This window comes from Suncus etruscus, chromosome 2, assembly GCF_024139225.1.
Source record: "Suncus etruscus isolate mSunEtr1 chromosome 2, mSunEtr1.pri.cur, whole genome shotgun sequence".
NCBI classification, from domain to species: domain Eukaryota; kingdom Metazoa; phylum Chordata; class Mammalia; order Eulipotyphla; family Soricidae; genus Suncus; species Suncus etruscus.
In genome coordinates, this window is record NC_064849.1 from 158,128,252 (window position 1) to 158,200,340 (window position 72,089).

At 37.4% G+C, this 72,089-nt stretch overlaps 1 protein-coding gene across 1 annotated transcript; it reads right to left on the reverse strand.

Annotated features, from left to right (window-relative positions):
• Nucleotides 1-2,753: 2,753 nt before the first annotated feature.
• Nucleotides 2,754-54,169, reverse strand: SLCO4C1 (solute carrier organic anion transporter family member 4C1). The gene is made up of 13 exons (XM_049769131.1): nucleotides 53,872-54,169; nucleotides 49,671-49,934; nucleotides 25,634-25,816; nucleotides 21,806-21,902; nucleotides 19,535-19,656; nucleotides 17,878-17,996; nucleotides 15,825-15,969; nucleotides 15,109-15,304; nucleotides 9,783-9,936; nucleotides 7,856-8,046; nucleotides 6,749-6,813; nucleotides 5,848-5,985; nucleotides 2,754-3,041 (listed from the first exon to the last, which is right to left on the reverse strand). Exons 1-13 carry the CDS (start codon nucleotides 54,167-54,169, stop codon nucleotides 2,881-2,883), a joined length of 2,133 nt encoding a protein of 710 aa, XP_049625088.1. The 3' UTR covers nucleotides 2,754-2,880.
• Between the last annotated feature and the right edge of the window lie 17,920 nt (nucleotides 54,170-72,089).

Below are 72,089 nucleotides of genomic sequence, written 5' to 3' on the forward strand. Positions count from 1 at the left end.
AATATATTATAAATTCTAAGAAATAATATATTACCAAACATTTTGTTCTAAAGTAACATGATAACTACATAATTCTTTATTCTAGATGAATCAAAAATATAAACTATATATGTGAATGAATCAAAAATACAATGTTTTTAAGTTAGTGTCAATACTGCCCTATCAAGAGGTATTTTGTAAATACATTATAAATAAGGGTCTGGTTTCCTTCAAATACCACTTTCACCACTTTGTTGTAAAGTTTGCAAAGTATTCCTTCCTATTGAGTATGAGTTTACCAAAATCCTTGATAACTAAAAAATCTTTTTGAATGCCAACTATTTGATTCACTAATCAAATCTATGTATGAAGTAATTACTTCTAAATTAACTGGCCTTACATTGGTACCATTAGCCGTTATTTTGACTTTGGCAATTGTTTCACAGCTCTATCAATGAGTTCTTCTGTATCTATTATTGTCTTACATAGAAATTTTATTCCTAGCTTCCAAGTACATGGTAGAAAAAACCTACTAGACTATGCTAGCCCTGGCTAAAGTAGGAAGCAGTATTTAAACATGTGAGTGATACTGAGGCTAGAGGGACAGTTCAAAGATTAAGGCAATTCCTTGCATTGTGACCAAGTCCTGTTCAATCCAGGGTACTGCAGGTTCCTTAAACCAGGAGTGATCCCTGAGCAAAGAACTGGGAGTCAACCCTGAGTATAGCCATGTAAGGCTCAAAACAAAAATTAATATTAAAAAGTTAAAAGTGTGAGGGGCCGAAGGGGTAGCACAGTGGTAAGGCAGTTGTCTTGCACACTGATGACCCAGGTCAGACCTGGGTTGGATCCCTGGCATCCCATAATGTCGCCCGAGCCAAGAGCAATTTCTGAGCACAGAGCCAGGAGTAACCCCTGAGTACCACTGGGTGTGGTCCAAAAAATGAAAAACAAAATTAAAGTGTGAGATGATATAGAAGGAAGTCTGCTTCTGAATGAAGGTAGCATGTTTTCCCCTTATGTTGCTTTGAATTTCCTGTATCCCAAATACAAGTTTTTCATAGTCATCTGGTTTCACCCTCAAATGTTTACATGGTTTCCAGTTTATTAAGTAGTCTGTGTCTCTAACTCCAGACCACTTCTCTAAGTCTCTAATAGTCACATGCACTTATTTCCCTAACCTGTGACTCATTCATTCCCTCTTGCATTTTTTGTTTTGTAAATAATTCTAGTTTCTTAAGTCATTCTAACAACTTTTCACCAAGAATAACTCTAAACTCTGATATTGGTTACCTACTTCAGGTCTTTGCTGGTAATTCCAATCACAGTTATATAGCACCTATCTTTACAAAGAAAATCTAGAGAAAACTGATAACGAATTTTATAAGCAAACAATCACAGCAATTTCAAATGGGATAAATGCCATCCTTTCTCTTAATCAGTATAATTCTTGACCATAAGTTATTTTGGTTAATAGTAATTGAGCCATTTCCTCCAAATCCTGAGGAGACAAAAGTGGCTTAAGTTTAATTAAATAAAAGCCATGTTACAATATTACCAACTATGAGAATAATTTCTTTGAAATACATAGATCAGTTAAAGAGCAGTGCAATGTTTTAATCATAAAACAATAACAAATACCTATTTTAATAGCACCTCTAATGCTACACATATAGTATGTTATCAGTTGGGTGATCAGCCTTTTTTTAATTAGAAAAACTAAAGTTCTGAGTATATCAACATTGACCAAAAGTTCATTAAGAAATCATTTCAAGGACCACTATCACAATAATAGTTGGGAGTGATCACTCTTGACAAGAACTAGGTGCTGAAAGGAGGTAAAATGATATATACATAGATTCATGATATCCCTTCACTAACAACATTGCAAATCAATGTTTAAAACAGGAAAAAAGGGAAGAGACAAGGAGTGGAGACAGATGGCAGGAAAAAGAAGAAAAATGTATGCCATACTGGCAGGAAGGGGGGAAAGTCAAGGGGGAAGTTGAGAAGCAAACTGGGGATGCTGGTGGTGGGAAATGTACACTGGTGAAGGGATGAGAGTTGGACATTATATTAACTAAAATTCATTCATAAACAACTTTGTAACTATATCTCATAGAGATTCAAAATAAATTTCAAAAGAAAAGAAATCTCTTCAAGTTTAATTGGCACTTTACTGAATCTGGTAATTTACTCTGGAATGGATGTTAATTCAATAATTCTATCACAGAATCATAGAGTTTTAAAATCTGCAATATAAAAATTACTTTCTAGAACTCTTTGGTTAAAATGAAAATATGCCTTGCAAGCGCTAGCCTAGGGCGGATCACGGTTCAATCTCCTGGCGCCCCATATGGTTCCCCCATACCAGGATCAATTTCTGAGCGCATAGCCAGGACTAATCCCTGAACGTCAATGGGTGTGGCCCAAAAACAAAAACAAAAACAAAATTAAAATATGGCTATGCAAAGCTAATTATTCTGTTTTACTATACACTGGCCACATTTTATCATAATATTTCAACAACTTTCTTCAATGCAGGACAGAGTAGTATATTATAAATTTAAGAACAAATAACAGTTAGCTGGCATTTTTCATGGACTTTTGATAAGGCTATTGAAAAGTATCACATAAATTTGAGTGGTTTAAATTTTTCATTCCTAGACTACAAGAAATGTAAAAGTGTGTGTGTGCACTTTAAGTCTTTAGGTGGTATTTAAAGGCACAAGTCTATTACTCTCATGAACACAGAAACATACACAGAAAATACATTTAATTATAAAATATCAATTTTAAAAATGATTGTCTCTCTTGGGTAGTTAATGCTGCAATGGCAATGGTTATTCTTACAACCGAGGTCAAGTTTCCTGCTGCAGAATGATCACTTCCATTTCTGTTTCATCCTTCGTTTCCTGCTTTGTTGAGATCACTTGGGAGAGAAACAGTAGTCACAACTGTGTCTTGATTTTGAAATGATACTTCTATGCAGGATGGCGGTGGTTTATACAAAAATATTGCAAGTCCGTTGAAGAAAATGGTGATAATTTTACAAACAACACCTAAATATAAATACAAGAATAAATTACCGAATTGGTCAATTACTATAAAAAAAAATTCCTATTAAGTTTCTGGTCAAGTATTCTTCATGAACAGAAACTACCTTTAAAAAGTTTGAGATGCTCAAATCGGGCCAGATATATAGACTCACTCTTTTCTCTGAGATGCAAACAGAGCTGTGAAAAATTATGGGTACACGCACTTGCCCACACAGCAGAAAGCCGGCCATCTGAGGAGGAAAGGATGAGCTAAGCCCTGCACTGCCAAGCCACACTTGCTGCCTCCATCTCTTAGAATCACAGTTTGCTGAATGGCGCTACCTCAATACCCCTTTATGTTTCCTTTGGGGAACACCAATTTGACCATACTTTAGGTACGCCAGTTTTTTAGTTGATTATCACTGGGGCTTTATGGAGTTGGTGTGGCACCCTCCTCCCATAACTTTCTTTCAGAAGGTCTGGCAGCTGAGTAAACACTCCTAAAATTCGTAGCATCGGTAAATTGAATTTCTGGACAACTATATTTGTTTGATGCTGTCATCCCTAAAAGAACACCCCAATTTAACAAAATGGACAGTTAATAACAGGAGCTTACTAAGCCTTCCTCCACTGTATTAATGACTTCATTGGAGATACAATGATTTTCACGCATGTGCTTGCTAATTTATTTTATCTTTTTTTTCTTCTCTTCCATTCTATTTATTTATTGTTTTATAAATAACTTTGCTTTCACTTATCTGGAAACAAACGTATTATGATCAACTATGTCAACTATATGATGCATTTTCTTTAAATAATAAAATGATCAAAAAAGTTTGAGCATTATCATTCAATATTTATGTTTTTAAACTTTAGGGAAAGGGCTGGAGTGGGAGCAAGTGGTACAGCATTTGCCTTGCTGTGGCTGATGACCCAGGACAGACATGGGTTCGATTCCCGGCATCCCATATGGTCTCCCAAACCAGGAGTAATTTCTGAGCACAGAACCAGGAGTAACCACTGAGTGGCACCGGGTGTGGCCAAATAAATAAATAAATAAACTTTAGGAAGAAAAATGATACCTATCAATAAAAGATCTACATATAATCCAATGAATTAGCTATTTTTCTAAATAAAATAAAATAATAATTAAATAATAAATAAAAATGTACAAGTCTTCTATTACTGATTAAAGCTGTACGTTTTGTGTAATAAATATTGTACGCCACTAAATTAGCTCACATTACATTTCAATTTTATTGACAAGATCATATTTTATAAAACCTTGCAGGCAATGAAGAGCTTTAAAAATCAAAATAGCTTATGGGGCTGGAGCAATAGCGCAGCAGTACGACATTTGCTTTGCACACAGCTGACCCAGGACAGACCTCGGATTGATCCCTGGTGCCCCATATGATCCCCCAAGCAAGGAGTGATTTCTGAGCACATAGCCAGGAGTAATCCCTGAGCATCACCAGGTGTGGCCAAAATAGCTTATATACAACATCCTTGAATTCCAAGTTAAAACTTGGAAATATAAAACTCTAAAAATAACGAAGGAATCAGAGTGATAGTACAGAGGAGGGCAAGGCACTCAACTAGCATGTTACTGAGCCAGATTTGATACCAGCACCACATATGGCACCCTGAGCACTGCCTGAGTAAACCCTGAAAACCAAATACAAAACCAAAAACAAATACAGAACAAAATCCCGGGGCTAAAGTGACAGAACAGGTAGGGTGTTTGACTGGCACACAGCAGACCTGGACTTGATTCCCAGCATCCCATGTAGTCCCCAATCCCTGCCAGGAATAATTCTTGAGTACTCAGTCAGGAGTAAACCCTGAGCTTAGTGGTTGTGGCTTGGTTGTGGCCTCAAAAGACAAAAACAAACAGAATCCTTTAAACTTTTTAGATAGCCTCTGTGGGACTGTTAAGTACAAAAAAAATGAGACATCAAGATTTATTATCGCTGAGATATAACTAAGCATTGACTGTGTGTTCGTGTGTTCAACATCCAGATCCACACCTAGACACAAACATACATGCATGAAGATGTGATTCACTTTACAAGCTTTGATCTGTTTTCAAAGAAATTGATTTTGAGCACAAGTATAGAAAGCAAAAGTAGTTCTGTAACAGTACAAGCCTAGACATTCTCTTTGAATAAACAAAATAGTCTCATGGTAAAGTTCTTGCAGAAGTTAACTGACTCGTGTTAATCATTAATAATTTACTCAAAAAATGTGTATTTGAAAAATAGGAATGCCCACTCAATCATTACTGTATTTATATGAATACTTTAGGGATAGCTATTACTATGTTTGGGGTGCACTTAAAGGTACACATTTGTGTTGAAGAAAGAAATTTCACATTCATCAGAGTAGCTTTCTATACTTGAGCTCAAAATCAATCTATTCCTACCCTCAGACTACCTCTATGGCACTCTCTTTCTGTCTCTGTCTCTCTCCCCCCATTTTTTTTTCTTTTAAGCACTATGGTTTACAATAATTTTACTGAAAGAGTATAATACAGATCGTTTTAGTAAAGGACACTTTTTTTTTTTTTGGTTTTTGGGCCACACCCGGCGGTGCTCAGGGGTTACTCCTGGCTATCTGCTCAGAAATAGCTCCTGGCAGGCACAGGGGACCATATGGGACACCGGGATTCGAACCAACCACCTTAGGTCCTGGATCTGCTGCTTGCAAGGCAAACGCTGCTGAGCTATCTCTCCGGGCCCAAAGGACACTCTCTTAAGTTGAGGTACTGAGCTAAGATATTTTTCCTCCTTATCACTGATTTATCATTCCTAAGAAAGATACCACTTACTTATGGATACTAGCATATGAGCCATCTTGATGTTGTTATACATCCAGCAAGCTCCTTTAACGCCACATTCATTGATATCCCAGAGAACACAGGTGCTGTCTATTGTGAACCCAAATATAATTGGTCCAGGTATTGTGCCTAGGAGAAGTAAATATATAACACACTTGTTAAACATTCATTTATGGTGAGAGATTTTATATGTATATCTTTTATCTTCGTAGATAAAAATTTTTACATTTTTTAAATGTACATTTAAATGTACATTGCCAATATGCAAATAATCAAGCTCATGCCCAAAAGACAAAAGAAGTTAAAGTATGTTGAAGTTGAAGTATTATTTATTAGAAAAATGAATCACCTACATCCAGTTATTTCTTTTTTTTTCTTTTTGTTTTTGGATCACACCCGACAGGTGCCGGGATTCGAACCACCAACCTTCTGCATGCAAGGCAAATGCTCCTTGCTATCTCTCCGGCCCCATCCAGTTATTTCTTAGATCAGCATGAAAGAGACTAAGAACACTGGACTGAGTTTTCCTAGTCTCACTTTCACCATTAGTTAAGTCAATTAACTATAAACAGGGGCCCAAGAGATAGTCTAGTAGGTAGTGCATGCAGCCAACCTAGATTTGATCCCTGGCTTCATATATGGTCTCTTGATCCCAGCCAGGAGTGATCCCTGAGCACCACTGGTGTGGCCAGAAAAAAGTCTATTTATATCAGGGAGATAAAAAATAATTATTATGCGATATGTAATACTACATCTCAAATGTTGGAAAATATCTTTCAACAATTATGTTGTTTTCTGCTGCATTTAAGTAAATTTTCTTGACATATCCCACAAATATATCAATATCACTAATTAAAAAACTAGCAGTTACCAATTAAGAAAAATTGCATACCTAATAATCGAAGCAGCATAAATTGTATCCCCAATGCTAACGAGCGTTGTCTGTGATTAACACACCTAGAAATATTAAATATGAAACAAAAGTATATATACAGTATACTTACTCTTCCAGAAAATTATTTTTATACCAGCTTAAGATATCTACAGATAAAATAATTTTCAGAGTTTATACCCAACAGTCTTTCTTTAAGTTAGTTATATGAACTTACACACAACCAAGAATTTTAAAAATAGTCAAGCTTTAATAAGTGCATTGAACATAAAATGTAAGGAAAAAAGAACATTCATTAACAGGACTTTTTGTCAACTGCTGAAATTGCAACTAACTGAAATTGCAAATGATTCTAATTCCAGTGTTTACTTAACTTTGAAATAAAAATCATACCTACCTGTAAAGTAGGAGGAAAGTGTTGAGGTAATGCAAACATATCTGAATCAATAGTAATTCGATATTTTAAATTTATTTTAATGTTTTGTATTATTATATACAATTTATATTTGTAATAGATTGTAGTTTAGATAAGATGGTTACAACAATGTCAACATCAGTCTTGATGTATTTGCATAATTGCCTTTACTAAGTTAGATGAGTAAAATCCTTGCAGTGCAATTTTAACTCATTTCTTTAGACAGAAACGTTAAACGCCTCCATTTAGCAAAATGTACGTGAAAAAAAAACAGAGAATGAAAATCAAGGAACAAAGCTTAAAAATAAAATTAAAATGCTAGTAATTGTTAGGAAGGAAGAGAACTATTTTTCTAAAGCAGTGCTGATACAAGTATGGAAAGCATGTATAACACCACAAAAAGCCCAGCTTCTTACCCATCAATACTAATTACAGAAAGGTGTTAAACTGCAACATCACTGTCTGAGGCAGGCTACCATTCTAGTTGTGACATTACAACTAGTAGAGGGCATTACATTTCCCCAGGATCAAATGGGATGAACACATCTCCAGCACACTCTAAAAACTGGCAGCTATCTGTGTTCAATGAGGTGACTTTTTCAATGACAAAGAAATGAACAGCTTTCAATGGAACTGATAGTCAACAGAAACCCCAAGTAAGACCATTTAATTTTTCACAATAATATACATACCTCAATATGGACACAGTTATCGGAGTACCAGCCATAAAGGTAAAAATCACTGTAAAGAAGAAAACTGCAAGAAAAATAGGCAAGTATGTACACCGAGTTTCACATTTTCCAGCTTTTGCTTCAAAACCCAAGATCTCTTCAGTAGGTGGTATTTCTGTCTTCTTTACAATACAGGAGCATCTGTTATATACCTAAAATATTACACATAAAAATATTACAAATATTTATCTTGATATATATTTCTAAACATGAAAAATGACCTACATTAATCCATATATATGAAGTTATTAATTATAGTATTGGGTTTAAAAAGCATACACATCAAATTTTTCGCATTAAAATTAGACCAAGAAATTACACACTTTTTCAAGAGTGCTTGTTTGTGCAGATATTAATTGTTTATTTGTATTATACATTTTTAGCTATGTGATTCAAAATTTTCCAATTGTTTAACATTCTATGACCTTCTAATTTCATCAATACATACTTTTAATGTATCAAGATATTTTTTCTTTTTTTTTTTTACTTTTGGTCATTTTAGTAATTGAACCCATGGTCTCACAATACAAGGTAAGAGCTTAACTACTGAATCACATTCCTAGCCCACCAATACTCTTTTAGACCTAATTTTACATATAGGAAAAAAGCTACCTGTTTATCTCACTCTAAAATAATAATCACCTCTTTTGTTCTGATTATGTCTTACAAATTTGGAGAATTTAAATCATTAGAACTGAGACCAACAGGTGTTTTCTCAACCTACTTCAAACTAAAGTCATATTTCTATAGATTTGAAAATATGATAACTACTACTTCCTAATAACTTTTCACTAAAACTTTCATAGGTATTTTATGGTAATGATCTAACTCATTCTATTTCGAAGATAAAACCACATACAAGTAATCCAAGTATTTAAATCTATGAAAACTGCACAGAATTTTTTTGGGAAGAGCACACCTGGAAACCTCATGGGTAACATTACTCCTAGCTCTGCATTCCAAAATTACTTCTGGCAAGCTTGGGGGGATGATAAGGAATGCCAGGGATCGAACCTGGCTCAGCTGCATGCAAGGCAAACTCTCTATTCACTATTACTCCAGCTCTCACCAAGATATTTTTTGTACATAATTCTCATCACTTTAAAATCTGTTTGTTAGAAAATATAAAATACATGAATTGTTGGGGCCAGAGCCGTGGCGCAAGCGGTAAGACATCTGCCTTGCCCGAGCTAGCCTAGGACGAACTGAGGTTCGATCCCCCAAGCCAGGAGAGATTTCTGAGCACATAGCCAGGAGCAACCCCTGAGTATCACTGGGTGTGGCCCCAAAACAAAACAAAACGATCAATTGTTTCTCCAATGATCACCTGAAAATTCAAGCACTAGTCAGTTGAGATATACACTTAATGTATTTATCATACCAAAATCATAAAAGGGGTTAGGCAGAGAAATAGAAAGTAGGATGCTTATCATGTTCTCAATCAACTTGGCTCAAAGACGAATGCCCATAAGGTTCTCCAAGACCAAAACACAGAGGCAGATTAAGCACATAGTGTTTAGGGTTTTTTTTTATATATATAAACAACAACAAAGATCATTCAAAAGATGTATAAAGAGGCAGGAGTGATAAATCAGCAATAGGACATTTAAGTACAGAGTAAATGCCAAAGGTGGAGAAAAAAAGTGAGGGAGAGAAAAAAGTCCTATGACATTAGAGGGCTAAAATAGCTGAGAAAGAGAAAACAACTTAAAAGCTAAGCATTTCAGTTCAGTAAAAGAAGTCATATACAAAGATGTGAGCAACTATCAAAGAGATTTTCTAATAGAAAATAAAGAGTATAACCCCAGCTGTCCCAAAGGACAGAGAAAACAATACACAAATATGCAAACACACTGCCTTGGGAGAGGAAGGCCGCAGACACAATTACCTTCGACTGTTCATTGGAGAAAGAATGTTTGCAGCCTGCAAAGCATGGAGAAAAGTATTGGACTCCGTTTTCTCCACAGACAGGATAATAATATGATCGCAAGCAATTGCAATCGGCATTACAAGGTGCAGTCAAATTCCCCAGCTCTCCAGTTCTGTGAAGAGAAAATTCCTTGAGAAATTAAAAAAAAAAAGATGCATGCTTTATTAGAGAGCTTTATTTCTTGTAGAAGATAAAGATTGTATAACCATATAGTTGTACGATATTATGCCAGTGATAAAATAAATAGCAGTGGCAATGAAAGCAAGTTTTCCTATGATCCCAGCTATTGCATGGGATAGCAACAGAATGGGTTGTTATTATGGGTTAAGTGATGATCAGAGGCATACCTTGCCTCTAGTTACTAGATGCCAGCAGCATTCCCTTATTTCTAACAGCCCAAACACTACTGCACCTGGTCAAATTTCTCTGATGTAAACCTGGAAGCAGGTTAAGACTATTGTTATCAAGACATTTATTATCCTAATAGGAAAATAGACGTCTAGAGAGAATGTCTTTTTCTTTTACTTTTTTATTCTTTTCCCCTTTTGGTCATCACAATATATATATATATATATATATATATATATATATATATATATATATATATATATATATATATATAGCATTCCTAGGTTCCATGGTAGGATATTTATTTGCTTGCATGAGGCTGACCGAGATTAAGTCCTCAGTATCACATATGGTCCCTAAGTCCTGCCAGGAGTAATTCCTAGTCATAGAACCAGGAGTAAGACCTGAGCACCACTGTGTGTGGCCTCAAAACAAACCAGGAAAAAACAGAAACAAAAAAATACTACCCAAGCTCAGTGCTATCCCATGCTGCCATTTAATAGAAACATGTATGATAATAAAAAGGATGACCTTAAGACAAAATGCAGCCTCAGTGACTCACTCATACATTCCTTTATCCAATATATGGATTGAGCAAGTGTGTGGCTCATTCCAGGAACTGAGAGTACAATTCTCAGAGACTTCAATGTATATTGGAAATGAAGACAGATAATTCTAAATTAAAATAGGTATGGTTTCAGATAACTACAGTTTATCTTGAAAATGTAAAGGAAGGATACTTGAAGCAATTCAAGTTTAGAGAAATGAGTCTGAAAGAGCTACTGCCCAAGAAGCTCAATAAATACTCTATTAGTAAGTAGAGAAAGAAGCTTTTCAGAAATGATACAAAAAAACTTTGTATCTGCAATAAAAACACAATTGGGTAGAACAGTTTTTATAGCTATGATTTAATAAATTAGGGTTGCTATTAAATTCACTTGAATTCTAGAATCCAAAAAAATTCTAGGTCAATAATACAGATTATATAAGGATATATACTTATAGTCATATTATTTTAATGAACTATTAAATATCTTGATACAAGAGGAAGTTCAACTGAAAGAAAATCATCTACATACATTCCTAGAAATATGTCAGTTAAAATTAAGATGAGTGGGGGCCAGAGAGATAGCACAGCGGTAAGGCATTTGCCTTAGATGCAGAAGGATGGTGCTTCAAATCCTGGCAACCCATATGGTTACCCAAGCCTGCCAGGAGCGATTTCTGAGCATATAGCCAGTAGTAACCCCTGAGCACTGCCGGGTGTGACCCCCCCCCAAAAAAAAAATTAAGATGAGTAGATAAAGAAACTATGGTACATCTACAAAATGGAATACTACATCACTATTTGGAAAACTAAAGTTATAGTTATGAAATTTGTTTACATGGATGGATATGGAGAGTATTATACTGAGCAAAAGATTCAGGAGGGATAGGCAAAGAATGACCTCACTTATCTGTGGAATTAAAAACAACATACATAATATGGTAATATTACCTAAAGATGATCATCTAGACAAGGGCCAGGAGGACAGAGCCCCATGATAGGAAACTTGCCACAAAAAGCAGGGCAGTGCAGTCAAGACAGAAAAAGGACCACAATGTCAATGATCATTGGAAAACAACCACTCTGGACAAAAATTGTTGCTCAAAGGAGATAAATGATGTGCAGGATACTCCTTTAGTCACAATATTGCAAGTCAGTGTCTAAAGGAAAGAATGCAGAGGGGAGAAGGAGGAACATGTCTTCCATAAAGACAGGCAGGAGGGAGCAGAGGAAGACTGGGGACATGGGACATTAGTGGCAGGAAATATGCACTGGTCAAGGGAAGAGTGCTGGATATTGTATGACTGAAACTTAATAAAAAATGACCTTGTACAAAACCACGTAACTTGAACTAGCTAGTCCTTACCCCCCAGTTAGAGGGGGAAATAAGGGAGGCACCAGGACCAAACAGGTGCAAGACTACTAAGTAGTAGGCTAGATACAGAGGAGACCACATATTCTAGCAACCCTGGGGGTGAGGGAAGAGGATATGGGAGGTAGGACAAAAACGGAGGTGAAGGGAGGACAATTTGGTGATGGGAATCCCCCTTGATTTTATGTAAATATGTACCTAAAATATTATTGTCATCAATATGTAAGCCACTATGATCAAAATAAAAATTATATTAAAAATGACCTTGTAGCTGTATCTCTCAAGGTGATTCAATTTTTAAATTTTTCTGTTCTTGTATTGTCTTGACAATATATAGTTATTTGGGTAAATTTTGATAATTGATAATCAGTATAGCAATAGTGATTTGTGCAACATTTGGTATTAAGAATCTCATAAAATATGAATTGCCTTATTAAGCATACATTATACTCTTTCTCTCTCTCTGTGGTCTATCCCTAGAATTGTACTGCTCATATAAAGAACTACATTTAAAAAAAAATTAACTGTTGAAATCCAACAGGTGGGCCCGGAGAGATAGCACAGCGGTGTTTGCCTTGCAAGCAGCTGATCCAGGACCTAAGGTGGTTGGTTCGAATCCCGGTGTCCCAAATGGTCCCCTGTGCCTGCCAGGAGCTATTTCGGAGCAGACAGCCTGGAGCTGCCTGAGCACCACCAGGTTTGGCCCAAAACCCCCCCCCCAAAAAAAAAGAAAAGAAAAGAAATCCAACAGGTTTAGAAAATCTTTATCATGTAGGCACATAGAATACCCTTGGGGAGGCAGAGAGGCGGGGTGTTTACCTTGTACATGGCCAACCCAGGAAGGACCAAGTTTGATTCCTGATACCCATATGGTCCCCTAGCCTGTCATGGGCGATTTCTGAGTGCAGAGGCAGGAGTGACACCTGAGGGCCGTTGGGTGTGACCCCAAAACAAATCAATCAATCACTAAAGTTTAAAAAAAATATACCATTGGGATTAATGTATTTCTCATTTCCTTATTATTCCATGAATTTCTTCCCGGATATAAAGAAGGAAACTAATCAATTAAAATGTCGTCCTTTTAAATCTTTATACCTGTTGTATATCACTCATTATGAAATACTTGTTCATTAACAGTTTTACATATTAATCCCTATTAAACTGTAGACATCTTTACTGTAATAAATTTATTATTTTGCAATAAAGATTGGTCAAACAAAGCATGTACACTTGACTAAATGTAATAGTATTCAATGAAATGAAAATGTTTAGGGCCAGAGCTGTGGTGCAAACAGTAAGGTATCTGCCTTGCATGCGCTAACCTAGGATGGACTGTGGTTTGATCCTCGGCATCCCATGTGGTCCCCCAGGAGTAATCCATAAGCAGGACCAGGTGTGGCCCAAAGACCAAAAAATAATGTTCAGCATCACATCAGCATAAAATAAGGATAAATATAAGCAGACTACTGGAGAAATGGCAGAATATACACTAACAAGAAAAAGTTCCCTGTTCAAGTACAAACAAAAATCAGCTACATTTCACAGAATACTCTCATCAGTGCAGTGTGGTTTTGCCTGAGTAACATGCATCCATATATTTTAAGGTGAATGTCCACAGCACAGAAGGATTATTGTGAAAACAGTACCCACAAAAAAAAAAAAATCAATGACAGATGGGGATGAAAAAGTGTGAAAAGCTCTTTCTCTCTCTCTGTGACAAGCTCTCTCTCTCTCTCTCTCTCTCTCTCTCTCTCACACACACACACACACACACACACACACACACACACACAAAATGAAAGGACAGACACGCTCATGGACTATAAGACAAAATATTATTCGGATATTCATCTTACCTAAAGCAATGAAGTGAAAACCTAAATAAGGCTCTAAAGATAAATCCCTGAAACTCCATAATATTTCAACTATTTTCTTTTATTTCAACTATTTTTAATGATAGATATACCACAGATCATAATGAATATTGGCAGACTCTTTCAAACAAAAGTACATTTATCTAACTGATACATTATACACAATGCCATATTATGCATCATGGCAGAACTGTAGGTTCTGAACTATAAAATACATAGCAATATAATGTCAGTCAACCTGATCTTCTACTCCTGGTTTAGGATTTCTAAGCAAAAGAAAGACCATGAAGGGTGCCAGGGAGAAGGCTCAAAGGGCTGGTGTGCATGCCTAGAATGTGTGGCATGGCAGAGTTGGTCGCATGCCCTGCTGGGTGTAACCCTGCTGGTTCCCAGATCTGTTGCATTATCAGGTACTGGGCATTACCACCGAGCTTCCCAACCTGGTTAATCAAGAATGCCAAAATGGCTTCTAAGCACCTGGAGTATTGTTTGCAAGGAATCCAAAAAAATTCAGATAAAATGTTCAAACCAGTTATATGCAAACACACTGTAATTATCATAGTTTATTTTGAAGTATTAGAATTTGTTTCTTATTTCTAATTTCAATCCATGCAATAGTACTAGTTTCACTAGAGAGTCTTCTCCATTTTCAATGTAAATCTAGGGCCAGAGCGATAGTATAGTAGGTAGGATGCTTGCTTTACATATGTCGGACCCATGTTTAATCCCCAGCATTCCATATCTTCCTTCCACACTACCAGGGTGATCCCTGAGTGCAGAACCAAGAATAACCCCTGAGAACTATTAGGTGTGGTATCTAAACAAAACAAAATAATAAAAGTATATCAAAATGGATATACAATATTAAATTCTTCTTAGGAATGTAAACTTCATGCTCTGTAGTATTAAAAGGAATTAATACACAGTATACCATACCTGGTCTTTAAATACTCTAAAATAAAACCCGAATGTAACTAATATATCAATTAAACCACAAAAATAAAAATTTACATAGCCATCCAATCAAAATACAAAACTACTAAATCAATCTACTATTTAATTTAATAAAAGAAAATCCTTGACAAATGCACTATAGTTTATTACCCCAAAGCCAAAAACCAAGAAGCACTGAGATATATTTACCCATTATATGATTCAGTAACACCAGCAAATGGCTCGTTTTCACAGTTGGCATAAATAAATACGGAGCTCAGTCCAAATGCAATGACAGATGTAATCAAAGCAAATTTCATTGTATTTTTACACGACATTTTGAATTTTGAAACAAAGATACCACCTAAAACCTGGCCAAGAGCAGCTCCAGGAATTAAAACAGCCCCTAATGAAAAAGAAGGAAACTGTGAGAAAACCAACACATACAGTCAGCAGAAAACAACAATTATAGACACCAATTTAATTTTAATATATAAAAATACTGTGTTTTATAAACGTGATGAATGACAAAGATATTAACTAATTAATAGAATATTTTAAGATAAAGATTAACAATTAAATTTTCTTTAGCTATATGTATGTATCTTGCCATTTATACACAGAATGTATGTAGAAAAATCACTTTTTATGAACGAATTTTTATTGAGATGCAGTTACAAAATTGTCCATCAGTGAATTTCAGTCATACAATGTTCTAACATCCATTCCTTTACCAGATAAATCTCCTTTTTAATCAAAGCAGTAAAACGTCTACATTTCAAGGGTTGGGTATACAAAATGATACACAATTTTACATAAATCAATAGTAAATAAATATTTTTGTTAGAATTTAAATACTATTCTAATAAACATTTAATGTGGTAAATTAAAATTGTCTGGTTAAGAAAACTAAGAAAATAATTTACCTCCAAGGGTAGCAGCAAAGCTGGATGACAATCCAAACTGATTTTCTATAAATTTAGGTAAAAATGTAGCAAATCCAGTAGTAACTAAGGCTTCTGAAGAAGTTGATAGAACTAAACACATAAAGACAGTATTCCTCATCAAACTCTAGAGAAAAAATACAGTTCATTCAATGAATGTCTATGGTTTCACTGCAAAAAAGCAGCATTAGGGAATAGCATGATGAAATGGTACAGTTTTAATGAACCTACATACTTGTCTGTAAGATTTTAGCATTTTGTGTAGCACAAAAATATAAATATGATAAATATTGAACCACCTACATAAGTTTGAATACATTTTAGAAAATGTCTATGTGGAACACCTGGAAAAGTGATAGTTTATTAATAAGGTCACTATATATATACATTATCATATGTAAGGTAAGAAGAGAAAGATTGTGGTACATTTACCAAAATGAACTAAATAAAACACACATATTTTCGGGATTAAAGAAACATGATCCAAAATGTTCTAATACTCCGAAGTACTATTCAAGCATTTAAGAATTAAGAATTCGGGCCCGGAGAGATAGCTCAGTGGCGTTTGCCTTGCAAGCAGCAGATCCAGGACCAAAGGTGGTTGGTTCGAATCCCAGTGTCCCATATGGTACCTCGTGCCTGCCAGGAGCTATATCTGAGCAGACATCCAGGAGTAACCCCTGAGCACCGCCGGGTGTGGCCCAAAAACCAAAAAAAAAAAAAAAAGAATTCATGATGGTAACATTAGACTTTATAAAATAAAGTAAATATATACATGAAATAAAACCGAACTCAGAAAATAAAACTATAGTACTTTGAATTATAATTTTTTTATTTTTTATTTTTGGTTTTATGGGCCACACCCAATGACGCTCAGGGGTTACTCCTAGCTATGCACTCAGAAATCACTCCTGGCTTGGGGGACCATAAGGGATGCTGGGACATTGAACCATGGTCCGTCCTAGGCTAGTGCCAGCAAGGCAGATGCCTTCCCGCTCCACACCACTGCTCCAGCCCCTTGGATATAAATATTAAATAATTCCAGTAAAACACAATATTCAGCTGCATGGGTGAAAGAAGGCAAAGTTCAAACATGGAGTAATTTCAAGGCTTTCATTTGAAGAGAAAAATAATGAATTAATAATTTCAAATCTCACAAGGTTAAAATTTTAAATTCCCATATGTAATGTAAAAAACTTCTATAATACTAAATAAAAAATTTTATCTGCAAATACAATAGAGACCAATGAACTTTTGTTTTCTCACCTCAATTTTCAAAGTAATTAACTAGCAACCACCACCTCTTAAAAAGGGAAAAATAGGGGCCGGGTGGTGGCGCTGAAGGTAAGGTGCCTGCCTTGCCTGCGCTAGCCTAGGACGGACCACGGTTCGATCCCCCGGCGTCCCATATGGTCCCCCAAGAAGCCAGGAACAACTTCTGAGCGCATAGCCAGGAGTAACCCCTGAGCGTCACAGGGTGTGGCCCAAAAACCAAAAAAACAAAAAAAAAAAAAAAAAAAAGGGAAAAATATTGATCTGATATTCTCAATTATGCATTTACAATTTATCAACAATTCATCATACAGGGCTATGTGCAATATGGGAAATAGTATTAATGTGAATTATTGTATTATTGATATTGGCAATAAGGTAATTCATTTCCTAACCATTAACTATCAGTTACTCAGCAAGTTAGTAAAATTAAATCTGAGGGGCCGGAGCAATAGCACAGTGGTAGGATGTTTGCTTTGCACATGGCTGACCCAGGACAAAACTGAGTTTGATCCCTGGTGTCCTTACATGGTCCCCCGAACCAGGAGCAATTTCTGAGTGCATAGCCAGGAGTAATCCCTGAATGTCACTGGGTGTGGCCCCAAAACCAAAACCAAAACAAAAAATTAAACCTGAACTGCTTATATAAACTGTAACTATAAGCTAACAAGAGCAAAACATGTATACTTAATGCATTACATATTTAATATACACATATACATGTATATAGTGTAGTGTGTACATTTGCACATGTGACATGTACCTTTAGAGCAGCTGGAAAATCTTTTAAGCTTTTGCCAAATTTCTCATCTGTGTCCTGTGAAGAAGAATTCTTATTCTGATGGGTCTGGGAAACTTTTCCTTCTTGAACTCGTGCTGTACCTAATAAAACAGTAAATATGCTTGTTTTATCACTTCTATCTTCAGCTTTAAAAATAATTTTCTTTTTGGGGAATGACATACCTGGAGGTGCTCAGGGCTTACTCCTAGCACTATGCACAGCAATCAACCTGGCAGTGCTTGGGGAACCATATGGGATGCCAGGAATCAAACCCAGGTCAGCAGAGTGAAAGACAAGTGCCCTACCCACTATACTATCACTCTGGTCTTAATATAAGAAGTTCTATTTATCAGTAGAAATATAAATTCTATGTCTTTATAAAGTCTGCTTGTACTAAGACCTGGTGTCATTATTATTACTAGTTAGCTGTGGAAGTGCCAACTTAAGAAGAGGTCAATTGCTTGTCATATTTTTAAAATCTCATTTTTTTCTTCCTTTCAGTTGGTTCTCTTTGCAATCTTTTTTATATTAATAAAGTAGGTTCAGCTTCAGGTATCTAGCACAGCAGTAGGGATTTTGCCTTGCATGCAGTCGACCCTGGATAGACCCAGGTTCAATTCCCAGAATCCCATAAGGTCTCCGAAGCCTGTCAGGAACGATTTCTGAGTGCAGAGCTAGGAGTAACCTCTGAGCAACACCGATGTGGCTCAAAGACAAACAAAAAAAGTAGGTTCTAGGATTCTTTCCTTCTTTACTAACTTCTTTACTAACTCAGACTCACTTTACAGTTGAAATAAAGTTTACTATCTTATATTACAACATATTTCTTTTGGAATGATAGTGAAATTATGAGTAACAGAAAAGTCAATATATGGAATTGTTAGTAGGGTCATTCAGGTTCAAAGTTAATGATCCCATTTACTTCTATTCTGACCACCGTGCTTTTCCCATATCTAAAAGTTAATCTATCTATCTTATTTTATTTTTAACAGAAACAACTAAAGATCTTCAATCAATAGTAAACTATCCCTTCAAATCAGTTAAAACAAGATATTGAAGAAAAAAATTCCACAAAGAACTGAAAATTCTGTTCTATCTTTGATGAAAACAGTATTAAAGTATGGTGAAAACTGGGGTTTTGTACAGCATGCTTTCGGTAACAACGAGAAGGAATAGTTTGTGCTTTCATCAACAAAAGCGTGTTTCAATGATTTAAGACATAATGGACCTTGAAGTTGGTGACTAAGTTCCAAGAGTTTTAAATAGATTTTGGCATACACATTGGTAAGGATGTCAGACAACACATATGAGTGTTTGAGTAATTGTATTGATCATTAACTAGAAATAAAAATCAGGAATATTACTATCACTATCCAAAAGCAACTAAAATACAGATGGATTCAAAAGACTGTATACCACCAGTTGAGATTCTATCAAACAAAGAACACATTTTAATATTCACTTAAAATGCAATACATAAGGGCTGGAACAAGAGTGGAGCAAAAGCACAGCAGTAGGTTCTTGCACGCGACTGGCCCAGGATGAATCTGGGTTTGATCCCCAGCATCCCATATGGTCCCCCAAGCCAGGAGCAATTACCGGGTGTGGCCCAAAACCAAAAGAAAAAAAACGTGCTCACCTGGTAAATGTTTTGGAAAGCAAGAGAATGGTATTATTAAAGACCACGCAAAGAGCCAAATCGAAAGAAATCCAATCCACCATGCCCCGAGCCATCGTGGATCATCCTCAGTGATATCAATGCTGTAACAGACAAACAACCATATCTTGTTAATGAAAGCTCTAGAATGATCACATACTTTTAAATCAGTGAAAACTTGAAAGGATATTTCTATAGTATCCAAAATTCTACATGGATCACAGTGATGAATGAGCAAGATGAATAAAAGCTCTATGAAAAATGATTTACTAAATATTTCAATGGGCAAATGAAATTAAACGTTAAAGACTTAACAGTAAATAAGTGATGCTTAATACTTCAGGGTATACATAGAATTTTGATCTTTCTTTTTACTCCGATAAGCCTTTCTTCTCTTATATGTTAAGTTTTAAGTTAAAGATAACTTATAGCAAATCAGGTATGTACTGTGTATACACATTACTCAGTATAGGAAATTCATTTAAGTATAAAATTCCTTCAAAGAAATTTTATTAATAGTTTTTATGATTTTTTCTCATTTTTTGAATAATATCTTTTTTAAGCACCATAATTACCAACATGTTTATATTTGAGTTTCAGTCATAAAAAGAACACCCCCCTCACCAATGCAACATTCCCACCACCAATGCCCTCCATCTCCCTCCTCCCCCACCCCCTGCCTGTATTCGAGACCGGAAATAAACAAAAATAAAAATGTTTTTGTAAGCCTGGCAGGATTTAATCTTGCTCTGAACTGAGATCAGTCCTGGTGAAGCTTGGAGTTCTACATAGGCTGTCAGAGATTGAATTGGATAGGGTACATGCAAGTCAAATGCCTTATCTGCTGTCCTATTTCTCAGGTCTTCTCCTCATACTTACATACATATATGCCTATATACATATATATATAATGGCTCTGGAAGTTCTTACATAAGAACTTTATATATATACATATATATAACTTTCAATATATATACATATTTAAGTTTTTATATATAGACTCTTCCTGAAAATGTTATCTCTCTTACAACTGAAATAATTTTCTGCTGAAATAAAAATGCACTGTCTTAAAAACGCAGCTCTCTGCTTCAGTGGTTTTCTCTGCACACCTTTTATATAATCTCTAAAAGATTAAACTATAACTAACAGCTCAAAGAACAAATCACATACCCATGACGATGCTTTCTTATTCACTGCTCTAGTCATGTTACAGATGGTGTAGTTACTATTATTTGAGTAAATGAGAAAATAAGGTGCCCCCATAGTCACTGATTTCACTTTTAAGGGAAAGTGGTTCAACAGCAAAGAGGGAAAATTTTGATTAAAACAAGATCTTTAATCTTCTCCTTATCTGCTTACCAGGCCGTGCATAGTGAGTGCAATATTGGATTATAAAATGAATTGAGTAAATTAAAGAGATATTATTTTAAAAAATGAATTGAGTAAGATGGTATATGAAATGTAACAGAAAAATATGCTGTAAAAACATAATGTGAAATTAGTATTATCTATTATCATCCACTGTCAGAGCTGTGATCTCTATGATATTGCTAGAGTTACAAAAGAACTTAGCCTCAGAATCACAGAGTCAGGACTCTTCAGTAGGGGTCAAAGCAATAGTGCAGTGGGTAGGGCGATTGCCTTACACATACCTCTGGGATCCCGTATGGGCCCCCAAGAAACACTACAAATAATTTCTAAAGAGAAGAGCCAGAGTAATCCCTGGGCATCATGGACATGGCCCAAAACAAGAACAAAAACAAAAAAAAGAAAGCTTCTTCAGGCAACCTGCTTCATGCTATATGTAGTAGAAACAACAGATTTTGATTAAATTATTTGTAACAATGCATTAAGATAAGCTGTGAATTTTGAAAAAAATACACTAAGAAACTAGTAAATATCCTTTTATGAACAAATTATTTCATGTTTTGACACTTATTCAGGAAGCACAATATATATTGTGGTACAAATTGTGAAGGGCTGAAGAGATACATCACAGGGTTAAAAACCCTGGGTTTGATCCCAGTACCACATGGTCACCCAAGCATCTTAAGAGCACCACACCCAAAGTTTCCCTTGAGCACTGTTGTGTATGGTGCAAACTCACAAAAATAAAAATAATTTGCCTTGTATTATTCATTTTTGTTTCTAGAAATGTCACATTCTAAGAAAATACTGTAAACAAATATGTCTATGGTACTTAAATAATTAAATAAAAAATTTAAATGGAAGGAAAAATAGACAGTGCCTTACCTCTGTCCCATACCAGTATCAATGTACAAAGTCAGAAGTTGTCCTCCTAACACATAGCCAATAGCTGGACCTAAAATTGACATGGAATAGCCAATTCCTAGAAGAAGAATAAAGATGCTATTTATAAACAGCAATTGGCACAAACTGCTTTGAATATGCAATAATAAAGAAAGACTTTATTGTGTAAAAATTAAAATGATTAGAACTGCATCAAAATTCTCACTAAAACACATTTGAAAGTCATCACTTGAATGAAGCGTAAAATATAAAATTCAATATAAAATGTGTTGTTTTGGTAATGTCAATAAATCCAATAAATCAGTAAATTGGATTTTAATAAATCCAATAATTATAAATTGATTTAAGGTTATTTATTACCTGGTAGCAAGGAAATTATATCTTCTATTAAACTTCATGGATAGTAATAATGATGGTTTATAGTTCTTTAGGAAAACTGTGAAATGAGAAGCCTTTTCATACTGTATATATTTCAGAAGCATTCTATTTTTTTCCATTAGCACTTAATTGAAAGACATGGATCGGGCCAATCAGAAGTGTTTGTTTGTTTCTTTGTTTTGGGTCATACCTGAAAATATGCAGGAGCTACTCATGACTTTGTAATCAGAAGTAATTCCTGGAGGTACTTGGGGGACCATTTGAGATGTCAGGAATTGAACCCAGGTTGGCTTTGGCTACATGCAAGGCAAACTACTGCCCTGCCCACTCTACTATCCCTCCAGCCCCTCAATCACGTTTTGAAACCTAATCCATTGAGTGACGTTTTCATTTTTTATTTGGTACAGTAACCTGGCTTCATCTCTCTCAGTTATTTAAAATTTTAACATAATTATTCAAAACTAGTATCCTGTTCTCTCTCTTCAGCCCTAAAACTTACATATTAGACCAAGTCTCAAAAGATCATGTAAAATGATCTTAAAAAATAAGAGCTTTTATTTCTATATATCATTATCTTAATTTATAGTGTAGCTATATATCAAATTCGTTCAAGTACATTAGCAGAAGGTTCAACTATACAATTTATAATTTACTGAATATTCAAAATTTTTATATTCAGAAAGTTCTGGATAAATGACCATGTTTAAGAGTGTTACATAGTAATGATTCTCAAACTGGTCTCAGGAACAGCTTTTCTTTTAAAATTAAAAATTTTAATTCAGGTGGCCGGAGAGGTAGCATGGAGGTAAGGCGTTCATTTGCCTTTCATGCAGAAGGTCATTGGTTCAAATCCCGGCATCCCATATGGTCCCCCGTGCCTGCCAGGAGCGATTTCTGAGCATGGAGCCAGGAATAACCCCTGAGCACTGCCGGTGGGACCCAAAAACCAAAACAAAAAAAATTTTTTTTTTAATTCAGGTTTAGTGCTGTTATCTATAGACATCTTATAAAATATGACCACAGTACAAAGCCAATACGTGTAAAGAAAGAAAAGTCATAGTGGCTGGGCGGTGGCGCTAGAGGTAAGGTGCCTCCCTTGCCTGCGCTAGCCTTGGACGGACCGTGGTTCGATCCCCCGGCATCCCATATGGTCCCCCAAGCCAGGAGCAACTTCTGAGCACATAGCCAGGAGTAACCCCTGAGCGTCACCGGGTGTGGCCCAAAAATCAAAAACAAACAAAAAAAAAGTCATAAAAACTAAACATGGATAAAGTGAATTATTTTAAGACATTTCAGTCATTTAATTACCTAGGAGATTAAATACACATATACAAGTAAATAAATGTTGGAAGGAAGAAAAAAGAAGTTAAAAGGTTCTGAAAGCAGCGATTAACTTCACAAAATGAAGTTAAACCAAGGGAATAGACAGTATAGAATGATATCAAACCTTTTGCTTTGAAAGACAAAAATGAGATTACCAAAGAGAGGAACAGTGGAGAATATACTTCCCATATGTGTCCAACTCCAGCAACTATATGGTCCCTGAAACTAAACACTGCCAGGAGTAAGCAAACTAGGCATAAGCATTTTGGGGTGCCATCTCCAACCCCATAAAAATAGTCAAATTTGAATACACAGAACAATGAAAGGACCTGGAAAGTGAATAGAAGAAGGAAATGAAATAATATCAAATTATCCGAAAGAAAAATAGGGACATGAAATGAGAGAACTGAGCAAAGAGGAAGCACATTAAGCTTGCTTGGTATGTGTTCTCCAAACATTCAGAGAGATCCAGAGAGATCCTGGGCTAAGTAGTTTCACTGTATCGAACTAATAAGACTAGTGCACAAACAATAAGGTTTTGTTGGACACATTTGCTTCTAGAAGTCTTAATGCTTTGGTGCACACAGGGCAATGGGGTCCCTGCATGACCAACCCTGAACAAAAGCAGTAGGTCCTGGATTTCTAAAGAACTTAGCTATAAAATACATATCACACGGGTTGCCAAACCTCGCCACTGGCAAATCTAATTGTAACTTGCAAGGCTTCAGCAGAAAGGAGTGCACCTCCTATACTTTTTCTCAGCCGTTATTTGCTTGAAATTCTTCTATTGTAATAACTCACAATCAAGACTATATAATTTTCAGAGTTCTTTGAGTCCCCAGGCATTACCCAAATCTTAAATGGGTCTTCGTGCTAACAATTGTGTTTAAATAATTCCTGAAAACCTTTTCTGATCTGAGCTTGCTACCAAAATATAAATAATAAAATGGCTTTAAAGAAAAAAGTACTCATGAGAAAGGACTTCAGAAAGGAAGCCTTTTCAAGTGGAAGAATGAAAAGCATTTATTAGGAGAATATAAGTGAAGTTGAAACATAGCAGAACTTACAGCAGTAGTTTTAGAACCTTGCAGAGAGCTGAAAACAAAACAGGAGTGTAGTTGTTTCCAAACAAAGAGGATTAAGTGGTCTAAATCAGGGAATTTGGAAGCAAGTGACTACCAGTCACTAAAGACAGTACACACCTCTGGGGTATCTGTGTCCTTTCAACCATCACAAATGCAATTTCTATTCAAACTAATCCCCAATGTGAAGGAACATGTAGGTAGAGACTTTGAGAAATGACTAGATGACAAGAGTCAAAGCCCTGAACAATGGAATTTTAGAGAAGTTCTGCCATGGAGGACACAGCGAACACACCCAAAAGTGAGATCTCTTCATGCAATGAGTTTGAAAAGCAGTCTCTCATGGAACATTTCCCGTCTCTAGGACTATGGGGAATACATTCCTGCCATTTATAAGCCAATCAGTTAAAGGAATGTTTGGAGAAATATCTATGGTTTTTTATTTCATTTGTTCCTTTATATAAACATTTTGCCAGGCTGGGTTGAAGACCAGAACCATGCACATGAGGTGAGGTGTATGTTTTACCCATGACACACAGCCCTGGTCCTAGCTTTACATCACAGGAAGGGCAGTGATGGAACTTGAAGATGCTACCACGGAATAGATCACAGCGGAGGTTAAAAAAAGTATAACTTGGTAAAGAAAAAAAGGTTAATATAAAAAAGAAAACTATAGATTTGGGGGTACTATTTGTGGTTTCTTTTGTTGACATACAAGGTAAAGTTAAGTCATGCAGAATAGCACTGCTCAACTTCACACCCTGTACAAATGAGCTTGTGATTAAGTAATTGAGACAGCACATAGCTTGGCTGCCTCATCCAGGAAGATTGGCATGGACTGAAAAGGAAAAAGAGCAGGATGTCAACAGAAATCATCAGCACTTTCACCTGAGTGTACAATGGCAGCAAATAATGAAACAAAGAAAGAGGCGTAGCCCCTAACAGACATAACCATACAATTACAACTAAGAATGTAATGAGAATCTGCTCCTTGACTTATAAATTAAACAAGCAAAAGCAAACTTACCTATATAGAGAGAAGACTTGTGTGTGGGAACAGAATCGTCGATAAAAGCAGTCCCCAGGGTATAGAGAGGAGTCCCGCCAGTTCCCAGAAATAGCTGCCCCAGGATGAAGACGTACAGGTAGTTGGAAAGTGGGGAACTTGAAGAGGAACAACTGGTTCGGTTCCTTGTTGCTAAGCATGTATCTTTAAAGACAAAAGGAGAATTATTAAGGTCATAGAAATAGAGCAAGTAATTTCAAAATCTACCTTACAGATTTTATTTGCCTAAAGTAGTAACCTTATTATTTCCAACCACTTCACTTTTATGATACCGGAACTGCATTGAACAAATGTATTGCTAAGGATTATTACCACTTCAAAATTGAGAAAATGCAGTACACAAATAAAAACTAAGAATCAAAATTAACAAGTATTCAAATATGTAAACACAATTGAGTAGTATCAGAAGGACAGTTTTCAAACCAAGAGCAAAAAAGCAAGCATTTATTCGTTTTAGAAATCTCAAATAAGAGGCTGGAACGATAGCACAGGACAGGGCATTTGCCTTGTAAGCAACCAATCCAAGACGGACCTGGGTTTGATCCCCAGCATCTCATATGGTCTCCCAAGCCAGGAGTGATTTCTAAGTGCGTAGCCAGGAGTAACTAACCCCTGAGCATCACTGGGTGTGCCCCCCCCCCCAAAAAAAAGAAATCTCAAATAAATTATGTGTACCATATGAATTTACTAATCAACATTTGAAAACATACCGATAATTTTAAAAGTTATTCTCAGTATTCTCAGTATTCACTATAAAACAGTGATTTATTTTTTCACTTTATTTTATATTTTAGATTTGGAGTCACAACCAAATAGTCTCAGGGATCACTCCTATATTTAATACATGTAAAGTTCAAATAAGTTTATCAAATTTACTTTTTGAACCCAACTATAGCTTTATCAAATATTACTTTAAATTTCAAAGAAAAAGGGTTATTGTCAAGATTTACTATATGTCTTTCTTAATAGGGATGAGAACTCAATGGTAGAGAACAAACATGTAATAAGGCACTCAGTTAGATCTCAGTTCCATACAAAAATCAATCTTTTAAAAAAAAATCACACTCAAGGACTAGGTATTAGGGCAAAACTAATGAGATTTGCAAATCTCATCCGACAACAGTGAACTCTCACGTTTGTTTAAAACATATCACCAGTTCTTTCCCTTTGAATCTGGAATGTGTACTGAATTTACATTTCAAAACAGACTTGAACAATTCATTTTCCATTTTCTTGATATCAAGTTTATTATTTCCTAATGGAGGAGCTAAGAAATATTTAGCCACTTTATTTGTTTAGAAAATCCATTAACTAGTTCACACTGAACACGCATTCCTAAGCAAATTATAATGCATTCTTAAAATGATTTAGTCATTAAACAAAAAAAGAAGGAAATTCTATCAGTTTCAACCTAACTGGACCTTGAAGATATTATACTAAGTGAAATAAATCAGAGGAAATAAAATACTGTATGCCTTTAAACACAGAATCTTTAAAAAAAATCTAGAAAAAGAAATCAGAGTGTGGTTATACAAGGAAGAGGTACGAGAAGAAAAAACATGGAAAAAAAATACAAACCGTGTAAAATCAACAAATACTAGAAGTCGAAATATACTTAACAATGACTATAATTAATATTTCTACATATTATATAACATAGTCAAGTTGTTAAGGTAAATTGTGCAAGCTCTTATCACAAGACTTGTTTTGGTTTGGGGTCACATTCAGCTGTGCTCAGGGGTTACTCTAGCTCTTCCCATAGAAATTACTCCTGGCATGGGGCAGGAGGGGTAGCATGGAGCGGTAAGGCGTCAGCCTTGCAGGCACTAGCCTAGGATGGACTGTGCTTCAATCCCCCGGCATTCCAAATGGTCCCTCAAGCAAGGAGTTATTTCTGTGTGCATAGCCAGGAGTAACTGCTGAACGTCACCATGTGTGGCCAAAAAAAAAAAGGAAGGAAAGAAAAGAAAAGAAATTAATCCTGGCAGGTCAGCTGTGTGCAAGGTAAATGCACTACCTGCTGTGCTATTGCTCTGGCCTCTTATCACAGAATTAACTGCTTTTTTTTTTTCTGTTACCATTTCTATCTGAGATGATATATATTATCTGAACCCATTGCAACTATTTCACACTGATTTGCAAACCAAACCCTCATGCTAACATATAGTGAAAGATGTCAAATTATCTCAAACTGAGAAGACTATACACATTTTTTTTAATTTCAAGTTTAAAATATGACCAGAATGCAGCATATATTTGAGATAGGAGGATAAAGAAAAGTTTGGCAAGCTCCATTTTTACAACCAGACTCTCATGTGAGACATTTGGATTGTAATTCCTGGTCACTTTCCTAGAGGTGGCAAATTAGACTAATATTAGAACTTTCCATTACTTGAAATATTGCAAAATCTTCAGAGATTGCATATCTTCAGAGACCAGTTATTTTATTCTATTTTTTCATAACAGATAAAACAGTCTGATAAAACTTTTTGATAGTGAGACATTTGATCTTCTGATAATTTTGTGAGGATTTTGCTTGTTGGGGCAGAGGATAAGACCTTCCAAAAAGTACTCAGAAACTGGCATTCTCAGCCGCGATGGCAGGTGCTTAATGCATGATGATCAGAAGGATAAACACTGTTTGGGCTCTGTGCTGCCCGGGATACCTGGGCCAGCCCAGATACTATGGTGCTTCCCTAGTCATTTGATTGTTTTTCAGGCATTTTCTCACACATACAAGCACTTCGTATTCACTTCCATTTTATATAAGTACATTTTAACTCAATACCTTCTCCTTATCTTTAACAATGCCCGATTAAGGGGAGGCCAGAGAGATGGTATATCGAATACTAGATTGTCTTACATATAGCTGGTGTTGGTTTGATACCTGGCACCATATGCCCCACCACCACCAACACTGTTTTAGGGTGGCTCTGGAGATCCTGAGCAGCATCCGGCCCAGCCCACAGGGTCCAAGTACACAGCATCTTGCAGCTGAGCACTGAGCAACTGGCCTAGTTGTCAGGAAGTACCCAAGACAAGCCCTCTGTCTATAAAAATCAATGCCCAGTTTTACTTATACCTTAAATATCTTTAATTCCTTAATTCTTCTTTTTTAACTTTAATTTATTTTAGTTTTAGGGCCACTAGGAGTGCCCAGGGCTTACTCCTGCTCTGTACTTCAAGAGCACTTCTGGCAGTGCTCAAGGAACCATGCTTCGTGGCAGGGACCAAACCTGGGTCCTCCTGAGCTAGCTCTTCAGCATGATGTAGTATCCTTTTGATGTACTGTTGAATAGAGATTTGGGTTGAAGATTTTGTTTGGGTTGTCTTCATCTTTTTGTCTGTTTGCTTGCTTGCTTTTAGTTTCAGTCACAGCCAGTGACTCAGAGTTTACTTCTGGCTGTGTTGAGGAATCATTCCTAGCGGGACTCTAGGACCCGGATGCCGGATATGGAACACTGGCTAGCCATATTCAAGGCAAGTGTCCTGCCTCCTCTAACTCTCTAGTCCCTCATTTTCACTTCTATTGCTTCAAGACATATTTAAATTCCTTTACTGGTATTATAATAATATTTCACATTATAATTTTCCTGTGACATTTTTTTACCCATGCCCTAACTTACACTTATATATGAGCAATATACAACATCATTATATTTACAAATCCTTAGTTTTACAATACATCACTATAAACAATGCTATGATAATTATTTTTTTAATTTATCTTTCACATTTATTTAAGTACCTGTAAGACAGGCTCAAAGTATATATAAAAAAAAGAAAATACTTAGATCATATGCCAAAAGGTCAAAAGTTATAGAAGTATGCAAAACCACCAGGAATGCAGCTACACTTTACAAAATTAAATACAACCTAAATCACTACCAATCTCAGTTTTATATATACTATATATGTGCATATAAAACTTTTGATTTGTTAAATGACAAATGACCAATGAAATTTAAAATTTTGTCTACTAGCCACATAGTAGACAAAATAGTTCTTTCCAGTGAATTTTTCAGATTTTCTTTATATGTTCTCAGTTTGATTATTTGGCTTGGAAAAAATCTCCCTTTCTCCCTTTCTCCAAGACTGAACGTAAATTAACAAGGACTTTATCCAACATTTATATTTATTTTTAATTCATACATAATAGATTTTGGGAGAAGATATAGAAATGCAATATGCCAATAAGTCAAGTGGCACATATTTTATTACATTTTCTATGTGTGGATTTGTTTCCGGATACCTTATTTTGCACCTGAAACAGTCTTTCATAATCACTTCAAGTAAGAAAGACCTACTTAAAAAAGTTAAAAAAGGTAATAACCTTTTGAAAACTATTGTATTCAGTACTAATTTTCTCTGAATCATTTGCTTCCATTGCATAAAACTGACTATAAGAGGGCCAGAGAGATAGAATGGAGGTAGGGTGTTTGCCTTGCATGCAGAAAGATGGTGGTTTGAATCCCGGCATCCCATATGATCCCCAAGAACCTGCCAGGGGTGATTTCTGAGCGCAGAGCCAGGAGTAACCCCTGAGCAAAGGCAGGTGTGACTCAAAAAAAAAAAATACTGACTCTTAGAAATGACATCTCAAGAATCAAAAAAATGTATGACTCAATCTTCAGTGCACACAACTTAATATGAAAGCCTCACACTTGAAAAAGATAGTTCTAGGATTCCAAGCAAGTGACCATCTGAAAGTGCAAACCCATTGGGTGGTACAAAAATCTGTAGTCACCTAAAAATGGAGTAGCTGACACAAAGGAACAGTTTAAGGTAATGAAACTACTCTACAAAACTACCTAATTATATGGGGACTGGAACAATAACACAGCTGGTAGGGCATTAACCTTGCAAGCGCCGCCGACCTGGGTTTTAGCCCTGGCATCCCATATGGTCCCCTGAGCCTGCCGGGAGTGATTTCTTAGTGCAGAGCCAGAAGTAACCCGAGTACAGCCAAGTGGCCCCAAAATGAAAAATTAATTAATTAATTAATAAGCTGTCTAATTATGGGTACATGATGCTACATAATGAAAAAAATCTACTGAACTTTAAAGCATAAAGAACTTTGATATACACAAATTTTAAAAGATTATTTAAAAGGTCAGAAAGATCCAAGATGAAAGCAGACAATATCACAAGATCACCCAATTATAATGCAGATGTATGAAAAACTCACAAAAGAGGTGGTGATGGAATGGATCTAAGCCATAACTCTGGAGATAGAAGAAGTCTGAAAGACTGAAAGCAAACCTGGACATGTTAATTATATTCCAATCTGTCAACCTTTTACCAACCATGGTTCACTTCTAACCTTGTTCTTTCCTTTACCCTATTCCCACTGTACTGTTTATCTTCCTAGTCTAAAAATGCCCCCTTAAGTAAAAACTCAAATATAAAGTAAACCAATTATAATTAAGGCTCACAAAAATATAAAATTAAAATTTAGTGGAGCCAGAAAAATAATACATGAGGTAATAAAGTCTTGCATGCCTCTGACCCTAACTTGATCCCCACCATGACATATGGTGTCCTGAGAATCACCAGGACTGATCACTAAGCAGAGTGAGGAGGAAGCCTTAAGCACAGTCTGATGTGATTTAACTTCCCCTAAAATTAAATATGATATATACAAAATGCGACAATATTAAGTACTACAGGAGGTTCCAGACTAGAAAGAAATTAAAACAAAAGATATTAATTTTCACATTCCACTTCTCAGAGCAAATTATCAAAATAACTAGAGAAAAAAGTAAATAATAATATCAGTGGCATTAGACTTTGGGAAACAAAAACATATGATTTTCGTTTTTAAGTTCCAAGAACAATTCTAAAATCAAATTCAACCAAATATGCTACAAAAATACATACCTATGTTTAAAAGGTTAAATAAAAACTATGTTCTATAAAAACTGAAAATAAAATTAGAACTGTAGAACATAATGAAGAATAAGACATTTCTATGTAGAATTCGAAAAGAACTTAAGTTTATGTAACTTATTCTCATAATAAAAATTAAATTTCTCAGGAGTGATATTTACATATAAAATTTAAATGCAATAAATGAAATAGTAAGAAATACTCTATAAACAAAGTGTTTTAATAAAATAAAAATTTCAATAAAATTAAAGTTTTCTTAAAGAAATAAGAATAATAAAATTACATACATACAAATAATACATGAATTAACCACTGAGAGAAAAAAACTTTATAAACATGACAGAATACTCAGGAAAATAAACTAAAAATTCTAAATTAATTCTCCAACCCAGATCCTCTCAGGGATAAATTTGACCAAATCTTAAAATATTATGTAAGAGTGATGTCAATAATAAGAAGCATAATGCTACTCAAATAAGGAGTAAAAGTATTAGATATTACTTGTTTGGTTTTTGGGCTACACCCAGTGGTGCCTCAGGGCTTATTCCTGGCTCTACTAGTAGGGTTTAGGAAATAAGGGGTACAAGGAATTGAACAAAGATCAGGCTTGTGCAGGAAAGAACCTTACCAGCTATACTATCTCTAATATGTTTTTTTAATTGAGCACAAATTGATATTAACAAATAAAAATATTAACAAAAGAACATCATAAATTAAACATCAAAATGCCAATGCAAGAATATACAAAATAGGAACAAGAGCCAAAAACACTTAAAAAAATCTAACATGCAGCATAAAACAATCACTTCAGGCACAGTGACTGACAGACTAGAACATGTTAGATGAAATTAGGAAAAAAACCTAATTGCTTTCGGACATCTCTAAGGCATTATTAAGATGAGGAAGTTAGGATATTCACTGGTCATGAGCAAATTTGGATTTTCACTGGTATTACTGACATAAATTTGAGGTTAAAAAGATGTCTCATCTAAAATTTGCTTTAGACACTAGAGCAGCTCAGAGAATTGAGAAATTGATTTATTCATTAGCTTGTTGGTTTATTACAAGGGTTCGAAGTCTGGAAGTGTTAGATGAAAAAGAAATAAAAGTAAAGATGAAATAAGGCCAAAACTCTTTTCAAGAGGTCTGCTCTCCCAAATGCATTAACAACCTGCAATCCAATCCTTTAGTTTCTTTATGGAGATCACTATATACTAGTTTCTTAAAAAAAGGGAAAATAGGAGCCGGAGAGATAGCATGGAGGTAAGGCATTTGCCTTTCATGCAGAAGGTCATTGGTTCAAATCCTGACATCCCATATGGTCCTCTGTGCCTGCCAGGAGCGATTTCTGAGCATGGAGCCAGGAGTAACCCCTGAGCACTGCCGGGTGTGACCCAAAAACAAAAACAAAAAGAAAGGAAAAATAGACACAGGATGAAGTCACTTAGGCAAAATTCACCAAGACTGAGAGTCTAACCTAAATCAACTACTAGAAGTGACCACCTCTCCCAGGACCATAGTATTAACTGATCAGTGTAAATTTCTCTTCAGTCCTGTGACAGTCAAATGGAAAAGTGAAAAGGACCCAAATGGAGTTTTTATGCCAAGCTCCTCCAAGACTATCTAACCAAACTGCAGTTTCAGCCTCTCCTAACAGTGGAATTTTAAATCAGCCAATTTGGGATTTTCTGGTTGTCACAAGTTAATCTGCAAGATAAGAGCTTCTAAACAATTGTTTGAAATATCTTCCTTGTATTTTTATTTAATGCAATTTAGATTAGAATAACCCTCCAGGTTCCTGCAGCCTCTCCAAAGTAAGTAGAAGATCTCACATATGCAAGACAAGACTTATAACACTAAGCCCGGGATCCCTTTAAGGATTACTTTGGTCAAAATCAAGATTACTGCAGCCCAAGCTGCCCTACCTCAGAGGCATACATAGAACTAGTTATTATCAACCTGAATTAGTCAGGATTAAATTCCTGGGAGTGGTTAGAAATGCAATTAGGTTAGATATTAAATCTCAGTTTAGATGCTTGAGTTTAGCATAAATCCATTCTGGGCCCAGTGTTTTTTGTTTTGAGTCACATCCAGAGGTGCTTAGGGCTTACTGCTAGTTCTACAACAGAGATCATCTATGACTAAATTCAGGGGGTCATATGGGTGTTGGGATTGAACCCACGTTGGCAGAATGTAAGGCAAGGGTTTTATCCAAATATCCAGCCCCATTAGTTTCTTTATTTTTTTTAACAACACTCATATGGTAATTTTTCTCATTCCCAACACAAAGATAATCTGCCTGACTTCCTCTTCCATTTTCTAGAAGGCTCATGAAATACAAGCCTGAATACCTTATCTGTTCATGACTTTTTTCTTGTCAACTCTTTGGATGCCTCGGTTCACTGAATGGGTTGCTAATTCATGAAGCACTTAATAAATTTAAATATATTTAAATTAACTCAGCTAGATTTTTGTTATTGAGCTCAGGCATGACAGATAAAATCACTGATTAAGGGGGCCAGGCGGTGGCGCTAAAGGTAAGGTGCCTGCCTTGCCAGCGATAGCCTTGGACGGACCGTGGTTCGATCCCCCGGTGTCCCATATGGTCCCCCAAGCCAGGAGCAACTTCTGAGCGCATAGCCAGGAGTAACCCCTGAGCGTTACCGGGTGTGGCCCAAAAACCAAAAAAAAAAAAAAAATCACTGATTAAGGCCAGCACCCCCACCCCTCCAAGAGCTGAGAGTAGGACTTGAAAGTCCCAATCCTCTAAAGCTCCAATTTGGCTCCAACTGACAATCAGTCTACGTCTGAGGTGCTTTACAAAAGTGACCACTACCATAATAAAAAAGAGCTTTTTTTGTTTTGTAGCTTTTTGGGCCACCATACCTGACAGCATGCAGGGCTTATTCCTGGCTCTGCACTCAAGAATTACTTCTGGAGGTGCTCTGGGGACCATATAAGATGATAGGGATAAAAACCAGATTGACTATATGCCAGGCAAATGTCCTACGTGCTGTCCTATTTCTCCAGCCCCTCTCCCCAAAGAAAACTTTTTCTTACTCTCAGCACTGAAGGAATACCAAGGATTTGGGAAGTATGAAGCAAAAACTGAAAGTCTACATATAGATTATGAGACAGAAGAAAAAGTCAATGAGAGAAAAATGCACTATATATAAAAATAAAATGAATGCACTTATGAATATCAAATATTCATTCACATGATAAATATCAAAGATCTCAGAGAAACTGAAGATGTAGTAAGATCACAGAACAAAGTATACAATCTGTCAAGGAGAACTATATATCATGGTGACTAATTTGAAAATTATTCCTCCATGTCATTTTCTTTTTTTGGGGGGGAGGAGGGAGTGGGAAGGAGAAGCTTGGGTCAATACCATGAGGTGCTCAGGGCTTAACTCCTGGCTCTGCAATCAGGAATTTCTCCTGGTGATATGCTTATAGGGAGGCAGAGACAGCCTGTTTAAATAGTAAATAAGGAAGTGAAAAAGAAACAACTGCTTCAGGTGGAGAATGTCTACTTGTCCACAGGAGCATCCAGTTCTCTGCTACATTAAATCATAGTAGAGTCCCAAGGAGTACTATGAAACTCTCCCTTCTTTCTATTTTGTTTTTTGTTTATTTGTTTTTAGGTCACACCCGGCAGTGCTCAGGGGTTACTCCTGGCTCCACGCTCAGAAATTGCTCCTGGCAGGTACGGGGGACCATATGGGATGCCGGGATTTGAACCAATGACCTTCTGCATGAAAGGCAAACGCCTTATCTCCATGCTATCTCTCCGGCCCCGAAATTCTCCCTCTAACTAGACTTTGAATATGACAACCCTCCATCTTTGATTATAGTACAGGGGCAAAGAGGAGCTCACCGATTAATCCAAGGTTCATTACAGCTCACTTCAAACTAACTGGAAAGGAGAGACGGCTGTGTTTGGTCTCTAAATTACACAAACACTTTGAAAAGCAGATTTTTTTTTCACTAGCAGTAGCAGCAACATACATCAGAGAAATTTCAAGGACAGTTACACTAGTATTCTAGGGGGTAGAGGAGGGAGATATGGGATGCATACTGGGAACAGGGATGGTGGGAGGACATCACTGGTGGTGGGAATGCCTTGATTTATTGTCGCTATGTACCTTAAATATTACTTTGAAATATTTGTAATTCACTTTCGGCCACAATAAAAATTAAGAGAAACAAAAAAGAAGGAAATTCTATGAGCCACCACTGACTTTGGAGACAAATAGGCCATCATGACAAGGAATCCAGGACCCTTTGTAGAGGCGTCTAGGAGACTCTGATGGTAATAACCCCACAGGATAAGGACCTTAGCTTCTCCACTGCAAGTAATTAATAATATCAACTTAATGACTTGTAAATTAAACAAGCAGTTGACATAATCCGTTTTAGTAAGAAAACCCAACAGCTGACTCAAGCCTGTCTGTGCTTTCTGGCCGTTAGATGAAACTTCAAGTGAAGTTTCAAGTTTTTTCTTATGTTATGCAGCAAAAAAAATCTGACAAAGACATCTTACAAAAACCCTGGACACAGAGTATTATGGCCTCATTACAAGGTAAATAGGAAAGAGGGAAAGAAAATGTCATAGGGAACCAGAGTAATAGTACAGCAGAGAGGGTGCTTGCCTTGCACACAGCCAACCTAGACTTGATCCCCAGCACCTCATATGGCCCCCAGAGCATCACCAGGAATAATTCCTGAGTGCAGAACAAGGACTAAGTCCTGTGCACTGCTGGGTGTAGCCCAGAAATTAAAAAAAAAAAAAAAAAACATACTGTCATGTTTCTAAAAAGGTGATAAAACAAGTACTTAAAATCTAAAGTTGAAAACAGAGATTTTAGAAGAACTTAAATATTGTGTGATAAACAGAAAAAGAAACTCTGGGCTGAAAAACCAATTTGGAAAACCAAAACAGACATGAGATAAAATAAAGATTACCGTGAAAATAAAAGTCATATCAGAATGGACAGTAAGAATATAGACTATAAGCAATTCCTGTGCAGAATAAGCTGAAAAAAAGTGACCACAATTAAATAATACAGGGAAAAGAGAAATTCTATAAGACACAAAGAAAATTAGACCTGAGACATAATCATTTATGAATAAGAAGCATAAATTCAACAGTAAAACTTAGGCAACCTTCCTAAAATAAAGACAAATTTATAATTTTAAAGGACACAAATATTAAGCAGAAGATATTCCCTTACAAAGAAAAAAGAATTTAAAGATGAAGGAAAATTCTGAACAGTCCAGGAAAAAAGTCAGTCACTTAACCTGAAGGGCATTGACTTTAGTATCATCAATCTTTTTTTTGTTTTGGATTGTTTTTTGTTTTTGTTTTAGTTTTGTTTTTTGGGCCACACCCAGCGGAACTCAGAGGTTACTCCTGGCTATCTGCTCAGAAATAGCTCCTGGCAGGCACGGGGACCATATGGGACACCGGGATTCGAACCTTTGGTCCTGGATCAGCTGCTTGCAAGGCAAACACCGCTGTGCTATCTCTCCGGGCCCAGTATCATCAATCTTTAAAGTAACTTATAAATCTAAACTCAGCCAAGATGTCATTCAACTGTAAAGACAAATATAATACATGTAAGTATATTTAAAATTTCACACCCAAATCTTCTATGAAGAATGGGGAGGATTCAGAGTGAATTTAAATCATCCTACCAAAAAATTACTCAGATACCAAGTAAATATGGACTATTGTTTTGGGTTTTTTTAGGGGGTTTTTTTTGTTTGTTTGTTTTTGGTTTTGGTTTTTGAGTCACACCCAGCAGCACTCAGGGTTTACTCCTGGGTCATATGCTCAGAATCGCTCCTGGCAGGCCAGGGGACCATATGGGATGCCAGGATTCAAACCACTGTCCTAATGCAAGGCAAATGCCCTACCCTCCTGCTATCTCTCGGCCCTGGACTATTCTTAAGACTACAAATAATGGGCCAGAGCAAGTGGCAACCAGCAGTAGGGCATTTGCTTTGCTGACCCCAAGATGGACCCCCTGGCGTCCATATGGCCCCCCCCAAGCCGGGAGCAATTTCTGAGCGTATAGCTAGGAGTGACAACTGAGTGTCACCAGGTGTGGCCCAAATACAAACAAAAAGACTTACAAGTAAACAAAATAATATACTTAAAAAATGTACTTGTTATAAAAATATTTACAGAAGGGCTAAATTTCTTGATGTATTTTCTGAAAAACTGACTTTATGTTAGCAAGTCATATAGCTACTGCTTGCACCTGCATTGATAAATACTTAAGAAGTAAAAAACAAAAATACTTTTAATAGCGATGAAAAGCTAATGAAAAAAGCTTGTGGTCTTCGAAGAGACCACAAGAGGTCCGCTCCTCTGTCGTTTACGGACGAGAGGCCTGCCAAGTCTTGAAGGCTCAGAACTGGCAATTTAATGGACAAACCAGTGCTGAGTCCAGCCTATCACGTTTACAGGTTCTAAAGGCAAAAGGGCAAAATCAAATCCGCCTAAGAGCTGACCTTGAGAAGTTAAATATCAAGCTCAGGACAATCCTCTAGGCCCAACCCAGACCCAGACTCCTCCTTGGAACTGGCAGGTAAAACAGAAAGGATCTCGCTTCCCTTGGAGAGGCTGAATTCTGCTACCCCAGAATTGCACTTGTACTCTGTCAGGAGGACTGCGGGGTACTAGGAACACAGTGAGTATAGTTCCTGCCTCAAGTTCTTCCTCTGACACACACACACCAGACACCCCCCATGGCTGTGGTTTCCTGCCCTGACCCATTTCACACCTCACAGTTTTTGTTTAAACTTGGCCATTTCCAAGTCCTACCAAGCCCTTAGAGATTTAGAGCCCAGACACTCTACTTCACCTATATCCATCCCTCTCTAACTTGTGTCCACTTGTCCTGTTAGCAAACTGTCATAGCTTAGCTTACACAACTGAAGTGGGCATCTGATATGCCTCCCCAAACATAGCCCAGGCCTTATATCTGAGGTCCCTGTCAGGTTTCTATGTCTGTGATGTGGGTCCCTCTGGGCACAGGAATCTGGACTGACTCTTCTTGATGGCACCAGATGCTCTGAGAAGGTGGCAAGAAGATGCTCCGTGAAGATGGCAACACTTATCTTATTGCATTTAAGTGACAACACCTGAAGTACAGACTTTCCTTCTTTGCCTGCAATCCCTGTGAAACTATTTATCCTTCAATATCCAACTAAAAACCCCCAGTTAAAAGTAATGAGGTGGGGCCAGAAAGATGCACAGCGGGTTAGGCGTTTGCCTTGCATGCTACTAACCTGTGTTCGATCCTTGACATGCCATATGGTCCCTCTGACTCTGCTCAGTAGTAATTTAGGAGGGCAGTCAGGAGTTACTCCTGACTGCCAGGTGTGGCTCCAAACACCCTCCCCACCAAAGTAACAAAACATAGCTGAGGGAATATCTTTAATGGATGTGGGTTGCTTGCTGTTTTTGGTTTTGTTTTGTTTTTTAACAAAGGCCGATTTTAGAGAAGAAATAGTGGGTGCTCTACCAGTAGGCAGCCAGAGGCCCTCCTGTAAAACTCTGTGTGTAGGGAAATCCTCTAACAAATATGCCAGGGTGGTAGCAAGACCTTGCCGGCTGTTTTAGCGCCATTCAGTGTTTCATCCAAACAGGAAGGCCAGGGAAAGAATTCAAAAGCAGGTGGGGTTCTGGTGTGCTGTTTCCCATGCTGGAGGTCCAGGTTCATGCCCAGCACCACCAGAAGAAACCCCAGAAGTACTGCAGTGCTGTGCCAGCGGTGGCCCCAAGACTCCTAAATAAACAATACCTAAAATATGTATCAGACCTAGGATGAAAATGTTTCACCAGTACGGGCCAGAGAGATAGCACAGCGGTAGGACGTTTGCCTTGCACACAAACTGATCACAAAAATTAAAAAAAGAAGAAAGAAAAAGAAAATGTTTCACAAGTAGATAATCCAAATGCTTTTTGTGTGTAACTGTGAAGGTCATTGAGCTTGTATGTGTTAGGAAGCAAGTTGGAACGCTCACCTGCATCCTTGAGCCTGATGTAAAAATTTCTATACGTTTTCTTTGTTTGTTTGTTTGGGGGGCCCACACCCAGCAGCTCTCAGGAGTTACTCCTGGCTCTGCACTCAGAAATCGCCCCCTGGCAGGCTCAGAGGACCACATGAGATGATGGAAATTGATCCCTGGTCCATCCCAGGTGGGACCTCGTGCAAGTCAAATTCCTTACTGCTCTGTTATCTTTCCAGCCCATCTTTATGGGTTTCTGACTATGGAACACTTTTCTTAAATCAAACTACAATTCTGAAATGAATTGAAATAAAAAGCCAACATCCTGTCTGCCTCAATCAAAGCCAATCCTTTGGGTGGCTAAAGATATAATACAACACGGATAGTATATAAAGTTAACCTGAGTTTGATCTCTGCTACAACCTGTGATCCCAAGTCCACCAGAGAGTGACCTATGACAGAGCCAGGATAGAGCCAGGAGCACTAGTAGGTGGGGCCTACCAACGTAGTGTTCATTGCTTACTTACTTGCTCTCTTGTCTTCAGGGATCATTCTAAGGCTCTAGGAACACATTGCAGCTCTTGGGGATGAAACCAGATTTAGTGCAAATGAGGCATGTGCCTAAACTCCAGCATTATCTCTACAGCCCCCAATTTCATCCTGATCCAAATGAAAAACCCATCTCCCAATGCAAGACATTCACAAAGCACCATGGTAGGGAGTCGTCAGTCTTCACTATCTTCAGAAAGGGCAGTAGAGGGCCACATGATGAGGCCAGTCACCAATCTTATGGGCTCCTTCACCTGAAGGTCAGAGAGCTTAAACAAATCTTTTTTTCTTTACCCTCCTTATTCTATTGAATTAGCTCTTGACCATTCCTTTATTTGATCTAGGAATTCATCTGAAAAAACACAAGTTTTCATTTCTCTCTCTTGGGACTGGCACAGTTTGCTTATAACCAGTAAGAACCTGAGGGGAGAGACAGCGGGTTTGAGAGACACTCAAGGCACTTCCCTCAACCTAAAAGACACTTTTTTTGCCACTGCTCAGAAACAAACCAACTTCCCCCTTGGCAACAGCCATCTATAACTTCTGTCAGTTGTGTTACCACTTTCTCTTCCAGGTAAGAGTATAAATATATGGGGTTTAGGCAGATAGTACAGGGATAAGGAAGGTACTTGCCTTGTAGGGAGTAACAAGGGTTTGATCTTGGGCACCAGATACAACTATGTGACCTGATTTTTCAGGAATATTTTATGGACTAGACACAATAAGGCTTCAGCAGGAAGCAAAAATTCTGTAAGTGGATTTTAAGGTTCAGTAGCCAGGAGCACAATTACACCACCCCTCAGGAGTTACCTTCTGTATTCTGGCAACACAAACGGTTTCTGCCTTGCTTAGCACAGATAATATGTTCTTTACCAAAGAAATCTTACTCTGCAAGTTATCACACAATAGATACCATTTTAGCTTGTCCTGGCTTTTGTGTATATGTGTTTGTACAAATAATTTTTTTTAAAAATTTGGTTTTGGTTTTTATACCACACCTGGTTCTGCATTAAGGAATTATTCCTGATCGTACTCAGGGACCACAAAGGATGATGGGGATCAAACCTAGGTTGGCCCCAGGGAAGGCAAGCACCCTACCTATTGTACTATGCAACTCCTATATGAAATAAAAATTTTATTTGTGTTTCTGCCTTAGACTTCTTTTAGATTGAAATAATATCGTGGGTGCTTCTTTGTTAGGGGAAGAGAGGCCCAGTGCTCTATTTTCCAAAGTCTGGTCTCTATATACACTGGGGGCCACTAGTAGCTACTCTCCTCTTCTTTCATAACATTCGTATGTGTCTCTAAGAAATAAAACAGCTGTAGTTCAAAATCACTGCACCAAACCTTCTGTGGCAAAAATCATGCTGAGATGTGATAACAATGATGCATTATTTTTAGAATATCTTCGTGGTCAACAAGAAAAATAAAACATTTGATTATCAATCAGAAGTGCTGATGATTTACTCTAGGAAAGGACCAAAGGGGAAAGAATATGGACCAAAACATTATAACTGGTGTCACCACCTGACTGTGTAAAAATGATTTATAATCCTCTTCCAAAAATATCCATACATTTACACCCAATACATTAACAATGCACAGACGTATGGAAGCAATCATCACTCCTGTACTTTTTAAATATCTGATGGCCTTGCTTGCATTCAGGATAATATCCTTAGGGACCTGCATAGTATTTGTTCTGGTTTACTATCTCCCCTTGGAGCTTCTACATATCTCTCCCTGAAGTTATCCTTTCGATCTACAGCCAGATAACAGATGTAGAGATCTTACCAACCTGTTTATCTTTCCCCATTCTACATCCAAAACTAACAAGACTAAGGAGCTACCAACAGGTTCAGGATGGCTGCAATGGCTATGAGAAGAGCAACCCTTGGTCAACTCTTCTACTTCCATCATTCCTTTTCTAACCAGAGGACCATGGTAATATTCTAAAGCTCCGAGGCCAATTTCTTCTCTATCCTCTCTGTCATTCTCTCTCATCTCAATATTATTATTTCCCTTCCTCCCAAGCCCATCACTCAAATGCTTCAGAACTAGGTTGAGAGGAAGAGAAAACTTTAGTAACATATGTTGTAAAGAAATTTTGAGATCAGTAAAATTGTTACGTCTGAGAGTTGGATAAAAAAGTTATTATTACTGGGGCTGGAGAGATAGCATGGAGGTCGGGCTTTGCCTTGCATGCAGAAGGACAGTGGTTGGAATCCCAGCATCCCATATGGTCCTTGAGCCTGCCAGGAGCAATTTCTGAGTGTAGAGTCAGGATTAACCCCTGAGCACAGCTGGGTGTGACCCCAAAACAAAACCAAACAAAACCAAAAGTTGTTATTTTTTTTACTCTCTCCTTCAAACAGAACCACACAACTTGAACCATCTTGTTTCACCCACTAATGGAGGGGGATATAATGAAGATAACGAGACAAATAGTCAGATGAACGTTAAGTAGAAATAAAAAAAAGAATCAAAATTAGCAAAGCCAAGGACAACAGAATCGATACCCAATTTACAACATACTAGACACAGAGTGAACCACCTATACTAGCAGCCTGGGGGGGTAAAAAAAGGGGGTTATGGGGTGTATGCTGGGAACAGGGGTGGAGGAAGGGACAATATTGGTGGTGGGAATGCCCCCTGATTCATTATCACTATGTAGCTAAAATAATATTGTGAAAGATTTGTAATCCACTCTCATCAAAATAAATAAATAAGTAAAGTTGTGAAATTCCATAATTTGGTTCAGATTATATTTCTGCCCATGAAGTAATTACAGACACTGTTTCACTTAGGGACACACATTAATTTCATTTGTAGTACCTTGCTTAGTTACTACTGGTTTTGAGTTCCCCTAGATGGTATGGTGAAAATTATCCATATATCATAGATCATGTAGGCAGGTCTCTGGGGGCTTGTGAAAAATTAAAGATTAATATAAAGATAAGTCTAAATGAGGTTTCAGCATCAACAGTCCTGGGTGTTAATTCAGTTTACTTAACACTTATACAATAGCTCATCTGAACCCAGCATATCTACTAAAAAAAAAAAGAAGTCTAACGGGCCCGGAGAGATAGCACAGCTGGTTGTTTGCCTTGCAAGCAGCCGAATCCAGGGACCAAAGGTGGTTGGTTCGAATCCCGGTGTCCCATATGGTCCCCCGTGCCTGCCAGGAGCTATTTCTGAGCAGACAGCCCAGGAGTAACCCCTGAGCACTGCAGGGTGTGGCCCAAAAACCAAAAAAAAAAAAGAAAGTTAACATCTCAAAAAAAAAATTTTAGATTTCGTAACAATGGCAACTGATACTATAAAATGTATAATCTCGACCAAAGAAACTTTTATGTTCTATTATGGCAACAAATATAAAACAGGAGGAAATAAAGAAAAATTATTAAAAACACTGGAAAGACATTATAAAACTTTCTTATAAAAAAATTCAAAGTGATATGAATACTAAAAGGAAGAGAGAAATCATAGACTAAGCAATGTCAGAGATAAAATTTAAATACTCATAATGTCTAAACAGTCACTAATTTTTTAAAATTCCCATAAATGGCATATTTACAAGAACAAAGAGAAATAGCTATGGTATTAGTTATGTTTTACTATGCCCCTATCTTTCAAATACCACTGAGTTTATTTAAAACAAAAAATACTTCAGGGGACAAGAGAGATAGTACAGAAGATAGGGTGCTTGCCCTTTCATGTTAAAAAACCCATTTGGGTTCCGAGCACAATCACGTGGTTCCCCAGTCCCACCAGGAATGATTCCTGAGCACAAAGCCAGGAATAAGCCTGAACACAGCTGGGTGTGGCCAAAATTAATATAATATACATACACACTACAAAATTAAATATTAAATATAAAATCATATTATATATGTATATATAGCTAGGAGATCTATAGTACAGGGATAAAGGTTGCACATAGAAGTTATTGAATCCACAGCACCCCATTATGGTTCCCTAAGCTACAAATAAAGGGGATGCCATATTATGAAAAGACTTAGTTCTATATAATATAATTACCAGTGCTAACAACTAAACAAGGCAGGATTTTAAACTATTGTTTTACATTAGGAAAGCTATTACTTATGAAACTTACCCATTCATTGATATTCTTTATAAAACATCTATTATTCAATTACACTTATCACTGCACTGACTGTATAATCTCCCTTGATAAAGTAGTTACCCACACTACAGTGATTTATATCTAAAGACACTTGTTCAGAGACAACCCATATATCATAGGTTCAAGCAAAGACTATAGTCCATTTTGTCTAAAAGTACATACCTGGTACATATACTTATAGGTACTTTTGATGAATTGCATACTTTCAGTAGCAACCCTTCTAATAAGAAAAAAAAAGTTAAAAACTCACACTAGTTAAGCTTTTTTTTTTTTAAGCAATGAGAACAAAATTTCCCCACTTCTTTCTTACAGCAAACTACCATTTGCCAATCCTGCTGAGGAAAGAATACCATGCATTTCTTCATCATTTTCTGCCCATATGTTATTAGCAGAATGAGTACTTGAACTACATAGATATCCTTTTTTTTTAAGAAAAAATGAGAAAAAAACATTGTTAACAATCTATGAAAAAATAATCCTGACATTCTACAACACTGCAAGGTATCAGTGATAGAAATATTTTAGCAATGCTGAAGTAAAATTAATCTAAAAGAATATTAAAACATTTGATATTCAAAACATGCTTAGCATTTTTAGTTTCCCTTTTCACACTACAAGTTTTTCATTGGCCCAAAAATTACCCAGAAAGTTAAGGGTGCCAGAGCACGTGGCCGCAAGCGGTAGGGCATTTGCCTTGCACATGCTAACCTAGAACAGACCTGGGTTCTATCCCTGGTGTCCCATGTAGTCCCCCAAGCTCCAGGAAGCGATTTCTCAGCATACTTTCAGGTGTAACCCCCTGAGCCGTCACTGGGTGTGGCCCAAAAAAGCAAAAAAAAAAATCGATAATTTATGACAATAATATTTTTGCCTATGATACCATATGTCTTTTAAACTAGTTAAAACAATGTTCATTTCTCATTAGTCCAATTAAGGAAAAATGAATCTCAAACCTGCCCTTATCTCCCGATGAATTAATAATTTTAACTTAACTGGCCTTTGTGGCAAGACAAGCCAACTTTAAGGGGATTCACTCACTAACATATTTTGACAACTCAAATATTTCTTGAGTAACTTGCTATTACTTAATGAGTATTGAAATTTAACCAAGGACTTACAAAATGTTTGTTATACCCATTCAAAGTCAAATACCCCCTAAACTTTATGTCTCTAAACCTATCTTAAAAATATTTTCCCAAACCTGCTCAAAATTTACTTTTGATAAGATGAAATTTAAGGGTGCTTCCAAACATTCTTTTCTACCTTTTGTTAACTTTTAACCTCCTCCCTGGGTTAATTCTCACACCTGTAGAAACTATAATACTTCTCACTATTTCATATTTTGTTTTCTTCTAACTTACCAATGATATTAGATTACCCTTAATCTTCTACTTCAGAGATTATTTTCTCCACACTGAGAACTGACTCTGGTTTCCTTAAATCCAAAAACAGAGCACGCGCACCACACACGCACGCAGCGCGCGTGCCGCGCGCGCACACACACCACACACACACACACACACACACACACAAACATGAATGCACTCATTTTCTAAATGCTAGTTTTTAAACTGCATGTGTGATTTCAATTAATAAAAATCCAAGCTCTAACATTATGTTCCTATATTTTTGGCTCTTGCCATTCAAAATCTGTATATTCCCTGGCTTTTAATTTTAAATAAGGAGCATTTCCACCATATGTTTTGCTTTTCTCACTTGAAGGCTACTATTTTCTAGGGGGACAGAGTGGACAGTAGTTAGGGCCCATTCCTGAGAGCCACCTTCTGGCTTCCAGTCCCGCACTCCAGCATCTCCTGGTGACATCCAGAGGCTGTACTATTTCTCTGGCCAAGATCTTTCTCTTAGCTGCTTCAATTTCTCTGGACTTTCTACTGTTAACTAATCTGTCCTAACCTCTTTGACCAGCTCAGGTGAACTGTAGTGCAAATATTTTCACTGATCCATCTGCTTATAATCCTCTCTCAAAGTAACAGCCAAAATCAGCAATATCTTTAAATAAGATATTCAAAATATTTTCATTGGTAAACACTCATAAACTTCTAAAGGAAATTTAAATATACCTTATACTTTTCAAAGTTCATTGCTTGACTGGCAAAAAAAATGCAACTGCTAAAATGTACCTAAGCCACTGCTGCAAGAAGCATACATTTTTCCAGTCATGAAAGCATCTCTCAAGGAGGTGTATTGTCCCAGTTATAAGTACAATAACCTCCCCTAACTCTTTTTGCGCTAGTATCGAAACTACTTGTTCCTTGTGTATGTGCAGTCCATAACATCTTATTTGTTCATTTTGCTTTCCCTTTCTCAATAGGTGGCCTGAAGTGGTATTTCTAAGTACCCACCTTTAGTCCATGACCATACTCATTGTATATAAATGACTAAACCCAAAACAAGGACAGTCTGACTCTATATTTTGTCACAAACAAAGTACTATCTGAAGTCTCAGTTTATAATAGTAACCCCCAAAGTGGGGTGTTATTGGGCCCATTTCTCCAGGTGGGGGATATTGTCTCCTTGGGGAGACAAGAAATATGGGGATGGCCTCTGGTACAACTTAGTAAGTTTTCTGCTTATTCACCCACAGGGTGCTCTACAGAGTTTGTTGGGTTTTTTTTATCTGAAAAGATAATGATAGGTCAAATAAGCTTGAGTATCTTGACTTAAGAGCTCAGCCAATCTATGAAAACTCTTTAATTAAAGTAAGCAATATAATTAAAAAACTTAAATAATTTGTAAAATTAAAAAAATCATAACTACAAATTATACAATTTGGCTATAACCTCTAAGTGTGCCATGGCAAGAGACTGTAGCACTCCAGGTTTATCGTAATAGGATCTGTACTTAAGATCTGAAACTTAGGGGCCCAGGCGGGTGGCGCTAAAGGTAAGGTACCTGCCTTGCCTGCGCTAGCCTTGGACGGACCGCGGTTCGATCCCCGGTGTCCCCCATATGGTCCCCCAAGCCCAGGAGCAACTTCTGAGCACACTATCCAGGAGTAACCCCTGAGCATTACCGGGTGTGGCCCACAAAATCAAAAAAAAAAAAAACGATCTGAAAACTTAGATAGCACAAGCGGTGTTATGCTCGCAAGCAGCGATCCAGGACCTAAGGATGGTTGGTTCGAATCCGGTGTCCCATATGGTCCCCCGTGCCTGCCAGGAGCTATTTCTGAGCAGACAGCCAGGAGTAACCCCTGAGCAACACCGGATGTGGCCCAAAAACCAAAAAAAAAAAAAAATAAATAAATAAATAAATAAATAAATAAATAAATAAATAAATAAATAAATAAATAAATAAAAGATCTGAAACTTAAGAACCTCAGATTTGTTTACATCAATGTATCATACACTTAAGGACAAATTGGTGATCCCACTAAGTCAGACTGTCATCTGAAGGGTATAAAATAGTATCCTGACATCACAGTCATAGTTCTTGTATGACAGAATAAATTTTAGATTTTTCTACTGTAAGAACTTGACCTTACCACAAAACATATTCAAATCCTGGATAGCCACTACAATTTCATTTATGTGCTCTTTCACCTGATAAAATACTTTTTCCTTATCTCATTCATTCTAAACTCAAGCATGTTTTAAAAATATGACATTAGTTCATATGCCTGCATATCATTTTTATTTCCAAAACAAAGTCTGCTGCCTGATTAGTAAATTCCTAAAAATGGTGCTTCACTAGAAATATTTTGATGTTGAGGCCAGAGTGATAGCAGAGGTAGATAGAGGCACTTGCCTCGAAGGCAACAACCTAGGACCCAACCTGGATTTGAACCCTCAGCATTCCATATGATCCCCCTCGCCTGCCAAGAGTCATTTCTGAGCACAGAGCCAGGAATAACCCAAGAGCAGCCAGTTGCTCAAAAACCCAGAAATATATATATACTTTATAATATATATTATAAAATATGTATATATGTATATTTACAACAATTGCACTATATATCACACACATATACTGTTGTTGAAAACTTTTTTCTACTTCTGTTCAGTCTGTAACTGAGAAACATGATTAGGAAATACTAACATTAAGAATACAAATTTCTAAAAAAATCTTATCTTCTTAAAAAGCCAATAACTACTTTGCTGCCTACCCCCCAATTTCCTGTCATTATGCTAAGGCCTTTAATTCTCCTATGGAACCAAAGCCTGAAAACCGAAATTTTATAGTTCCGTAAGCTTTATTTTAAATTTGCTACTAGGAAGGACACTAAAAATATAGATATCTTTCTTTAGTACATTCTTCCTGCTCTATCAAACCTATTTTCTCACTAAAAATTATTTTTTGGTGAAAAAAAATATAAAAAATCATGAAAATGTCAGGGGCCCTATGCAATAGTACAGTGGGAGAGCATTTATCTGGCATGCAGCTGACCCCAACTTCAATCTCTAGCATCCCAGATGGTCCTCCAAACATCACAGGAGTGATCCTTGTGTGCAGGAGAGATAGCACAGTGGTAGGGCATTCTGCATTGCCACGCAGCTGATCCAGGACAGACAGTGGTTCAAAAATCCTGGCATCCCATATGGTCCCCTGTGCCCTGCCAGGAGTGACTTTTTTTTTTTTTTTGGTTTTTTGGGTCACCACCCAACAGCGTTAGGGGTTACTTCTGGCTCTACGCTCCAGAAATCGCTCCTGGAGGCTCAGGGGGCCATAAGGCTGCCAGGATTCGAACCACCATCCTTCTGCATGTAAGGTAAACACCCCAACCTCCATGTTATCTCTCAGCCCAGGATGTGATTTTTTTGAGCGCAGAGGCAGATGTAATCCCCAGCATTGCCTGGCATGATTAATTATATATATATATCGGAATAACAACAACAAAATAACACCACCACCAAAAATGTACTGACATTTCCCTTTTGAGTTTTTGAATAATGTACTTCATCTAACTGGAACAACACATTAGATAACTCACAAAACTTCTAAGAAACTACTTCTCTATAATGGAAGGAAAAATTCCCGAGTTCCTCTAAATCCTCCCCAATCTCCTATCAGGATCGAACAGGTCAGAATACAGAACTGAGCTGTAAACCTAGACCAAACAACCACCAAAGGAGAATAATAGCACATCTTCTAAGTCCAAACAGATTCCAACACCCTGCAAAGGAAAACCAACTTCTTGCTTTTTGAAGAGCAGTGAGTGCACTAAGGACATGACTACTAGAGGAACACAGAAGTTAATGAACAATGTACAATCTAGATCTAAAATCTTCCATTTCACATATTTCACATAAAGCCAAGTAGCGATATGCTGATCACATGAGCCCTTAGCACCAGAGTTTTACCCAACAAAGCCCAGGATCATGTTTCAGACAATTTCTTAGCAAAAACAAACAACAGAAATCTTACCTTCAAAAAGGGACCCTATTTGGTATGCTCCACTAAAAAATCTTGGCAGTGAAAATACAAATGCTCCCAGTCCTATCATAAAGGATGCAAATGAAAGCCATCTTGGTTTGTGTCCTCTTTCACCAAAGAATGAGACAAATAAAGACAGCACGCAAAAGGAGATATCATAGCTTGATGAAATCAGGCCTGTGAGGGAACTCTTCAGCTCATAGCGCTTCTCAATAGTAGATATACTGATATTTACGAGGCCATTGACTACAATACCTAGAAAGAAAAATAAATACATGAGCTCTACCATAAATAAATACATAAATAAATAGAGTTCTACCATCAGAAATTGTTTGTGAACATGATGCTCTTAAAATTTAGTTATTTGTAGTCCCAGAGTATAGCAAGGAGAAGGAAAGAAACTGAACAGAGGAGGAAAACACAAATATGAAAGGATGGGGGTCAGGGGTCAAACAGTCTTGGGGGCATTGGTAGTGTTAATGAAGAACAGAACTAATATTCAAGCCAAAGGCAACAACAATGGAATCAAACTTTAATAGTCCAACTACTGAGAGGCTAGGGGGCAAATGGTGGTGGTTGGTATACACTCTGGGAACATGGTAGAGGGTAGTCAACACTGTTGGTGGAATCGGCTCTAATTCATTGTATGTCTGAAACCCAACTATGAAGGACTTTGTAAATCACAATGGTTTCAATAACATTAAATTAAATCTAAAAAAATTAGTTATCTTTATATTTTTAGTGTACTGTTATCAAAGTTACATAGCCTGGCAACTCAAAAACATATGTCCTTACTAATATATTTGCTTTGAGATCAGACATTATAAATGGCCGAGAGAGAGAGAGAGAGAGAGAGAGAGAGAGAGAGAGAGAGAGGAGAGAGAGGAGAGAGGAATATTACTTCCACGGGTACACTAATTTATATGTAAAGTCAAAGGATAAAAACAAAACCTGACCTTGACCCCCTCAATCTGCTGAGAATAACCAGGACTGAGGAATAGAAGGTAAACAAAGAAAAGCTGGAAATATAATTTTAACCAACTTTATTAAATGTCGTCCACTCTAGACAGTATATTTACAGGACTTTATATATCAATAGCGAGTGAAAAAATGAAGATATAATTAAAAAGTGTTTTAACTAGTCACAGATGTTATTGAAAAGAACACCCTGTGGACCTTTCATTCGTTAATAGAGAAAACACAGGCGCGATCACTACAATCCCTCTAAATTTAACCCTATCAGAACTGTTTGTGTATACATATATATTGACAACTCTTGTATTTGAAGAAATATATTTCAAGAAAGTTAGCAGCAAGTTTTAAAAGACCCACATTATTTGTTTACTGTTATGCAAATTCACTGTTTCTAAAAGCCATTTGTAATTCCTGAAATTTCAAAGTCAAAATCTCTGTCTAGGAACTGTGTATCTTAGGAAAGTCACATAAAACTATAAAGCTTTACCCAACCCCTGGAAAACCTGTCACAATGATTAAAAGTCAGACTTGCTTTTTAAGTCCATGTTCTCTCTTGAACATGTGTCTCACTCACTTGCTGGAATGTTTCTTTGCTTGTGTTTTCCACTCTGGAGAAGTCCCTGTTCTCTCTTGAATATACACCTTAAAAGTGTGTTGAGTCATAGAAAACAAACAAACAATAAAAGATCTTGGGCCCAAGTTCCAATGGATGGTTAAGTGGTAGATGCACAAATTAATATGCAGTTTGCTTCCAGGCACTTAACACCTTTGATTTCAGGCACTTGACGGGTCTTGCTTGCCAGGTATAAATTTATGGCCTACACCTCCTTTACAGTGTCACCTCCATTCCAACACAGCTAGCTGATGCTCTTCAGGTCCTATTTCCCATAAAAGGCACTAGAACTCATTGGTTTGTAGGCAAAACTCAAAAAAGTTCAACCAGTGGGGCCCTATTTAATGCTACACAAGTTCCAAGGATCTGTTCTGTTGTTGTTGTTGTTGTTGTTTTTAAAAAAGGAAGAAAGAAGTTCTATGTGTCTATGTATACAAAATACACAAAAAACATACTAGGAATTTCAATGCTAAGAGAAGTCCTGTTGGCTTGGAGAATCCAGCATAAAATCTTAAAACTTCTGAGATTGGAGATAATACAGTGGGTAGGGTGACTGCCTTGTATGCATTAGCCTAGGTTCCATCCCTGTACTCCATAAGGTCCTAAAAACCTGCCAGCAGTAATTTCCTGAGAACAAAGCCAACATTAAACCCTGACCACCACTGGGTATGACCCAGTGACTCAAAAAACAAACCAAAAAAGAAAACTTTGCTCTAGACAGTTTCCCCCACCATTACACACCTATCAATAATCCACTAAAATGGTCTTCCCAAGGATCATCAATATAATGTTTCCAGTCATTCTAACAAATTAAAACTGGAATTAATTTACTGAACTACTGACATTTAGGTTATGCTTCTGAAGTTGTAGATTTAGGTCTGGGTAGACACAGCTTCCTGACTCACCCTCTTAGTTCTTTAAGAATACAACTTATAACTGAAAATAATTTTAAGCAATCTTTCATATTGAACCCAAAAGAAATGTGTTCTGGAATAGCACTGAAATTCCATAACGCAGTTTATGACCAAAATGTAAGCAAGCAATTTTCACTTGTGTTTGTTACAAGAAAACTTTGTGTTCCTCTGAATACAAAGGAATTGTACTGAGACAATGCTGAGACCATTTATATTGATGTGTTTAGGTTAACTAAGATCAGAACATGAGCAAGACAATAAACTTGAGTGAGGACGAGAATAATAAAAAGACAAACTCCCAGCACAAAAACTACCTGTGTAGAAGACCTGCAATTGGCCAGTCTTTAACAAACACTATCTTAACACCTTACAGGAGCAAGCAAGGGACAATGAGTTCCTTTGAGACAGGAGAAGGACAGGAAGAACAGGAAGACTATTTAGAATTGAGGTTCTGCTAAACTGGGGAAGCCACCCTCCATCCTCCTCCCCACCAAAGGGAAAATTCCTAGACTACATGTACTTCTTTCGATGTGTCCTGAATTGCCTCTGTCCAAAGTATTTTTTAACTATAAGTGATCACTCTCCCCACCAAAAAAAAAAAAAAGAAGAAAATATCTACACCCTATTGAATTGTGTAACATCCTGTGGTGTGACTTAATCCCACCCAGCTCGCTTGGTCACCTTAGGGTGTGAGTCGGAGCATTTCGTTTATCCTTTGCAGGAGTCAGTATCACCTTCTCTTAAAGCTTTCTTTCAAGGCAATCTTTCTCCTCCCTCTCTCCCTCCCTCCATGACTCCCGCTGGAGCCTCCAAAGCAGTCTTGGAGAGCAACTCCTGAGGGCATACACCTCGACTTTATCAGAAACTCCCCAAGGTACCAAGAAGAGCTCCGGGAACAAAAACAGGCTCTGCACTAGCCCTCGACTTGCTGCACCGGCCTCACTCACCCTCAAATCACAGGGGGGTGCAAAAGAACTGGGATCCAACAAGTAAAAATAATAATAATAATAATAATAAATAATAATAATAATAATAATAATAATAAAAAGACCTGGCAGGGCTGAGGGCTCCCCATTTTTTGCAACTTCCAAACACTTTCCCTTGAGCCCCACCTTCCTCTAAAACTTGCAAATCCAAGAATGCCCACCAGAAACAATGTTTACAAATAGATAAATAAATACCAAGATAAACAAACAAACAAATAGGGGCAGGAAAGATAGCATGAAGGATGGGTGCTTCGAATCCCAGCATCCCATATGGTCCCCTGAGCCTGCTAGGAGCGATTTCTGAGAGCGGAGCCAGGAAGAACCCCTGAGTCCTGCAGGGTGTGACCCCAAAACCAACCAAATAAATAAATAAAATAAAAATGCTAAATAAATAAATAAACAAACAAACAAACCCCTTTTGCAAGCTTGGATTCCCTCATTCAGCCACCCACCTGCCCAAGGGGTAGAAGTTAGGTTTGCACTTCTTGGGGGAGGAAACCAGCAACCCCCCAAAAGCGTGCAATTGCCATTGAGGGGCCCCTGGGACGGGCCCCCAACCCCAAGCAGACGCCCCGGCTAGCTAGCTAGCTAGCAGCAACGACGGGCGCCCGCACAAGCCCGGGAGGAAGCTGCAGAGCAAGCGCGGCGCTCCTCTCCCCGGGGTGGGGTTGGGGGGTCCCCCAGCCCGCGCCCCCCGACTTTACCTTGCGTGAGAGCCAGCAGGCAGTAGTGGACGAGGAAGCCCAGCGGCGTGTTGCAGCGCTGCAGACCCTCGGGCTGCAGGCTGCCCCAGCCGCACGGCCCCTCCTCGAACTCGGGGGGCGACTCGGACCCGGGCGGGCCGTCGGGCGCGGGCGCGGGGGGCGCGGGGGGCGCCGGGGGCTCCGGGCTCGGGACCTCCACCCGGACGTCGACGGCGGAGGCCGAGGCGCGGCGCCGGCGCGGGGCGTCGGGGCTGGAGGGCACGAACGCGGGGTTGTCGACGCCTTCGCCGCCCTTCATGGTCCCCGGCCCGGCCCGGCCCGGCCCGGCCCGCGCAGCTGGGAGAGGAGCCGCCAGGTCCGGAGCCCGCTCGGGAGTCCCGCTCGGCTCCTCCCCGGCCTGGGCAGGGCAGGTGGCAGCGCCCCCGTGCGGGAAGCGTCGCCCCGCAGCGTGCGGGCGCGCCCGGACCGGCCCAGGTGAGCCCGGCCGCCCGGCCGCGGGGAGATGCGCCGCCTCCTCGGCAGAAGCAGGTGCGGGGAGGCGGTTCCGTCCGCCGCCGCAGCCTCTGCAGGAAGGGTCGCCTGCAGTCGGATTGTAACGCTGATTCTAACCCCATGTACAAATGCGTGTGTGTGTGTGTGTGTGTGTCGGTTTCTGCAAAGTGATGCTGTTAGTTGTGTGTCTGTTTCTGCAAAGTGAGGCTGTTATTTGTGCCACAGGTAGAGCTGGATGGATGCTTAGCCTTGCAGTGTGTGTGTGTGTGTGTGTGTGTGTGTGTGTGTGTGTGTGTGTGTGTGTGTGTTAGGTCTGCAAAGTGAGGCTGTTATTTGTGCCACAGGTAGAGCTGGACGGATGCTTAGCCTTGCAGTATGTGTGCGTGTGTGTGTGTGTCTGTGTGTGTTGGTTTCTACAAAGTGATGCTTGTTAGTTGTGTGTGTCTGTGTTTCTGCAAAGTGAGGCTGTTATTTGTGCCACACGTAGAGCTGGATGGATGCTTAGCCTTGCAGTGTGTGTGTGTGTGTGTGTGTGTGTGTGTGTGTGTGTGTGTGTGTGTGTTTCTGCAACGTTAGGCTGTTCTTTGTGCCGCAGGTAGAAAGAAGAAACTTAGCAGCGCTGACCAATGTACTGCAGTTTGAAATTCATCCAAGGTGACCATTTGGAAATCAGACGTCCCGGGGAGCTCCCCCCGACTCGCCCCAGGGCATTCCTGCAGTCTCCCTCCCGCGGCATCCCTAGAAACCTCCTCCAAAAGCCCGCAAGCCCAGCTCGCCCCCACCCCCAGGGCCCGCAGCCTTTCCCGCCTCGGCCACTCGCCCCAGGGGGTCCCACCCCACCTCCACCCGCCTCCATCCCCACCCCCAAGGCTGGCAGGCATTCAGTTGAGAAATGGGCAACGCCTGTAAACGGTGCCAGCGGCTACGGCTTCCACCCTGGGTTTTATTTATTTATTTTTTATTTTCTCTCTTACTCTTCCAAAGAAGGAGTTTGTGCGTGGCTGAGGTCTGCAAGGCTGAGCATCCATCCAGCAGTTTCTTTTCTCCTCTCAGCCCAAATTGGATTTCCACTTTCCTAGCTTACTTCGGGGGAGGCCTGAGTGTTTGCGTTTGCAAATAGCAACAACTGTCAAGCGGGGGAGGGCTGGGCTGGGGTGGGGTGGAGAGGCAGCGCTGCCTTTGAGGTGGGCAGGTTGGACTAGTCTCGCTGACCTCTAGTTGACTTTGGACTCCAGACCCTTTGGGAGGTGATGTCTTGGATCACGTAATTTGGATCTCCCGAGAAGCTTTGAAGATCTCAGAGTTGGGGGAAGGGGCTAGAGATGCTGGCGGGGTGCACGTAAGAAATGGGTTCACATTTTGGAGGTTGTGTAACAACTGACTTAGGTTTTTAACTGTGAGCCAGAATGGACTTGATCAGCCAATTAAAACCCATTTTGTCATTTAAAACCAATGAGTTGATCTTAAAGTATCATTGTCTCTCCCCTTCCGTAGATAGGTCCACTCATCCCAAAGTAAATATTTTATAGAGATTCTTAAAACTTTATCAATGCTAGGCCTGAAATTAACTATATATCAAAACTTTTATTTTCTCTATTTTCCAGTAAAACACATAATACAAAGGTATATTTTATTAATTAATCCATAACGACTTATTTTGATTACTATTAATAAAATATGCTTTATATTTTCTTTTTTGCTCTGTAACACAGCTACCTACACATAATGTTGGTGTAAAGCATAAACTGTCAGTGCTGAGGAAACTTCTTCCTGAAGTGTGACTTTTGGGTACAAAAATCTCAAAGCAATATGCCAAGACTGTTAAGGGAAGTCTTAGATGTCATTAGATAATATTCTGTTAATATTTATTAACTATTAATTATTTTTATTTTCTGTACACTATCACTCATGCATTTCTAAGAATTCCTTCATTAGAAGTTAATATCCTTTACGAAATATTAATTATGTAATTTTCAAAGCTTGACATCTTTAATTAATGATTGTTTATGCAAAAATCCACTTCTACATTCAGATGTAGAAATCACTTCGCAGCATTTGATGGTCATATCCAGGTGTCCTGAGAGGGGATAATATGCTAAAAAAAAAAAAAAAGCTGCCTTCCATCAAAACAAGAATTTTCTAACTGCCTTCTAAAACTTGAAATAGCTTCATTTATTGTTTTTTTTTTGTTTTGTTTTGTTTTGTTTTGTTTTTGGGCCACACCCTTTGACGCTCAGAAGTTGCTCCTGGCTTCTTGGGGGACCATATGGGACGCCGGGGGGTCGAACCGCGGTCTGTCCTAGGCTAGCGCAGGCAAGGCAGGCACCTTACCTCCAGCGCCACCGCCCGGCCCGAAATAGCTTCATTTATGATAGCCTAAATTCCTGGGGGGTTGAGTGGAGTTATTCCGAGCTTTGTTTTTGTTTTGTTCTTTTGTTGTTGTTTTGGATCCACACCCTGTGGTGCTCAAGGATTAATCCTGTCCCTGTACTCAGGAATCACTGTTGGTGGTGCTGGGGGACCCTTTAGAGATGTATGTGAAAGAAACTGGTCTGCTGAAAACTAAGCAAACACTCTACCCCCTGTAGCTATACTAAACCTCTATCCCAACCTATGTTTTTCTTGACATTACATCTTAAGAAAATAAATTGGTGTTTTCAAGAAAGAAAACACGTGGTGCATATCCTATTTTGTAAAAATCATCTTTCAGTTATTTAAACTTTATTTGTATTTTTGTTCAGTTTTCTGTTTTGTTTGGGGGCCAAATTTGACCTTGCTCAGACTTACTCCTTTATCTTCATCCAGGGATCACGGCCAGGCTTGGATGATGCCTGGGATCAAACCCAAGTCTGTTATGAACAAAGCAAACGTCCTATGGGCTGAATCATCTCTCCAACCACGGTATTTGTTGAGTTGAAAATTGATATCTCTTTGAGTATTCATATCGCCTATCCTTGTTTCCTCGTAGTCAATAACATGACTGAAAAGGAGGGAAGAGCAGAAAGTAGAAGCTGGTATTTTTTCAATAACTGCTATGTAACACATTATTTACCCTTACCCAAGCAATAACTATGATTATTTGCATTCACTTATTAAGAAAACTACATTCTGCAAAAATTAGTTATTGTCTCTTACTTCTAATGTAAGACCTATTAAGAATTTGAATTTAGTCTCTCAACCATATATCTTTTCTGGATTATTGAATTTTCTGTCTTTGGACTGTTGTACCCTATCTCAGTCAGTTAAAATCATTTTATATACCCATTCTGAGATATCAGTAGTCATATTTCTTTTTTTTTCTCTTGGTTTTCAGGCCACATCCGGTGAAGTTCGGTGACTACTCCTAGCTCTGTACTCAGGAATTATTTCTGGAGGGCTCAGGAGACCATATGGGATGCCAGATATCAACCCTGGTTTGCAAGGCAAACGCCGTACCCACTGTACTCAATACTCTTATTTCTACAATTTTGGTGGGGGTAGAAAGATAAAGCTTCTCAAAATAGCCAGTATTTGCAGATATCCAAACAGGTCTAGGTATATATAAAGTCCTAAATTTTTTGTTTAAAAAAAGCTTCCACAAAAATGGATTTAAAGTAAATGTTTAGAGATGTAAATAGATGTCACTGTGGTTTTATCTATACTAGCAAAGTCAGGTTATACTACCAGAATAAAAGCATAATTATACTTCCGTCCTTACTAAGGAGATATTTCTACTCTTGTGTGATAGTGGAGCAGAATTTGTGGGAAAGTTAGTGAAAGTGCTATTGCTTCATTTTAAATACATCTTCCTATTACAGAAACTGTTATCAACACCACTTTCCTGTCCCTTTACAGTCTTTATGCTGCAATGAAGAAAAAAGGAAGGAAGGAAGGAGATTAAGGTTTGCAGCAAAGAAACAAAACAAAACCAAAAAGCCTGCCTTGACATTTTTCTCCAATAGTTCTGTAGCAGGTTATCATTTTTAAAAATATTTGTTTAATCTAGTGAGAATGGTCAAAATACACTGTTTTATGACATGAGATCATTGATATATTGCTATTGTAGTGCATATGATTAAAATGCTTTTTAAGAGTGGACAATGGGAGAAAAAGTAATGTTCAGATTTTAAAATTCGCCCCAAAATGTTCACAAGAGCAGAAATCCCTAAGTCTGGGTATTTTTTTCTGAGATGTACTGTAGATCTTAGCAGAAATTAGATGCATCAAGATAAAGTGATTTAATGACAGAATCTATTAAGATCATCCTACAAACTTTTCTTCATCTGACCACATGACAAAATTAACCTTATGATTTTTTTTTGGGGGGGGTCACACCCGGCAGCGTTCAGGGGTTACTCATGGCTTTACGCTCAGAAATTGCTCCTAGCAGTCTCAGGAGACAATATGGGATGCTGGGATTCGAACCACCAAACTTCTGCATGCAAGGCAAATAAATGCCTTACCTCCATACTATCTCTCTGGCCCCAACCTTATGATTTTATTTGGACCTCTATAGGCATTAACATAGATATATGCCTCTCGTGATTTATTGATCATTTTTCTTTCTGTGTGCATTTAATACTTTCTTATTTTCCTTCCAGTTGCAGGCTGGATGTGAAAAATTTTGGAGAACAACACCAAGTGGCTCATAGAATAATAAATTTAGAGAAATCAGGGGCTGAAGCAATAGCACAGCAGTAGGGTATTTGCCTTGCATGCAGCTTTCCCGGGGTAGACCAGGGTTTGATTCCTAGCATCCCATATGGTCCCCTGAGCCTGCCAGGGGCGATTTCTGAGTGCAGAGCCTGGAGTGACCACTGAGCACCGCCGAATGTGGCCAAAAAATGTAATTAATTTATTAAAAAATAAATAAATTTAGAGAAATATTGAGAATCTAATATAGTATTAGCTACATGCAGATATTATTGAAGCATATTAAAAATGAGTATTCAAGATTCATCATATTTATATGTTTATAATAAGTATTCATTATAAATCCTATTGATTGTAATTTTGTTGTTGTTGTTGTTATTTTGGGGCCACACCCAGTGATGCTCAGAGGTTACTCCTGGATCTGCTGCTCTCAGAAATTGCTGCTGGCAGACTCGTGGACCATATGGGATGTCGGAAATTGAACCACCATTTGCATGCAAGGCACAGGCCCTGCTACTGTGCTATCTCTCCAGCCCTATCTTTACTACTTTAAATGCTCTAAAATGTGTAATAAAAACTGTCATCCATGAAAAAGTGTGATGTAGTTTTAAGTCCATTTAAATTTCAGTTGTAAATAAAGGTATATTTATGTTGACAAAAATTGCAGCTAAGCTACACCATATTTTTAGTCTACTGATATTAATGATACGTTGATCAGCATAACTTATAAAATTTTAAAAACAAACCATAACCTATAAGAAATAACCCTATAAGAAAACTAAGTAGATAGTGAAAATATATTACTAGTGTAAAATTTACTTAATTATATTTATTTTATTATTTAATTAAATATGAACTCTACAAATGCATACGTATTACCTATATCACATAATTAATATAGCAATAAAATGAAACTATATTTACGTATTCTCAAGAAAGTCTTTAAACTAGAAGAAATTAGTTAAGATTTTTTTTTTTTTTGGTTTTTCAGGCCACACCCGTTTGATGCTCAGGGGTTACTCCTGGCTAAGTGCTCAGAAATGGCCTCTGGCTTGGGGGGACCATATGGGATGCCGGGTGTCGAACCGAGGTCCTTCCTTGGCTCGCGCTTGCAAGGCAGACACCTTACCTCTAATGCCACCTCACTGGCCCCTAGTTAAGATTATTTAAGTGTGCTTCTTTTCTACTCAAGATTTAATTTTGCTTTAATATACTATGGTTTTCTATATAACCACAATGTCATGATATACCAATATGCTCTTTTGCTGCATAAGAACTATATGCAACACTTGATCCTCTGACACATTTACAGCTTAACAATTACCTGATTATTCTTAAAAGATGGTAGCTGACAGTTATTAAGTTTTATGTTGATAAATCTATAAGAGATAGGAAGGTATGATTCATTCCAGCAGTTTGTTTCTAGGAAAATTAATGTCTTATCTACTCAAAAGCTCAGAGCAATCAGTCAGGAAATTGCTCAACATTTGATAAAGTGATGATGATGAGTAAGGAATTACATATTATATGTAATATAATAATATAATATAATTATATATACTTATATATGTTATAATATATAATTATATATTATATGTATATTATTTTCATTATTTGTCTCAATATGGTTTTTGGAGGCTGAAGAGATAGCACAGCAGCTGACCCAGAATGCACCTGGGTTCAATTCCTGGCATTCCCATATGGTCCCCTACGCCAGGAGTGATTTCTGAGCAAATAGCTAGGAGCATCAACTTGAGCATCACCCTGAGCATCACCGGGTGTAACCTTTCCCCAAAATGTTGTTGTTTTTGTTTGTTTGTTTTTGGGGCCACACCCGGCGGTGCTCAGGGGTTACTCCTGGCTGTCTGCTCAGAAATAGCTCCTGGCAGGCACGGGGGACCATATGGGACACCGGGATTCGAACCAACCATCTTTGATCCTGGATTGGCTGCTTGCAAGGAAAACCCCACTGTGCTATCTCTCCAGGCCCCAAAATGTTTTTTTTTATAATTTTGATGAATAGGAGAAATATTCCAGACCAATGCTAAACTATATAATCATATTCAAGGAACTGCTTTCCTTATACTATATCTGCTTAAGGTTGATTTTTGTTTTCTTACAGTCTCAGTTTCTAAGAATTTTTTGACATTATTAAATGATAACTGGGTTGAGGAGATATTATATCAGAGCAGAAGTACAGTATATATGGTTCCGGGAGCACCACCAGGAGTGATTCCTGAGAGCAGATCCAGGTGTAACCTTTGAACATCGCCTGTTGTGGTTCAAAAACAACAGAGAACAATTTATTGTTCTTTTCATAGTTAAATGTTTTCACAGTTTGTTTACGCTGTTAAAAGTCTAGAGACGTGAAATTTACAGACTACTAATAATTTACAGGTGAATTTACTTGTAAATGTTGGTAAGACCTTTAGGAACAGATTTTAAGGCAGTAGATATAGGTAAAGGAAAAAAATGTACATTTCTATTTACTAGTTATGATAGTTGTCAAAGCATGTTATAACATTAATAAATGATCCTGCAAAAGTATTTGAAAGTAGAAGAAAAATGTGGGCTCAAATGGCAATTCCTTACAAATACTACAGTGTTTATAAAGGTCTAAGGGCTGGGGAATGATAGTAAATGAGTAGGGTGTTTGCCTTGCACACAGCTGACCAGTTCAATCCCCAGACATCCCATATGGTCCCCCAAGACTACCAAGAGTGATTCCTCAGTGCAGAGCCTGGCGTAACCCCTGAGGATCACTGAATGTCGCCCAAAACCAACCAAGCAAACATAACAAAAGGTCTTCCAAACTTAATTAATAGCTACACATACTGGAGTTAAGTAGAATCTCTGATGATGGAAATCATATTAGAATGATGTATGCATGAAAAGTGTACTGGACAGTATAGTAAATCCTGTATTTTAATAAAAAATATTAATTAAAAATTATATAAACTCAGGTGCAATCTGAAAATTGTTCAAGGTTAATTGCATGTTCAAAGTCATATCCAAAGAAATTCTAGGATGGCATTTGTCTCTTGTATTTTTGTTTTCTTAGAACTGTGTAGTGGACTTATTTAGAAGTTACATCACATGTCATAGCAGAAACATAAGTCCTCCCCTCTTTACCTTTGTCTCTTCTCTTTTTTTGTGTGTGTGTGTGATGACCAGGGATTGCACCCAGTTTCGAGATTGAGTGTGTCTGTAGTAGCCTCAGAAATAGCACTTTCGCCCAGCCCAGAAGTGTGCTGGGCATGTGAGCAGTACCTGAGATCAAACTTCATCCCTATGCTTACAAGTCAGTGCTCCTCCAAAGAGTCACATCCCCAGCCCAGGGACTTTTCATTAAACTGGAAGTGTGAACAAAAGCAAAAAAAAAAAAAAAAAAATCCACAAACTACTGCAACTTTTGAAAATATATCCATCTTCCTTCATTGAGATATGCTTAACAAATAAAAGTTGTCTATGTAAAGTGTACACATATTTGACATATGCATACATTAAGAAATTATGACATCAAGCTCATTTACATATTCCATTTCCCTATTTACTTTTGCTTAACACTGAGACCTGTTGTTTTTGCCAATTGTAGGCATGGTAGATGTTCAGAATTTATTCATTATATAACAGAAACTAATTTTTGTGCAACATCTCGTTCCCATTCCTGTTTTTTATTGCCCCTGTTTTAGTCTGTCACCAATCAATATTTGTATTAGTTTTCATATGTGAAATCAAGTGAGATCAGGCAATAATTGTCTTCATGTAACTTAGCTTATGATCTTTTTTTTTTTCAATTTATTAAGCAGGTAGGCCACTAGCCCTTCTGCCCAACTGTCCCTCTGCAGTAAGATAAGCCTGTAGGTGTTCCACTCTTCTGGGCAGAGGAGTCCATTCCCCCGAGGTTGATGCACAGCTGTGGCCACTATACTGAATCACCTCAATGTCCTGTGGCATCTAAGCAAAACCCAGACCTCTCTTCTCCTCTCCTTGAAATGATTAGAGTTGCTTTGTGAAAAGTTTATTGTCTAAATCTTCAGAAGCCAACCCCCTCCCTGTATTTTCTTGTTTTTTGTTTGGGGGCCCACCTTGCTATACTCAAGGGTTACTCCTTTCCCTGTGCTCAGGAATTACAACTGGCTCAAAACATGTGGGGGGGATTGAACATAATTCAGCTTTGTGCAAGGCAAACATTCTCCCACTCTGATCTTTCTGACCTTCCTCCCCACCGCCAATTTTTTAATGGCCCTTTACTGCAGAGCTCCTGGTTTTGTTGTTCCTTTCATTGCTGCTACTGCTGATTTCACACTGGATCAGACCTGAGAAAGCATCAACTGCTACTCAAGGATTCAGTGAGCCCCAAATGGGCCTTGAAGATTGTGGAAGAAGGGAGATAGAGGCAGTTTCAAGAGCCTCACACATATCAGGTCTATCTATTCAGAACCTGGAACACATTAGGTGTTAGATTCAATAAACATTTTAAAAAATTATTGATATGTAATGGGCTATAACATTATGCTATATTTAAATGAATTCATACAATGGCTCCCTTAAATTTCAAATAGAATATATTAATCTCTATATTCTACATAAACAATACTCCTTAATTTTAACCCTTACTAAGTTCTAAGAATATAAGTGGGTCCCAAGACCAAAGACATTAAAAGCCATTTTCAGATTTATATAAAGTTATGTAGAATATAAATTTAATATGTAACAAGTTATTGCAGAAATGAAGTAGTTGATTACTAAAGATTTGGTGGTAGGTATTGAAGTTATAGACTTTGGTTAGAGAGTCACTGAATTCTATTTCAAATCGTGATGTTAGTAATGCAAAAACTGTACATTTAACTAACATTTTATTAAAAAGAGAAAAAACTTAGTAAAATATGTTTTATCAAACTACTTAGTTCCAGAGTCAAAATTATAATTTTGTTATCTTCCCACTGAACTGACTACTCTCAAACCTTCTCTCATCCTATTCTCCTAGTGAGTCACCTTTGTTTATCCCAGGCCTTGGCCAGCAAAATGAATGCATTATCATGAAGTCTAAATAGAAGTTATTCATGAGCTCACTAAAATATTTGTTGGGTGTAACCAACTTCCTTTCTTTGCACCCTTTGATTAATCAGACAATAGGTCTCTTAGGTTCTCTGATGAACTATTTACTCTTTTACTCTGACCTTCTAAACTTGTGTCTAAGGCATTCAAATCATGTCAGCAAAGAAACTCAGATCTGAGATGTAAGTATGAAGTATGGAAACAAGAATGAAATCAGACAAAGAACATCCATGGAGAAGGATGAGTCATAAAACAGGCAAATAAAGTTGTACATCTATAAATACAGTCCCAGATACTAGACCTGAATATAAAAGGCATAATGAATGAATGCCAAGTAAGACTAATAGAGATAAGATAAATCTCTAAGTATAGCATGCTGTAAACATGAAGATATAAACATAAGCATTAATTTGTAATTATAATGTAAGTAAGGGTCCTATCAAGTAGCATTGTTGGTGTCAGTTTTGGACTCAATAACTCATTCATTTTGGTAGGGCCCTCATAGTAGTACGTAGGGCTGGGGTGTTCTGAGTCTATCATGGTTCCACAGAGAGGAGTTTTAGGAGGGAAGGAGAGATTCCTTCCTGCATTGTCAAGAACTAACCCTAGGTCCTCATTCATACAAGACATATGCTCTGCCAGAGACACATCCCAGACCCTCAAATACCTATTCTTTAACTTTTTCTTCCTCTGTTATTTCTTTTTTTTTTTTTTTTTTTCGATTTTCTGATGTCAGGGGACCACAGATTATAAAGTTCCTTGCGATGCTAGAATCCCAAACTACAGTGCTACTGCCATTACCCTTAGTGCCTGTCAAGAGATACTGGGCATTTAGCTTATCGAGTCCTACTAGAAAAGTGGATGATGGCCAGTGAACCATCCTTAAATCTCCAAATACAGATTATTTTATAATAGACATCGTTTACATACTTACACTTGTATTTCCATGCAATTTAACAAGATTTCCAAAGCAAAGTCAAAATTCCTAAAATAAAACTCAAGCTTTGAAATAAAAGTCCCCATATGATGTTTATATGGAAACCACTTTAATATCTCAACAGCCAATAGGTGCATATCTGTGGCTTTTCCAGTCTCAAACATTATAGATAATTTTAATAATCCAAAATAATCTTTCATTGAGCAGCTGGGTATTTAAAGCAATAGTGACCTACCTGTGATTCCTAGTTCTTATATAGTAGATATAAAAAATTTTATTTTAAATTCAAGGAAATCCAAGTCTAGAATATCATTGTTGTCTTTTTTAAAGATAATAAATTTGAATACAGAAACTAATACCAATCTATGATTGTAATGATTTTCACTTCACAGAAAAAAGACCATTTTTAATGTAGTTGTTCGAATAAAAGACAAAACAACTAATATTTTTAATCTCAGATTCAGATAATAAAGTAAAATTATATCATCAAAAAAGCCATGTTACTGATCAATCAAGCAAAAAGCTTATTTAAAAATAAAGGAAGAGGCAGGAAAGGAGGAAAAAGACTAGTACTTGCCATTCAAAGACATTCACTATTTAGCAGTTACACTTTTTCTAAACTATAAAAGTGAAGGTAGGATGTTTCTAGTGGTGAACAGTAAGAAAACAAAATTGTCATAATGAACAGTTCATCACAGAGCTAACTTATCTAAATTCTTCTACAGAAAATTAGCATAAGCACTCTCATTCACAAGTAAATATTTAATTTCATATAACATTAACCTGCTTGTCTAGTTTTGTCTGACAAAGTAAAATACTTTCCAGCCTCTGAGATGGTTTCAAATAAACTGTGACCAAAACCAACTTGTGGCTGAAACAGGGGCTTAATGGCATTGACATAGAATTTAAAGGTATAGAAATACTTGAATAATTGAAAGGGCCAGTGGTATGAGGAAGAACTAAGGGATTTTTTTTGGAATATTGAAACTGTTTTGAAGGCTATTTTGGTAATTATTCAACTCTATTACTGTACAATAGCTTAAATAATACCTATACAATTGATAAACTATGGGTAGGTTATTTTTCATAAAATTTCTCCTTGATGGAATTTGGTAAAAGGACAAATTCAGTAGCCGGTTTGTTTGTTTGTTTGAGTTTTTTGGTTTTGTTTTTTTTGGTTCTTGGTTTTTGGGTCACACCTGGTTACACTAGAGGTTTACTCCTGGCTCTGCGCTCAGAAATCGCTCCTGGCTGTCTGGGCGACCATATGGGATGTGGGATTGAAACCACCATCTGTTCTGGGTCTGCTGTGTACAAGGTAAACGCCCTGCCCTACCTCTGTGCTATCTCTCCGGCCCCAGTACCGCTTATTTCTAAAGGCCGCATAGCCTTTAAATAGCTCCATAGAATTTATGCTTAATGACACTTTGCCATTTTCTGACTGGCCAAATAGTTTTACTAGTGTGTACAATGGAGAACGTTTCTATTTCTCTGGCATAAAGTATCTGAAGGTGCTGTGCAGATGAACCAAGGTACGTGTAGTTGAAAGAAACCAGCTAGCTGTTTCATTAGAGCTAACACTTAAATTGAGATTTATTGATAACAGGAAGCAAAAAGGACACAGACAGCAGACTGGAGTAATAATATAGCAGATAGGGCAATTACCTTTTACCAGTCCACCCAGCTTCAGTTTGCGGCGTTCCATATGGTCCCCTGAGCACTGCCAGAAGTAATTCCTAGAGGTTTACAATATACACACACTCAGAATTCTTACTTAAAATAAGAGTCAAGCATGCAAATGATCTTGGCATAGGGACAAAAGCTCTTAGAGGTGAGTATATTTTTAATATATTTTTAATTATGTGCAAAATAATGTTTGGAGTCACCAATTCAGTTTAAAAAGATGAATATTCAACTAAGTCTTAAACCATTTTTTTCTTAAATTGTATCTTCTTTATAGTGACTTTTAAATTCAGAAAATAATTTGAATACGAGTCATTTTCAGAAATGAAGTCACTCCCCCAAACAATAATAAAAATAAGAATAAATGAAGCCATCCCTCAGTTTTCTCCCATGAATCATTGAATCTCCAAATAAAGTAAAGTGTATCTCATTTTCTCTGATAATTTATTGGGTAAACTTGGCTAGGTTAGAGTGTTATATTTATCTTATATAAATATTTCTCTGAGAGTTTTGAGTAAAATTCACATTCAAGGTGATGGACTATTTTTTAGTTTGGTACTATGATTAACAATAAAGTTAAAGATAGAATTTCATGCAGGCTATGTTCTAATCTCACATCAACTATCAGAGTCTCTACTTTTCTCCAGCAATGTACCAGGGTCCCCCAAAACTGATGAACTTTGAGTATAATATATTATTTTCCATAATATAGATGAGACTTAGCTCTTCAATTAGGGACTGAAAATGGAAAAAAAAAATAGACAAAAAAACTGGTGCCTTCCTTGAAAGAGAGCTATCCAGAAAATTACAGATTTTGATTATTTTTTGTTTATTTTTGGGCCACACAGGTGACCCTCAGGGGTTACTCCTGGCTCTGTGCTCAGAAATCGCTCCTGGGTCACCGAGGATCAAACCGAGGTCTATCTTGTATCAGCCACATGCAAGGCAAATGCCCTACCACTGCACTATCACTCCAGCCCAGTGAGCCTATTTCTTTAAATAAATGAATATAGAGCTAAATGGGTAGATATGTACATATATGCATATGTGCAGAACCATTCCAGTTGAATCTATTTTTTAACTGGAATTAAGCTCTTTTAGTCACTCATCTGTTGCATATAATATTGTATTATTCTTCTATAAGTTTCCTGTATTTCCTAAATTGTATGAGAAATTTTATGCATTATAGTCCACGTGATATTTTGGATTTGTGGTTTTGTGTGTGTGTGTGTGTGTGTTTGTGTGTGTGTGTGGGTCCACACCTGGCAGTACTCAGTGTTTACTCCTGACTCTATGCTCATGGATCACCCATGATGGTGTACAGGGGACCATATGTGCTGCTGAGGATCAAACCTGGGTGAGCTTCATGCAAGGCAAGTGCTCTGCACTTTGAAAATCTCTGACTCAAAAAGATTTTTAAACTTGAGAAAAGTTTGAGCCCTGATTAAAAAATAAAATGAAACTATACTAAGACTTTCCATTCATAGCTGGCAGGATAGCTCAATGGAATGAGTACATGCTTTGTATACAGAAGGTCTGGGTTTGATTCCAAATACCATGATTCCCCAAACATTTCCCAGGAATGACCCCAAAGCACAAACCTGAGAGTAGCTAGATACATAAGTATCACTGTGTGCAATTCAGAGACTCAGTAACAAAAATACTTAACATTACATTTAAATATAATTTATATAAAATTATGTTTAATTTAATATATAAAACATTTTCATACATACCAATATAAACAAATGGATAACTGAAAGAGAAGGAAAAGTTCTACTTCACTGGAGAACAACCATTAATAATAGAAAGAACAATGGATTGAGAAGATGCAGAAACAAGTAGAGTATGAGAATATGATAAGAAATATGTTCTCTACATTCTGACATCTGCACATACAAATTAAGCAATCACAGAAAATAGTAATAATAATTGTTGGCAAAACTCAAGGAGTTGTTCTTAACCAAGTGGTCAGTATTATATTACTGGGCCAAAGTAAAGTCAGTGAATCTTGATAGGATGTCTTGAGAAAGTTGTAATATCACTTACAAGGATTTCCTTCAAATACTCATAACCTAAATCTACCCATAAAAGAAACACCAAACACATTGAAACAAAGGAATATCTCACAAAATTACTGACATTTGCTTTTCAAAATTAAGGTCAAGAAAAGGCAACTAAGGGGCTGGAGAGATAGCATGGAGTAACTCCCTGCTGTGCTGCGGGATGCGACTCAAAAACCACACACACACAAAAAAAGGCAACTAAGAGCAACAAAAACAAGAAAACACACTGCCATTAAGGAAGGTTGATAACCATATTTGTTGATAATCTGTTTACTGCTAATGTTAATTAAGTTGTCTTAATGACAACATAAGCTTAATTTTACTGTTTTACATTTTGTTCATTCTAATATAATCATGTAAGAAAGTATTCATGTTTCTATGATACATACTGAAGGTTTAAGTAAAGGTGCTGTGTGCTTACAAAGATATTCATAAAATATTGGTAAAGCAAATAAAATGATAATATGTTAAAATGTAAATAATCAGAGCATTTGTGTAAAAGATATATGAAACTTCTTTGTACCATTTTTGTGAGTCTACGAGTTTGTAAAATTTATGAAAATAGGTCTGTTTATTTTCTTTCATAAAATCTTTCAGTGAATCCCAACATACTTAGAATAAAATTAAGTTCTTGTCTGAATTTTGAACGTTCTTTCTTTTTCTTTTTTTTTTTTTGTTTTTGGTCACACCCAGCAACGCTCAGGGGTTACTCCTGGTTCTATGCTCAGAAATTGCTCCTGGCAGGCTCGGGGGACCATATGGAATGCGGGGATTCGAACCATTGTCCTTCTGCACACAAGGCAAACACCCTACCTCCATGCTATCTCTCTGGCCCCTGAATTTTGAACATTCTAACATGTTATTGCTTGTCCTATATAATTTTGTCATAAGTTTCTAATATTTTTTCCTTCAAAAGACAAATCTTTCTTGGTCTATTTCATAGCCCTTGAAATTACTGTTTTCTCTTTCTAGTTATTAATTTCCGGGATCATATAGAGCTTTTCAACAATTAGTCTTAGAACAACTGTCATTCCCCAGGAAATTTTCTTTAATTCTATGGAAACAGCATACATACACATATATACATTCACTTTACATACATACATACATTCATACAGTCATACACACATTTTCACTCACACATTTTCTCTTTCACCTTGTCCAGATTCATTTTCTTATATTATCTTTCATTTATTACAAAAACAAATGCTTCTGTTTGTTCTGGGGGGACACCTCCACAGTAGTGCTGGGGTCCTCAGAGTTATACCTGGCAGCACTCAAGAATCTGTGTAGGTCTGGGAATGGAGCCAGGTAGTCTGGCTATGTACTCCATCCATAAACAATCTCTCCAGCTTCCACAAATACTTCTTCGCCTATGTATTATTCTCTCTCCCTCAGAAACCAGAGTAGTTTTATATTTTTATTTCTAGCTTGATATAAATCAATGAACACTGAACATTTGTCTGAACAACATTTACTAAATAAACTTGTATGAAAGTGTCATAGATATTATTGTAATAGTTATCATAGTAGTTGCCATTAATTTTGAAGTAATGTACTTTTAAAGTCCTTTATGTGCATTATTTTATTCTTATCATTCCTGCTGCACCATATATCTAACCTATATTTTTCCTTACCTATCTTTTGTTGTGTGGTAGGAAGATTCTCAAATTTCTCAATGAACCCCATCTTCCTCTTTTATGTCTGGTGACTGCACCTAATAACTTCCATATAAATCTTCGTATATATCAAAAGTAGTAAGTGTGTCAGCAGGTAGGGCATTTGTTTGCCTTGCATGTGGCCAACTCAGGTTGGATCCCCAGTATTCCATATGTTCCTCAGAAACTGGCAGGTGTGATTACTGAGTGCCTGAGCACCTCCGGATGTGGCCTAAAGACAAAACAAAAAAAATTGTATTTGTGATAAATGAAAGATAGTATAAGAAAAGAAATCTGGACAAGGTGATAGAGAAAACGTGTGAGTGAAAATGTGTGTATGACTGTATAAATGTATGTATGTGTGTGTGAAGTGAATGTATATAAAGTGTATATAAAGTGGTATTAAATAATTAGGAATGTTGCTATGTACAATCAGTGTGCCATGAAACTTTGCCATGAAATCTGGTAAAAAGTATATTGACTAGGCTGGTCCAATGGCAGTGACTTATCAGAACTTATTAACGTTATTATCACAAAAATTGGCATATAAACCCCCCCACTGCTCAATTTGACTAAATTATCAAGGGCAATATCACTGCAAATAAATATTTGACATTATATAGCCAAGATATGATATAATAGGGGCAAGGAAGATAGTAAAGTAGGTAGGATATTTACCTGCACATAGCCTACCTGGGTTTAATTGTTAACACCCCAGATGGTTCCCTAAGTTTTTCCAGGAGAAATTCTTGAGCACAGTACCAGGAGCAAATCCTGAGCACAGCCTGATGTTGTACAAAACTGCCATTCCCCTCAAAAAGATCTAATGCAATGGAAAAGGAAAAAAAAATTTTTTCCATCTTATGAAACTGCATTATGATCTTAAAAATATATTAAGTAGGGGCTGGAGAGATAGCATGGAGGTAAAGCAATTGCCTTTCATGCAGAAGGACAGTGGTTCGAATCCCAGCATCCCGTATGGTCCCTAAGCCTGCCAGGAGCAATTTCTGAGCATGGAGCCAGGAGGAACCCCTGAGCGCTGTTGGTTGTGACTCAAAAACCAAATATATATATATATAAAGTTGAGAGGCATTCTATCAGATAATTTACCAAAATTTCAAATCATCAAACATAAGCAAAGACTGAAGAATGCAGGTCAAAATGTGAGAAGACATAATAACTAAATGCAGCATAACACTGTGTAGTGATTTATAGAAAAATTAATAGAAATAGTGATAGAAAAATGTTTATAGAAAATAGTGATTGAGGGCTGGAGCAATAGCACAGTGGATAGGGTGTTTGCCTAACACTTGGCCAACCAGGATTCATTCAATCTCTTCACCTCAGACAGACCCGGTGCCTACCAGGAGTGATTTCTGAATGCTGAGCCAAAAGTAACTCCTAACCACAGCCAGGTGTGGCCCAAAGTCAAAAACAAAAAAAAAAAAGAAAATATTGATAGAAAACTTGCAACATTGGTAGACTTTAATCTACAATAGAGTTGAAGTATAGTTTAGCTTTTCTTTTTTTTTTTTTTTTTTTTTTTTTTTTTTTTTGTGGTTTTTGGGTCACACCCGGCAGTGCTCAGGGGTTATTCCTGGCTCCAGGCTCAGAAATTGCTCCTGACAGGCACAGGGGACCATATGGGACGCCGGGATTCGAACCGATGACCTCCTGCATGAAAGGCAA

Excerpts from the sequence above, each read along its gene's own strand:
- SLCO4C1 (XM_049769131.1), bottom strand. The coding sequence starts at position 54,169 with ATGAAGGGCGGCGAAGGCGTCGACAACCCCGCGTTCGTGCCCTCCAGC. Across the intron at positions 19,657-21,805 it reads GATACTGGTATGGGACAGAG|CATTGATATCACTGAGGATG; the intron begins GTAAGGCACTGT and ends TGTCTGTTACAG. Across the intron at positions 15,970-17,877 it reads ATTTTCCAGCTGCTCTAAAG|AGTTTGATGAGGAATACTGT; the intron begins GTACATGTCACA and ends TTTTTTCTCTAG.